General features: G+C 37.7%; 3 protein-coding genes across 3 annotated transcripts; 2 read left to right on the forward strand and 1 right to left on the reverse strand.

Annotated features, from left to right (window-relative positions):
• Nucleotides 1–378: 378 nt before the first annotated feature.
• LOC129412659 (uncharacterized) lies at nucleotides 379–1,347 on the forward strand. The gene has a single exon (XM_055166929.1). The coding sequence runs from the start codon at nucleotides 379–381 to the stop codon at nucleotides 1,345–1,347; it is 969 nt and encodes a 322-aa protein (XP_055022904.1).
• Nucleotides 1,348–27,740: 26,393 nt separating this feature from the next.
• rp1l1a (rp1 like 1a) lies at nucleotides 27,741–43,655 on the forward strand. Its single transcript, XM_055166940.1, has 11 exons — nucleotides 27,741–27,971; nucleotides 29,870–30,265; nucleotides 31,379–31,601; nucleotides 33,200–34,927; nucleotides 36,287–36,573; nucleotides 36,648–36,730; nucleotides 36,772–37,672; nucleotides 38,762–39,107; nucleotides 39,142–39,578; nucleotides 40,282–40,776; nucleotides 43,323–43,655. The coding sequence occupies exons 1-11, from the start codon at nucleotides 27,741–27,743 to the stop codon at nucleotides 43,653–43,655; spliced, it is 5,460 nt and encodes a 1,819-aa protein (XP_055022915.1).
• Nucleotides 43,656–46,309: 2,654 nt separating this feature from the next.
• gckr (glucokinase (hexokinase 4) regulator) lies at nucleotides 46,310–60,677 on the reverse strand. Its single transcript, XM_020917069.2, has 19 exons — nucleotides 60,462–60,677; nucleotides 59,172–59,324; nucleotides 59,033–59,101; nucleotides 58,323–58,391; nucleotides 58,163–58,236; nucleotides 58,011–58,077; nucleotides 57,676–57,729; nucleotides 55,114–55,208; nucleotides 54,070–54,175; nucleotides 53,860–53,978; nucleotides 51,561–51,659; nucleotides 51,069–51,166; nucleotides 50,891–50,967; nucleotides 50,200–50,296; nucleotides 49,785–49,891; nucleotides 49,653–49,697; nucleotides 48,554–48,697; nucleotides 47,953–48,087; nucleotides 46,310–47,885 (listed from the first exon to the last, which is right to left on the reverse strand). The coding sequence occupies exons 1-19, from the start codon at nucleotides 60,501–60,503 to the stop codon at nucleotides 47,742–47,744; spliced, it is 1,794 nt and encodes a 597-aa protein (XP_020772728.2). The 5' UTR covers nucleotides 60,504–60,677; the 3' UTR covers nucleotides 46,310–47,741.
• Between the last annotated feature and the right edge of the window lie 8,439 nt (nucleotides 60,678–69,116).

The following is a 69,116-nucleotide window of genomic DNA, read 5'->3' on the forward strand; positions in this document are numbered from 1 at the left end:
TTTTCTTCACAAACAATAAAATCTCCTGTCTTATTCTGCATAAAAACTGCTGACCTTGTAGTTTAGATCTGTACAAACATGTTCTGAAATGTGATTCGTGTATGAGTTTGTCAGTTCATATTTCAGTCTTTTTGTCAATTCTCCTGGACGAGTTTACAATGTGAACTTTGAACAGAAAACCATTATTTAAACATAAACCGCAAATCTAATCGCAATCACAAAGTTTGTCAGAAAAATCTCAAGTGCACATTTTTTTCTAAATTGTTTAATCCTGTTACATACATTATAAAAACTGTACATAAGTATTGGTAAACATGTTTTCTCTCTCTCTCCTTCAACCTCTCAAACACACACAGACACACACAGGTCCAGAGCCCTATGGGAGAGTCCTGGTGGGAGGTCTTCTCTGCTCCTCACATTCCTCAGACAAGTGTCTCACACCTGTTCTGCCCCTCTACCCCGCTCTCCCCCTCTGTTCTGCCCCAGTCCCTCTCTCTCCTCTGCCCCAGAACTCTGCTCTGGCCTAGACCCCCTCTGTTCTCCCCCAGTCCCTCTCTCTCCTCTGCCCCAGACCTCTGCTCTGGCCTAGACCCCTCTGTTCTGCCCCAGTCCTCCTCTCCCCCTCTCCCCCAGTCCCCCTCTCCCACTTTTACCCTCTTTTCTGCCCTAGTCCCCCTCAGCTCTGCCCCAGACCTCTGCTCTGGCCTAGACTCCCTCTGTTCTGCCCCAGTCCCTCTCAGCTTTACCCCAGACCCCTCTGTTTTGCCCCAGTCCGGCTCAGCTTTACCCCAGACCCCCTCTGTTTTGCCCCAGTCCCTCTCAGCTTTACAAAAGTTCGTCTCCGCTCTGCCCCAGTCCCCGTCTGATTTACCCCAGTCCCCCTTAGCTCTGCCCCTGACCCTGTCAGCTTTACCCCAGTCCCCCTCAGCTTTACCCCAGGCCTCTGCTCTGGCCTACACCCCCTCTGTTCTGCCCCAGCCCCCTCAGCTTCACCTCAGTCCCCCTCTCCTCTGCCCCAGACCTCTGCTCTGCCCCAGACCCCCTCAGGTTTACCCAGTCCCCTCTGTTCTGCCCCAGTCCCCCTCTGTTCTCCCCCAGTCCCCTTGCTCTACCCCAGTCCCCTCTGCTCTACCCAGTCCCCTCTGTTCTCCCCCAGTCTCCTCTGCTCTACCCCAGTCCCCCTCTGCTCTACCCCAGTCCCCTCTGCTCTACCCCAGTCCCCTCTGCTCTACCCCAGTCCCCCTCTGCTCTACCCCAGTCCCCTCTGCTCTACCCCAGTCCCCCTCTCCTCTACCCCAGACCTCAGCTCTGCCCCAGTTCCCCTCCAGACCCTCTGAATCCACTTAGTCCAGTCTGGGAGCTTCTGTGGGAGACTTATGACCAACCGTGAGCTGAAAGATTTCATTTGTATATAAACAAACTCATAATTAGACTGTCACAATGATTACTGTATTGACTCATCATTCAGTACACTTTTGGCTCAAGATTAATTGTACTTCTTTGTAGGAAAGTTTGTCTGTAGTACACTAGTATAGTACTGCGTGAGGTATCAAATTATAGATACCAACATTTAACTTGTACTTCAAATTTCACACGTATGCCACTCTGAATTGAGTTTTATACATTATCAATCTGGAACAGCTCTCACTGAAAACGACATGACGAATATTTTAATCTGATTGGTCAAAGCATCACAACAGCAGAACAAGCAAAAAAAAAGAAAATCTGTTTTGTTACATCCAACTGAAAGAAAAACACAGACATGTTTCCCGTCCACAAACGTGAAGTGAATAAATGCAACATAGTTAAGTTTACTTCCATAATAATATTCCAGTCAAATCATTGGCCGCTCCATGGAGACAAGCAGATGGCAAACCCACCACCCAAAAAGTTACACAGTGCACCTTTAAGTTAAGTGAAAGTAAAAAAAATAATAATAATAACTTCTTCTATATCACCTCCTAAAACGGACTGATAAAGATTTTTCATTTAGATTTGACATTATTAAAAACAGATTAACACTTTTACATTTTACTTATATTTCTTGAACAAAAACAATGCAGACTTTTAATCAGTGTCAGAAAACACACAAGAACAGTCTGAACTCTGCTCCTGACAGGATCGGCTGTGGACGTCCCCTTTTAAAAGACCTAAAATGATCATTGACTATTAGAAATTACAGATTAAAATGTGATTATATAGATTTTGGAAAGGGCTGTGCATTTATATTTTTTTATTTATTATAATTAAAAATAAATAAATAAACACTGTCACCAGCCCGTCACCTTTGTCCCTATTTGTATGTAATCGTCTTGTATCCTATATGTTGTTTGGTTCCTACTTTTGTAATGTATGTAGTTTGCAAATAAAATTATCCCAAATCTATTTAAAATGCAAAATGTATTGAAAAATTTGCGATCACATATTTCCCGATAACTGTCCAACCTGATGACAAACTCTTAAATGGTTGATGTATCATTGAATTACCCAGAGAGGTCGTTATATTAAACTAAACACAAGAGCAGCATCACACACACACCTCTATAGAAACAAAAACATGTCCACTTTGTTAGTTAAAGCTGCACTGTGCAACTTTTCTCCATGGATTTATTATTTCTATGCTTGGAATATCCCACAGCACAGCATTGCCAGACATATCTATCATATCTATCTTACACTGGATTTAATTACAGGTGTCGTGTTGCTAAAAATCCCTTTAAAGCAGGCTCAGCTCTCCACAGATCTGACCTGTAACCTGGCCTGGAAGTTCCACCAGTTTGTCCATATGGTAGGGATGTAACGATAACCGAAATATCGTGGTATTGTATCGTCAGAAGCAGAGGTGGAACCAAGTCATTGTTTTGCAAGTCTCAAGTAAGTCGCAAGTCTTTGGCCAAGTCTGAGTCAAGTCCCAAATCAAATAAAGGCAAGTCCAAGTCGAGTCTCGAGTCAATGGCCCATAAGACCAAGTAAAGTTTCTTTCTTCACAAGTTTCTTTGTTTTTTAGCTGTTGGTGCCCCATAACAATGAATTTAAGCAGACAGAACTACATAGACCATGATCCTTTGCTCTGTTTTTGTCCAATCTACATGATAAAACAACTGTTATTAAGCACTTCCATCCATCCATTTTCTTCCGCTTATCCGGGGCCGGGTCGCGGGGGCAGCAGTCTAACCAGGGACTCCCAAACTTCCTTCAGCCCAGACACGTCCTCCAGCTCCTCCGGGGGAAACCCCAAGGCGTTCCCAGGCCAGGCGAGAGACATAGTCCCTCCAGCGTGTCCTGGGTCTTCCCCGGGGCCTCCTCCCGATGGGACATGCCCGGAACACCTCCCGAGGGAGGCGCCGAGGAGGCATCCGGAACAGATGCCTGAGCCACCTCAGCTGGCTCCTCTCGACGTGGAGGAGCAGCAGCTCTACTCCGAGCTCCTCCCGTGTGACTGAGCTCCTCACCCTATCTCTAAGGGATATTATTATTATTATTATATATTATGTTATTAAGCACTTTTAAATGTTAATTATTTGAACTGTGACAGAAAAGCAGCAGTTTCACAATTTTGTTAACAAAATATCGCAAAAAAATATCATATCGTGAGATGCATATCATGAAAATATCGTATCAAGACTTGGATATCGTTACATCCTGACCATATGGAGATAGATAACTTCAATGCCATCCTGCGGAACATTCCAGGCAAAGCAATAACATCGTCACAAAGCAGACCCGACAACAGAAAATTTACAGAATCCACCTTTAACAGATGTACAATATATAACACTATTTTTCTCCTAAAAGTTGTGCAGAGGTAATATTTTAGAGCAGGTGCCATGACTGAAAAAAGGTTGAAAAACATTGCCACAGTGAGTCTAACCCAGGGCTCTATGCACACACAGTCAGCCATATTGTTTTCTTCAGTGGAGCTGGAAACAGGAGCTGATTTAGAGAGCTGTCTGGCACTGCCGCTCCAGGATGCATGAGTGACTCTGCCTAATGGAGTTTTCAGCTATAGGATTTACACTTCTCTGTACAAAGAAGTGCTATCTACAGCCGGAGTGGGTGCTACGCCAGCTACAGCATCACTACCCGTATGACACACCAAAAGGGCAAAGCAAAGAGTGAGTCAAAAGCCAGCGTTCGATCGAATAAGCACAAATAAAGGAACATAGATACTGTTAAAAGTATATACGGAAAGTAAATATGTTTTGAAAGGTTTTTGTAGCTTGTGATAATAAAGTTCAACAAACAGTTGTTGGTTTTGTAAGAACAAAAGCTTCATCTGTTTTCAAATATAGAAAAAAATGGCTGAATTTCTCACTGTTATAATACTCAAGAAAATGCTATAACATTTAAAAAATATTGTTGATACTAATAATAATAATAATAATACATAACATTTGTATGGCGCTTTTCAAGATACTCAAAGATGCGTTAATGCCCCAGTATGTAACTTTTTACCCAAAAAATAGACTAGAATTAAAGGGCCCATATTATACTATTTTTGGATCTATTTTATAATATTTCCTCATCACAAACAGACCTGTAGTTGTGTTTTGCTTTCATTCACACAAACCCTGCATATTTAGGCTGAGTTCTTCTCACAAACAGAAAACTCTCTGTTCCACCTTGTGATGTCATGTGGTAATACAGGACGTGCTCCACTGTGTTTTAAACTCCATACACCTTCGCTAGAATTTGGATGATTTCGGCCCTGAAACTGCCAATCTCTGCTGAACTAAAGGTAAAACTTAAAGTTTAAATTGAAAACTATCACTAAATGACATCACAAGTTGGAACAGAGCATTTTCAGCTTTGGAGATGTAGACAAACTAAGGTGATGTCCACACTACAACATTTTTGGTCAAAATAGTGTCGTTTTTATTCATTTTGGCCTTTCGTCCACACGGAGCTTCGAGTATGGGTGAAAACTGTGTTTTTTGAAAACAGGACTGGAGAAATCTGAGACACCAGCTTTGCGTTGGCGTGTGGACAAGCAAATAGCAGCTTTTGGAAAACGATGATGTCAAGACTCCTTTATCGTCACGTGACCAGAAGAGAACCCTGCGCAGGAAGGATTTTATGTGCATGAGCTCTTTGTATATTGTGTGCCCAGTGGCTCTGTTGGTATCCTGTTTATAGCACCACATACAGGTGTGGCATATGTATTACATCGTTTTCACTCAGTGCTCTGTTGTCATGTGGAAGTGAATATTTATTGATGATCTGTGTGTGGACAAGAATTTTTTTCAACTCGCAAAAAAAAAAAAACCTCTCTCCCCCTCCCTCTCTCCCGGCCTAATAATAAAGGTTTACTCAGACATGTGTGAATGAACCAAAACACAACCTGAGGGAAGGTTTTTTCAGGAGGTAACAGCAATATAGCATGGTTTAAAGCTCATGCAATATAGAACATTTAAAGTATGATTATGATGAGCAATATATTTATGTCTATATATTAGAGGCAGACAACAAATACAATTCCAACATTGTGGTGATTAACTCTGCCCTTCCTGCTGCTAACAGTGCTGCTAACCCCACACAATGGCATTACCAGGAGCTCTCTCTCTTCACTCTTGTGTGTCGGATTGCTGGACAGGCATCAGGGCAGGGCTGTGTGAGAACGTGCAGCTGCCTCCAAAACACGGATCCAACAAATGATCGGTTTCACAGCTCGCAAAGCTCTGACCTGCCAACTCAGACTCAACAGGACACCCACTCAAAAGCAGTCAGGGTAGGATTGTCTTTATAGAGACTTTTTACATTTTGGGTTTGACTCAATTCATTTGTCACTTAAAGAGTCTCTACTAGTTTTTTTTTAATTATCTCAGCAAATTTGTCTTGTTCCAGTACAGATATAGTTGTTGTATAAGCAGCTGTTCAAGTCAAAATAAGCCTGCTGAGTGCTTTCTGAATCTAATTTTATTGTCTAATCAAGAAGTGCACATTAGCATGCTAGTTGTTGTGAGCTTTACCGTGACAGCAAACAGCTCTGATCTTCGGGAGCTGTGAAAAGTCTTAGATCTTAGAAAATCAAATGTGTGCAAAATTAGGATGCATAAGTTAAGTGAGAAATAATTTGGACCACTAGTTCTGTTTTTCATGTTTGTAAAAATCAGGTATAGTGTCTTTAATCATTGGTCTAAAGCTGGGAGGTACATGAAAAATCAAATTGCGATCTCATCCCTGGGAGGATCTGCTATTTTGGTCGTACGGTGATTCACTATTTCTCTATTTAATGCAGCTGTTGGCTTAAACACAGACACTTTTTCCCATCCACTTTTTCAACTGAGTGAGTGACGGCTGAATCTGACCAATCACAGTTAGTATTACTAGTATGATAATTTCACAAATAAATGCAATAACACTATGTTTTGTGATTTTCTTCTCCTTGAAACCAGTAACTGCACAAAAACTTGAACTACACCCACTTTAACCATCAAAACAAACATCCCAAACTTTATAAAACCATATTTTAAAAGTCACAATCCTTCACGACTCAAGTCAATAGACGTTATTCGTAAATCACAAAATAAAGTTGGATTTGAACGTTATCATTGAACATTAATGAGGATATTTTATTGTTGACTGAGTGATCATGTCTCTGTGAACAATTTTTATTACTCAAGTTTTAAACAATGAAAAACAGTAAATGTACCAGCAACAAAAGGTAAGTAAATAAGTCACCTATTTGAACACTAAATGTAGCAAATTTCTTTTTCTTTTCAACATTCAATTGAATCAGCAATATTGGAACAAAAATATCAATAAAATAATTACAAAAAGATTAGAAATTATACAAAACATGTCAGAACTGTATATTGGAGACCTACGTGCAGATCGTGACAAGACGACCCAAAAAAAAATCTCTAGCGACCCACCTGAGGGTCCCGACCCAGTCTTTGGGAAACACTGCACTACAGAACTTAGCTGGATCCCTGAGGGATGACACAGGTAAGACTACATGGTAATATATTAGAAAGTACTATGTTTTAATGTTCAAAATCACATTATATTGTCTAAATAAAGAGTTTTTTATTGTCATTCTGGTTGGTTTCGGAATCAGTATTGAGTATCGATTCTATTCTTTAGTACTGAAATTGAGTCTGAAATTTTAGTATCATAACAATACATCAATATTTAAATATCTTAACACCTACTACTACTATTAACTAGCTTTTATGCCAAATATCAAATGTATAACTTATATTTATAGATACATGTGAGAATGCACCAAAATTGCAGCCTCTATATAAGATGTAAATGAGATGTTGCCTCTTCTCGCAATATTATGACAGCCAAAGGACTTTAAATTATTTTCTCATTTTACATCTTTTGTCTGGGGATCAGGCAGCCCAAAAGCCATGAGTAAGAAGTCCCCACCGTGGAGGCTTGGGTCCGTCATCGAGCCCTGGCACGGTGGCTAATAACGAATGAATTATCAAAGGGCCACAGCTGATTTGCCTAATCCACTTACATTGCTTTAGATTGTAATGTGTGCGCTGTAAGCCTATTAGGTCATAGGAGTGTGGAGAATCGTGGAGCAAGTGTTGAAAGCAGAGTGGGAGGCAGAGACAACTGTGGCACAACTGGGAGCTATACCGTGACATATACTGTACAGTGCAAATGTTTCAGAGGAGGGGGAAAAGAACACTAAACTATGGCTTTTATATTTGCTATAGGGATATTTTTTTATTTTTTCCCATAGGTTACACAGCTAATATCATGGATTTTGTATTTTCAAATGTTTTGGTGTACTTAAAAGTCTTATATTAGGCAAAATTGAGCTTTTAAGCCATGTTATAATGTTGTTACCTCCTCAAAAACAGACCTTGGAGTTGTGTTTTGTTTCATTCACACATGTTTGAATAACCCTTTCCCATCTACTAACTTTTACAGAGTGTTTTCTGTCTGGAAGAGGAAGCCAAAATATTAGGGATGTAACAATAACCGAAATATCGTCATACTGCATTGCATTGTTTTATAGTAGCAACAGCTTATAAACATGGGAAACTACATATCCCATGATTCATTTCAGTGCAGACAACATGAAGAAATATGTTTTTACTTGAATTCTTGGGATTACAACAGAAATAATTCACACCAAAATGGTATTTCAAAAAGCCAAAAAGTGTCATATCCACAATTACATCAGCCTCTCCAAAATATCACAATAAATATCGTACCGTGAGATGCATATAGTGAAATGGATATCGTTACATTCCTACTAAATATGCAGGGTTTGAGTGTCATATGTATATGGACCAACGATATAAACTAAGAGAAATGTAGTAGTAAATTATACATTCTTTATCGCTGTACCTTTTAAAGCTAAAAGTTGAAGATCTGAAGACAGGTCCAAGGGGGCGCGGTACTGTGGTTGCCCTGGTAACAATGTCGGACGGGTCAAATGCAGAGAAAAAAAAACACCTGCAGACACAAAAATACATATAATATTTACATTTACATTTACAGCTCACCTAACGTTTTTGTAGCTAATTGAAAAACTTACCATTTAACTCGATTATTTTTAATGAACTAACACACTATAATTTTATCACTGCTGGACTAAACCAGGGTCGATGTCCTCCAAGGTAATTATATGAAATATGTGTATTTTGTTGATAAAGTATTTATATAAAGCCCTTGTATTGTACTTGCTCTTTTTAAACAGTACAATTAACAAGGGATGTAACAATAACCGAAATATTGTGATATCGTATCGTCAGAACTCTCACAATAATATCGTAGTCCATCACAATACATCGAATTGCAAGGTTTTTCACTTAAAAGTTTTAAAAAAGAGGGAACTGCATAGGCCATGATGCTTTACTTACTTTACTACATAATAAAATAACTGTTATTAAGCACTTTAAATCTTATTTTGTTGGAATATGTCAGTAACGATTTACACTGAAGACTGTTCAAGGTATTTAAAAAGCAAAAAATATAATATATTTTTTTAATTTAAATTTTGTTAACCCCTCCAAAATATCGCAATAATTATCATACCGTGAGAGGTATATCGTGATAATATCGTACCGTTGGATATCGTTACATCCCTACAATTAACCCATTATAGGAGGATTTCTATTTAACGTTTTTATATGTAAACTATTTGTCAAATTGTGTGTGTATCTATGTGTTTGTGTGTAGTTCTGCTTTGAGATAAGTATTAAACAATTAGAAAAAAAACACTGATTTCTTTATTGCTTAAAGCCGAGCTAGAACTGGTCTTCCACATTTATTATTGAACGGTTTGAGGCTGAAGAAGACAGGATCCGGGCCTGCTCCTATAATTACAAAGATAGCGGGCCTAGTGCTCTTCCCTGAGGTACCTCTCTGTCCCAGCGTATATTGTATAAAGACTGTTCTATCAGCGCAGAAAGAGCTCAGGCTTCTTGTAAATTAATTTGGGGTTTGTGTCAGTCCTGGGCCCTAGTGTTGCCTTATCTACCGGTGTAATATGGAGCGGAGAGGCTGCAGGGAGATAGAGGGAGGGAGAGAGAGAGAGAAAAGAGAGAGAGGTGGAGGAGAAGAGGCCGGAAAGAGCGTTGAAGATACAGCTATACGAAAAGACTGTAAATTGTTCAGGATGTTTTACACTCCAATTGTGAAGTAAGGTGAGTTGAAGATTTGGCTTTGTTTTGTGTTTGCTTTATTTAAAAACAATAGTATATAAAACACCATAATATCAGGTCTAGACTAGGACTAAATCAGGTCTAAACTAGGACTGATAAACTAGAAACCACTGTCCACATAACCCAAGACTAGAACTAAACAAAGACTAAATACTATAAATATTAGCCCACAACAAAACCAGACCTAAATCAGAACTAAACCAGGTCTAAACCAGGACTGTTTTGAAAGAATAGCTTTTTTTTTTCGTCTTGTCCCTTATCTTGTGAAGACTTGAGAGCTCAGAACATAGATATAAGGTCAGTTTAAAACTGAAACTGCTTTGTAAATTTGGTTGGTTTCAGAATAAGAATTAAAACTCCAGTCCCGTCTCTTATTTTTTCACAGGGTTTAAATCAGTTCAGGTCTAAACTCAAGGTAAACCAGATCAAAACATGTGGAAAAATGGGATTTAATCAGGATTTATCAAGGACTACATGAGGACTAACCTACGAAGAAACCAGGTTTAATCCAGGACAATTTTGAAAGGTCCTATCTTGTCTTATCTTATGAAGACTTGAGCAATGCAAAGTTAAGCGCGAAGGTATTTTCACTTACACAAGCTTGTATATTTAAAGATAGTGTAATCTAAAAAAGAAAAACAAGACGAAATTGCAATATAGTCTTATTCCAGGTGTAAAACAGGCAGCAAACACAATCGCTGAGAAGTGATAAGTGAATTCAAGCTCTACTTCCTGGTGCACACACAGGCTATTTATCATCTGGACTGGGCTCTAAGCAAGAACTAAACCAGGTCTGGACTAGGACTAAACCATTATCTCTCAAATACCAACCCAGGTTTAACCCAGAACTGATCTAAGTAACTAAAACCATCTCTAGAGTAAACAAAACCAGGAGGAAAACAGAAAGGTAGATGTACGTAACCCAAGACTAATACTACACAACGCACTAATGTCAAAAGTATCGAAAATCAGGTACTTATCGATACTAAAACTGGCATCGAAACTAGATTTGAGCAGGTATCGATATTAACATTTTCACATTCACAGGACAGAAATGAACCTTTCTTGAACAGCATGGGAATATAAAAGGAAGTATTATGATTTAATTGTCAAAATCCACTTTTATTGTCTAAATAAAGAGTTAAGTTTTATTATTTTTATTATATTCATGGTGTTAGAATCAGTACTGAGCACTGAATCTGAATTTATCTGTCGAAATAGAGTTTGAAATGTTAGTATCAGCAGCACTAACTAGACCACAACCAATAAAAGAACTAAACCAGATCTAAGTCAAAACTAAACCACTTCTAAACCTGGACTATTGTGAAAGGAAAGCTTTTTTGCATCTTTTTTATTTTGTGAAGACTTGCAAAGAGGAAAGAACTTCACTCACACAAGCCTGAATATTTAGAGATAGTGTAATTTAAGAAAAAATAAGACAAAACTGCAATATATTACTGTTTTATTCCACATAATCAAGACTAAACCTGGACTGATCTAGCACTAAACCAGCTCTGAACAAGAACTAAATCTGTATCTCTCAAGTACCAAACCAGAGCTATTTTTGACAATTTTCTAACTAACTATAACCATCTCTAAACCAGATTTAACTAAAACAGACATCATAAAGGTCTATCCGTACTCGACCACAATCAATCAAGTACTAAACCAGCTCTAATTCAGGACTATTGTGAAGGAAAGCTTTTTTTGCATCTTACTCATAACATGGACAAAAGGTGAAGTGTGCAGAGGAATCTCACTGACACGAGCCTATATATATTTAGAGATAGTGTGCGATTTAAGAAAAAATAAGACAAAATTGCAATACAGTCTTATTCCTACTGTAGATACAAGGTAGTAATGGGCAGGAGGCGCAGTAGCAGAGAAGTGATAGGTGAATTCTATTGGTGCGCACACAGCCGATTCATCATCTGGACTGGGATCTACGCGCAGCCTTCACCTTTCAGCACAATTTGTCCCTGTGTCACTGCATGGCGGATAAATCTTCTCCGATGTCCCCCCAGCGTTAAAGTCCGCCCCCCATTACCTCTCATGATCACATGGTCCCGACAGCGCGACCTCTGACCCCTCCGGTGTTTGGTGATTAACCCTTCACCCGCCGCTCACAGACACTATTCCCTAATGGCAGAGAAATAGCTGTTCCTCTCTGCTGCTGCTGCGATGTGCTCTATAGGCCCTGTACTTTTTTTTTTTTATTGTTTACCAGTTTTATCTATAGATTCTAACAATACAAACATCAGCGTAATCAGAACCCAGAGCTTTTTGTTACTTGTTTACAATCGTATTTCATCTTATTGTGAATTAAAGCAGCTATTTTTATATCAAATACTGTGTAGAATTGTCTCTTTATTGGATTAATTTATTTGAAAGGTGACTTTTTATGAATGCTTGATTGTTGTTGTTAAAATTGTAATCTCTATCCAGGAAGTCGAACTGTTAAAACTGTGAAAATGTTATATCAAATTCTCCTTTTTTTTAAATATTAGGCTTCCTGTATATTCACTTTATTTAAAATGTCAAAGTCTGACATTTTGAGATGAATTGTTTTACGTTTTTGTACTGGTCAAGCTTTGTACAGTAAACAGATGAAGCCAAAAAATCTGAGCTAAACCAGGAATAAAGATCTGGTATTCTTCTCGTTTAAAGTTTTATCATTTTTACGATAGGCTTGTCAAAAATCAGATGCTAATAAATATAAAAACTAGAATGGAAACTAGACACTCAATTGAGCAGGTACCAGCACTGAGAAGAATCATGGAACTGGATCAAATGTGGAAAGAGTTTGGTTTCATCTCAAGTTTGATCAGCAGTTGTATAAGACCACATATAAACACTAGTAATTTGTGTTGAAAATTATAATATTGTCTAAAAATGAGCTTTTAAAATTATGATTTGGGTGTCAAAATTGGTATCAAGTCTATTCTTTAGTATCAAAATCAAGTTGGAAATGTTAATATTGTGACAACTCTATTTTATAATGATTATTTATGTTTTTGTTTGTTTGTAGAATTACATTAATGAATATTTCTTGTTCTGTAAAGCTTTGTGAATTACTTTGTGAACGAACTGGACTCTATAAATAAAGTGCCTGGTTACAAACTTGCCATAGATAATAAAGAAATGTCCAAACACCAACTAGAACCAACTTGGATAAGAGTCAAAACATGTAAACAATGCAAATAACACAACAACTGCAAATCAGTTCGCCGACAAAACACATTTAATATTGAAAAACTACTTGTGATCTTGTTCCATTTTTCTCTAATTCATCATTAATAAAGGTTCTCTTATCTTATAAAACATAACATTTTGCGTTTGTTGTTGACCTACTTTCGCCTGCAGTGTGTTTAGAATGAAGCTACTCCACAGACTTTGGTAGTAACACGAACTGCCATGTTAAGTATTGCATTATTTACTAAGTATTTTTCCCCTTCGCCTAATATTTTCCTGCAACCACATCCAAGCCCTCTTCGACTTGTGTAACCCTGTAGTGATGAAAGCCCAAGTCTTAGTTTATGTTGGACGAGAATCATTTGTGGCTCTGCGAACGCTTAGAAGGGAAAATAAAAAGACAGTTTAAATTAATAGAGATGTGTTCCTTTAAACGGTCTTATTTACGGGGTTTTTAGACTGCCAAGGCTTGTTGCTTTTAAATCCAACTCCGCTGGGAATCGCTGCAATATTTTTGGACCCGCTTCGAGTCTTTACACTAATGTTTTTCATAACGGGAACAGCTAAATTAAAAGAGATGAGGCTGTAAAGTCAATGGAAAAAATTGTTGTATTGCTTTCTTGTTGCAAATACAGTTGCAAGGATGACAGTTAAGTATGAAATTGTTAAAATAAACGCACAAATTCATACTCAGAAATGTCTTTGGATGCTTATAATACAATATGGATGTCACTGTTTTAACTAGACTTAACTCAGTAGGGGTCTGGGCTTTCAAAGGCAATAGCAATACGTTAAAAAATATAAATACTACAGGAAATCACAATATTTTAAGCCACAAAATTAAGTTGAGTTAGCATTATTTTCTATTTAGAATTAACTACTGCAGTACACTTCTGATTAAAGTAACAAAATTAACAACAGGAGTCTGTATCTTATCCCATACGTGAAAAATGTGTAGTCAACAAAGCAAAAACAATAGGAAGAACTAGCTTACAGGAGCGTGTTTTGGACATATTTAGATATCTGGCTCTGGTCCAGGTTGGCAAAAACAAGCCAGCCTCTTCCAGCAAATGAACAATAAGACATACATCATCTATTGTGGCCCATCGGAGCTGAACGCATGAAAAATTGGTGCTACTCCTCTGCAACGCGAATACAAAATTAAACCTTTTGTGGTGTATTTCTCACAATGTTGTTTTGTTTAAATTGTAACAGATATGCGTTTCTATTGTTGGTCAGTGTCCTGTTTAACTCACAAATTGGTGGATTTATTTCTTTAATTTATTATTATTATGGAAAGTACAGTAATTTAAACATGACTTTATTTAGACGCTATTGCAAATGAAGATACAAGTTGAACAACAATATTAAATTATGTGTGGTTGCATGTTAAATAAATATATAGCGTACAAACAGAGCATAAAACATAAGACATACCTGTTATTTGCTATTTTTCAGGCCTGCAACATTTCAGCAAAACAGGCCCATTTTGGATATGTCAAATTAGTGAGTGTCTGCTGCCACCTGGTGGACATTTACTCAACTACTATTACTTTACTACATAATTTCAACTACACTAGATTCGATATAGTCCGTATTTGAGACACTGTAATTCAGACTAGTACAGGCTATTAGGGCTGGGTATCATTAAGAAGTTGCCGATACGATACATACCTCGATAAACAGGCCATGATGATGATACATATCTCGTACAGTGAGCTTTCGATTTAATACAGTATATTCCAAATCGATTTGATAAAATAGATTCAATAAAAAAAAAAAATTGGCTATATGACGGCTGTGATACTAAAAGTCTGTTAAACCCACTTCTTGTGCAAAGTTAATATGAAACACGAACCTTTTAATTCTCAAAACTGTGAAAATGTCAAATGTGTTGCATAAATACGAGAAAAAGTTGTTTTTGTTTACATCTGGCTTTTCCGCATGTGTGCAGTGGCTGGTAGGCAAAAAGTCATTGGGGCCGCTCGTTTGTGTTGACAGTTGCATTGCGTGTGTCTATCATGAGATAACTCGACTTAATTTTAAGTAGGTTTTGCATTTAATTGTTTTGACATGACTTCATCATCTTATTTTAAGTCACTGAATTTTGAGGATCAAAAACGTTACTTTGAAAAGCTAAAACTTGCCGATAACTGTTGACGATGTTGATGTTGTACTGTTGTATGACGACTGTTGATATTGTATGCCAATAACTGTTGATGATGTTGATGTTGACTTGTTGATACTTGCTTTTTGCCTACCAAAATGGCTGCCACCCCGGACATGACATCATCATGTTTTCTCACATGAGTTTTGTTTCTCTAAACAAGCAACAAAACTGCAGCACTGTAACAAAATTATTAAGTAAAATATACCTAAAAATACTAATACCGATACAGGAGCCCATGATATCAATACTGCATCATCACATTAATCGATATATAGATATTTCAATATTTTTGCACACCCCTTTAGGCTAATTTCATAATGGGATAAACTATGTGTATTTTATAATGGCTACTACAGTTATTGCATTGGACTTACCTGATTTTTTTTTTGCATTTCTATCTTCTCTTTTAAAACGTGACAGGTCATCTCCAGTTTTTACTAATCCATCTGGGTAAAAAACAAACACAAATTACTATAACTTGGCAAACTAAATAAACTACCATTCACACAAAAGTAATCGATTTACACTTTAGCCCACGTGGCCTCAATTAGCTGAAACAATTATTAGACTGTCAATTTAGGATTTTACCTTTTATTTTTACAACTATACGTGTTGTATAACCAATTTGCGTTTGAAAACATCTCATCAATGTACTTTTTCAAACTTGAAGCGGTAACTTGAGCATATTATTAAAGTTAACGCGAACCTCTTGACCTGAATCTGAATTGACTTTAGAATTAAACTCCTTCCGTCCTCGTGCGCTTGTATCAAATTTGCAAACCAATCAGGCGCGAGATTTCAAAAACACGACCAATCAGAAATACTTTTTAATCAAGAGGCGGGACTTAAGATAAATAAGTCCCGTTAATGTATGTTAATTGTAGACTATGATTTAAATGTACTATTTTGTCCCTTATTATGTCAGTCCCAAATGAGATTGTGTTTAACGGAATTAAACGTACTTAAGATAATTAGACTGTGCGGAAGGTTACTAAATCTTGATTACTACTGTTAAATGGGTCTCATTTACTCAAGTACAACATAAAATCCCGTAATTACACTAATTATTTAAATGTGGTCTTTAAATTAGCCTACATGTAAAAGATGTTGTAATCACTAATCAGTCGCCACTAGAAGAACAACGTTTAGATTTTTTTTTTTTTTTTTTGGATATTTTTTTAAACTTATTATTCCCAGCCATTTGACAAACCATAAAAGCAGATATTTTTGATGTTATAAGAAATACAACCAGCAAGTGGCGCTATTTAGCTACGTATAGAACAAGCGTCGTCTCAGAAGTCAAGTTCGCTGAGTGCACTGAATGTGAATCAATTAGATATTTGAAAAACTTTTGGGGAAAAAACAAACAAACATGCAAACAAACAAAAAAACTTAAATGTAAGCAATAAATATGTTAGTCAAATAATCCATAACCGAAACCTAATAATATGTAACTTTATTACATTTTAAAAGAATATGCAACTAAATTAAAAACATTTATTTTGGTAAAGTGCATGGTTACTCTGACTTTTTATCATCGCCTCGGTTTTACTGTGTTTGGGAATCCTTGGAAAAGTCAAGTGGTCCAGGTTGCATGGTTGCCAATAGCAACCGTCCCCGTCCCCGTCCACTTGACCACGTAAGATGTACGTAATGTCCTGTTGTAGCCACTGACTATAACTGGTTTGTAATAATAAAAACAATAATATTACAGTAGTGTTTTTGTTAATAGCTTAAACGTCTATTTGTAGCCTACTTAAGACTAAATAGGTGTGTATATTACTCCAGAAAATGTTGTTAAAATTAGGCTAACTTTGAACAGTAGCAAAATCCATCTGTACAAATATTCCCACCTTGTAAAACTCAAATTATTCCCTCATTAACAGTCCACAGTCTCATGAGTCTCATACACAAATGTTAATTAAAGAGGCAACTGATCTAGATTTAATAAAGTGTATTGTTTCAGCCAGCAGATGGCCAGCACCTATAATCCTCTTAAACCTGAACGCAACACCGTAACGTGTCTTTTCTACATTATTTCCTGTGCTCCTTCAAAATAAAACAAAGAAATAGAGTTAAATTTTCCAACAGCAGAACGTCGGCTAGAGCAAACACAAAAATACGTTGTTATTATTTATTGTGCATCCATAAAACAAATTATATTTAAGTTTTCATATAAAAACTTAAATTTTATTACGGTGACGAGAGCTTTTTCTTTTTTTTTGATACATGAAACAAAATACCTTTACATAACAAAAGAAAATACAGGTAATTAAATATATAATAATAATAATATAAAATAATAATAATATAAAAACATGTCGCTTACTTCCGGGTGTCAGATCGTGGCCAGCTTTACGCACGGATAGCACGTTCCTCTCTTCGGTGCGCGCATCCTTCTCTCGATCGGATTGTGGTTGACGGAGCTGTCCACACCTTTGCTCACTTCGTCACATGTCTGCACATATTTTAGGAAGTCTAGCGTTGTCTCTGCATCGCCAGCCCTTTCAGCTCTCACGCCTCTGATTCGGTAAGACTGACAGTATTGATTTTTTATGATGCACCTGTGTGTTTTACTTGAGGTGATAAGGTACGTAGTTGTAATTGATTTGCTGCGAACTAGTTTTTCCAGACACAAATATTTGGACAAGTGATTTCCATTGCGATGAAATAAGATCCCAGTTCTATAGGACTACATTTTAATTAGTTACTACAAGAAATATTGTGCAATGGCTATATTTTACAAGTATCTGCAATAGTGTTGTCACCATATTAAAAATTTCAAACTTGATTTCGATACAAGGAACAGACTTGATTCTCAATATTGATTCCATGATGATAAATTAAAAAAACTCTTTCTTTAGACAATAGAATGTGATTTTCAACATTAAATCATAGTACTTTCTTTTATATTCCCATGTGGTTTTATATCTGTGTGGTCCAGGTAGGTGCCTTAGTGGTCCATGGGAGTGTACTAGTCTATGTGCTCTTATACTTGTTCTGATACAGCTCAAGATCATTCTAAATCTATTCGGAAAGGTTCATTTATGTCCTATGAATGTGACTTTTTAATATCAATACCTGCTCAAATAAGTATCTAGTTTCGAAACTGGTTTTAGTGTCAATTAGTATATGATTTTCAATACTTAAGACTCAATGACTGACACGTTATCCCAATGGGATAAGTGTCTTTATAATTACCATAAGGGATTACATCATATTAAGTAGTGTGAGCCCAAACAGTGCTCAGTATCTCGCCACTACAGCACTGTGCAACAAGGCCGACCAGACACTGAAGAGGATACAAGTGTCATTACCATGGGAACCGCTGAGTTGTGAAATTGCTGATTGGACATGAGTATAGCTATTTGGTTCGATGACACTGCTAAAGGACTAATCTGACTTTAAGATTACATGCGTCAAGAAACAGTACTGGATGGACTGGAGATGTTTTTGAATGTACTTGGAATAGGATATATAGGTGAACAAGTGAAGCCTCCAAAAACTGATCAACATACTGTCAAAAAATGTACATTTCACACTTAGGATCCAAAAGGACAAATTCTACAGACAAAATGAGTATGTCAATATAAGATCTGACTTTATACAAGATTTCATGGTAATAATTAATGGGGGAAATGAAATTGCCATAAAAAATTCTCTTACTAGTGAAACTGAGAATGATTTAAAAATAAAAATGTCAAAAAAAAAAACAGAAATAGGTCAGCAACCAAAAAGATAATAAATCGATATAGTCTAAATACTAAGTGTACTATTTCCAATAACTTTAAAAGAGCATTTATGACACACACAGGACACTTTTATGATGTTATTCTGCTAAATTTGAGATTTTATAGTTTGAAAAATAAGTGTTTTGAATAGCCTGAACTAAGAGAAGAAAGATAAACAAAACCCAAGTCCAGGTATGTTCTGGGTGAAGAAACATTATAATTAGGGATGTAACAGTTACCCAAATATTGTGATATCCTATCGTTAAAGTTCTCACAATAATATCTTGAACCATCACAATATATCGAATTATAAGTCTCTTTGCTTAAATTAAGAGTTATGGTGCAGCAATAGCTAAAAAAAAAGACAGAAGGAACTACATAGACCATGCTGCTTTGCTCCATTTCAGTGCAGACTACAAGAAGTAACAGTTTTAAGTCTTAGTTCTTTGGATTAAGTCTTGTCAAGGCATTTTAAGAGGAAAAAGTAGCATATTAACAGTTTTAGTTGTTTAGCCTCCACAAAATATCACAATACATATCATACCGTGAGATGTATATCGTGAAAACCGAGAGATTTGGATATTGTTACATCCCTAATCATGAGCTTTCCCACGATATCACAATAAGTATCGTTCCGTGAGGTTCATACCGCGACGATATCGTATCATGAGACTTGTCGTTACACCCCTAATTATAACGTAGATCAGAAAATAGCATAATATGAGCCCTTTAATATTTGAAATACAAAGTGTGGATGAAGTGTGAACTTGTTGCAAACTGTACACAAACCTGGCCCATTTTAGTCGCTTTTATACCTCATTCTTCTCCAACAATTTTGTCACTGGATAGATTTAAACATCCACATATATCCACATTTCCAATTTCCGACTACCTTTTATCCAAATCGCTGTTATGTTTTTGATCACCTCTCCAGGGACACCTCATGTTCCCAGCTGGCTCCCTTTTGTCAGTCCATTACCTGTTCATGTGTGACTTCCTGTCTACCCACAATTCCCTCTGTTCCATCTGTACGCCCACTCACCGCTGCTCTGTATCTTGTCACTCATTAGACCCGTGAAGCAGATACAAATTGAGTTAAAAGCTGTTACATAAATAGCAATTATGCAACCACCCAATATGTTTTTATCTGATATTTATTCATTTAAATATGGTGTTTGGATGGTGTCAGTTTGTATGTGGGTGAGTCAGTAATATGTATGTAAATAGGGTTTTTTACAGTAATGATCTGGCATTATAGAGGCTTTAAGCTGTTTAGTCGATTAATCGGTTGATGTTGTCTTAGCTGACCAAAATTTGGATTAGTTGATAAATCGTTTTATTCCGATTTTAAGGATTTAAATTGGATGACAGCAGCAACAGCAAGGGAGACTTAGTGAGATGGTTGGACATGTTGAATTAATTCATAAGTTAACAGTTTCAGCACTTTTCTGTACAGATAGTTCTTTATTTCCAATTTAATAGGTTGCGTAATATGTGGTGCTTTATGGTAATTGCAATCAAAACAACTGGCACTTGCAAAATAGTAATTTCTAGCTTGATTTAGACATTCATTTTATAGATCTTTGTCAACAAGTTTGAGCATTTTATTTTGACATATAAATTGATGTAATAAGACTATTTACTAGGGATGTAACGATACCCAAATCTCTCAGTACGATATTATCACGATATGTATCTCATGGTACGATATTTATTGCGATATTTTGAAGAGGCTGATATAATTGTAGATGGGACACGTTTCTGCTTTTAAAATACCTTGACAAGAATTTGGTGTGAATTATTTCCATCATAATCCCAAGAATTCAAGTAAAAAACGGATTTCTTCATGTTGTCTCCACTGAAATGAATCATGGGATATGTAGTTCCCTATGTTTATAAGTTTATAAACTTGTAATTCAGTATATTGTGACATTCCACGATATTATTTTGAGACTTTTGACGATACGATATCACGATATTTCGGTTATTGTTACATCTCTACTATTTACTGGTCATAATTGGATAAGAAAGTCTCATCATGTCTGAATTTGTATATAATACATAGTTGTTCTATAGTCATTTGAGGTATAAATACATTTGGGTCAGTTTTGTCTTGTGCTGTTGTCAGTCTCTTCATGTAACAATAACTGAAATATCATGATACTGTTTCATCAAAAGTCTCACAATAATATCGAGAGCTGTCACAATATATCAAATTACAAGTTCCTTTGGTCAAATGCATTGTTTTATAGCAGGGAGAATTAATAAACATTGGGAACTACATATCCCATGATTCATTTCAGTACAGACAACATGAAGAAATGTTTTTTACTTGAATTCTCGGGATTATGACAGTAATGATTCGCAAGTCTTGTCAATGTATTTTAAATGCAAAAAGTACCCTGTCTACAATTATATTAATCACTCCAAAATATCTCAATAAATATCATCCCATGAGAGTTTGATATTGTTAAAGCCAATAGTATCAAAATCTGAATCAGAACTGATTGAAAAAGCTGGATCAGTGCATCAATGATAATATTAACCCACAGATACAAAATCAGCCAGCATTTTGGTCAGATACAGTTGCCAGTTTTATATAAATAATCCTCCAGTTGTAGCGTGTTTCAGATTGTTAATAATTGGACAAACCACTCACCCAGTCTGAGGGAACGCCAAGGTAAAATCACGGTCATGGACAGATTTTATATTTCATTTTTTATTTTTTCCACTGTCGTCCCTGCAAAACATCTGCCTCAAGTTGATTGCACATGGATTTGGAACAGGTTTTACACGACTTGCTTTTATAGGGACAGTGCCCTTCTCTAATCTGTCTAGTCTCCTTGTGGTTTATTCTCCATATAATTATACAGATTTGACATTTTGAAGCAAGACAATATTAGCCAGGCTGGTGCCACCTAGTGCCTCCGCTCGATTTCATTTCTTTCCAGCAACTAGGTCAGGAATCAGAATATACTATATGGTTTGCAAGAACCCTAGAAGTGTGAGTTTGGGCACCAGTCAGTCAGAGAAGAGCCATATATTCAGCGTTGGCAATGATTCCTGAGATCAAGGATTTAAAGCCGGAACAAAGGCTATGTTCAGACTGCAGGGCTTAATGCTCAATTTGGATTTTTTTGTGAAATCCGATGTTTTTGCGAGGTCGTTCACATTTCCAATTAAATGTGACTTGTATGTGATCTTCAGTGTGAACATTAAATGGCCCAAAATTGTCCCGCACATGTCAAAAGATCAGATATGTATCAGTTTCAGGAGCACATATCCAAGTGTCCTGGATCGCATTTGAAAAAATCGGATCTGTGTCGTTCAGACTGTCATTAAAAGATCAGATACAGGTCACATAGGGGCCAAAAAATCGGATTTGGGTCACGTCAGGCTGCAGTCTGAACGTAGCCAAAGAGAAAGTTTGGCAAATTTTATCAAGGGGGAAGACCTTATTGTCCTTCTTCCTACGAGATTTGGGGAAAGCTCAATATACCAGTTATAGCAGTACATTACATACGTCACAACCAAATAGCAGCGATTGGTTAAATACAAAAAAGTACCCGCCTACCGTGAAGTGAACGAATCCTAACACTGTGAGGTCAAACGGTTTCTACAAAGTGAAACCGTCTCATGAATCAGGCTAAGAAAATATATGCTTGAGTAAAATATGTTAAAATATACTTGAGTAATCTGCTAATACACAACTGCCTTTACTTCTCTAATAAAACTTTCACTTTCAAAACTTTTCACAACTAAATACCTCTTTCTAGTGACAGTTTTAAATAATGTACTTATTATGTAAATACAGATTATGAATTATTGGTTTATTTTTATTATATTTGTTTAATAACTACTATAGACTTCACAATCCACAATCATTTCTATAAAAAGCAGCTCAAATCGCTTTATGTCGTCAAGTGAAACGAAACATCAAAACAGCAATTAGTCTGCGCCATCTTCTCCGGGTCAAGAGCCCTCCTGGCCTTATCCACCATCTTGGATCCTCCTCTCTCCTCCTTCCTCCTCCTCCTCTTCCTCCTGTCTACCCTTAATCAGGCTTTTGGTTCTATCCTTAGACCTCTCCCTCTTCACTGGATGCCATTTTAACAGGATAGTCTTAGCACCAAGGAATCCTACCTGTATACCACTCTACAGTATATAGCGTATTTCTCAACCAATCAACTTGTTTTCTAGAATTTTCAAGCTAAAAAGGCTAAAAAACAGACTAGTATTGTGTTTTTTAATGTCATTTTGGACCATGTTTCGCGAATATGTAAGTAACCTTTATTTCAAGCGTTAATTTCCAGTTTTACTTATGCTTAGATGGACATAATCATGGTTTTGTCCATACTTCGTATTCTGAGTGCTTTTAAATTAACATTTCTGTACAGTGTAACCTTGCACAATATTGGATTAAGTTACTATTTTCGATAACACAAGCCAAAAATGCTTACAACTTCTCTGTAACACATGCGTTTTAATATCCAAGTGAATAAAATAAGCATTGTAAGTTCTAGATCCAGTTGAATTTCTTGCCCTATAGAGTTAAAAGCAGGTGGTATTTTTGCCTTAAGATTCAAGAGCAGACTAAAGGAGGATTAGACGGTGTCACGTTGGTCCCTAAAGTCTTAAGCTTACTCTTTAGCAAATCAGCATTTTAAGGTTGAGTTAATTAACATCTCTAAACCTATATTTTGTTTACTTTATGTGTGTCTCGCTTATAATAAGACTACAAAATGAACCATAAAAGTCCCAAATTAACACGTCGTACTTTAAATATTACACCGCAAGATTCGATATAGGGCAGGTAGTAGTATTAGTAGTAGTCGGGGTTGTTAAAAGTATTGAAAATCAGATATTGACAACTGAGGGATTACACAGATTTAAGACAACACGGGAATATAAAAGAAAGTACTGTGATTTAATGCAGAAAGAAAGGGTGTGTTTAATCAAAACTGAGCTTGAAATTGTAGTATCGTGACAACAGAACTAATAGTAATAGTAGTAGTAGTAGTAATAGTAGTTTTTTGGGTTATTTAAAGTATGGCAAAGATATACACAGCAACCCTAAGTGTGTAATATTGGTTTTATTGACTTGATTCTCAAATTCTTACAATTTTCTAACATAATTTCTATCTCGTACTTGGTAAATCACTTTCCTCTTAGGTGTATGTTTAGTTTTTAATGTCAACTTACTTTTACATTTAAGAGATTCTGTATTTAAGAGACATGTTTACAATACGATAAACAATAATTTTTGCCACTAACACCATAACAATAAAGCAGGATCATCCACGTAAACGATTTTTAAGTATACAGCAGCATTAAAAGACATGAACTGCAACAAATAAATAGTAGAATTAACCAATAATTAGTCATAGATTGTTATTTATTCAACCCTCTACAGCTTAAATCTTACGTTATTACATAAAAATAGCAGGAACTTCTGTATGTACACAAGAAAATGTACACACGCCCCTAAATATACTGAACAACAAATCCATATAGTAATAATCGTGACAGGGTTAGCTGTAGTTTCTGTATTTTCTTAGCCACTGTACAATATATGTGTTTTCCGATTATAGAACAGACTATTTACCCCCCAAGGTTTGAGTCTCGATGTAAATGTATTATGCAAGCAGGACTATTTAGCGCCTAGAAACAGGCCAGAGATCTTTGCGTCTTCTCCAAATAGGATTTCTGTGTGTGTGTGAGGCTCATAACTAAATATAGCAATATGGTACAAGCTCGCATTTAAACGTCTATGAAAATGCACTGACTTGTGTGCGGCCTCTTCTTACCAATCGTGTACACCGTTCATTGCGATAGAAAATAGAGACTAATACATAATTTTGTCGATGTTGCAAGGATTTAAGGTTAAAGAGGGGGTGTTATGTTAAGTTATATCCACTTTTTGGAGCTGCCATGTTCTAATGTTGTTCTCTCATCAAAAACATGCCTGAAGAGGTTTTATACGTTATCCGTACATGTTTGAATCATTTAGCGATCTCTCCCAGGCCCTACTCAAACCCTCTTTACGGTTAGCTGTAAGATTCTGCAAAAACATGACACAAACTTCACAAACCTGATACGATGTGCTGCAGTTTCATTCGCAGGAACGCTCGCTGATGGTGTTGTCGTAGCGCTCTGAAGGGGGAGTGAGTTAGTGCAAAGAGCAAAGGGAGGGGAGAATCGGAGCGTCAAAAGTGAAAGTGAAATACAAAATGTGTTAATTTAGCATTTTCAAAACAAGCATGGAGATCTAAATACTGTAAATACTAAGTAAAAATAAGTAAAATACCCCTCTTGAATTTTATAAAAGCAGTGCTATATCACCGAACTGAAGTGTGATGTAACTTGCCTTGAAACGTGTTTTGCAATTAATCCCTTTTGTTCGGCTCTATAAAGTACTTTGAAGGTTGAAGAATCATTGGTAGTTCTAATTGCCTCACCTCCAGCTATAACTGTCCAAGGATTTTGTTATAAAAGCCACGGTGATTTTGTAAAGCGAAGAAATTTCAAACTCTTAGAAATAGAAGCATTGCATAACGTTAAAAAAAAAAGCATACAAACTGGATTATTCGGAAAAGGGTACTTTGAAAATGTACTGTGTGTTAATTATTTTCATACTGTTTCTTGATTTGAAGTTAAAAATATTACTACTACTACTACCACTACTGCCACTGCTACTGCTTCAACTACTGCTACTACTACTACTGCTACTACTACTGCTTCTACTGCTTCTGTTACTACTACTGCTACCACAGCTACTACAGCTACCACTACTACTACTACTACTACTACTACTATTACTACTACTACTACTACTACTACTGCTACTGCTACTACAGCTACTACTGTTACTGTTACTACTACTACTACTACTACTACTACTGTTATTGCTTCTACTACAGCTACTACTTTTGCTTCTACTACTATTACTACTGCTACTGCTTCTACTGCTGCTACTATTACTACTACTTCTTCTATTTCTACTACCACTACTTCTACTAGTACTACTACTACTACTACTGCTTCTGCTCCTGCTACTCCTACTACAGCTACTACTACTACCACTACTTCTACTAGTACTGCTACTACTGCTTCTGCTTCTACTACACTTACTACAGCTACTACTATTACTACTGCTACTACTACTACTACTACGGCCTCTGCTTCTACTACTGCTACTACTACAACCATTACTACTACTACACAACAGCCCAATTAAAAAATAAATAAAAATCTGTTTCTACTACTCCATTCCTACTTCAGGCATCAATATGACTCTGCGGGTCCAACTATTAGTACTACCACCAGTACTACTATTTCTATGGCCCAATTTAAGTATTTTTAAGTCCAACTAAACACTTTTTTGATACCAGTGTGTACTAGTATATGGTGTTATAACTGCCCCTCCTCCCCCTCACTCTTTTCTTTAGTCCTCCAGGTGCTGCCCAGGTTAGAGCTCTATTGAAAATGTGCTTGTGCAGAGAAGGAGATAATACCAACTATTTTCTATCATCTAGTCTTAGGCTGTAGGGAGTATTATAACCTCTCATGAGACAGATCATAGAGCTGGCTATAAAGAAATATCAACAAGAACCAATCTGGACATGTCCTTGGTGTGGTATTACAATGGAAAATCTCTCAAAATATCCTTTTTATTAGGGCTCCAAGATGAATCAAATCAAAATCATAATTTGAATGAACGTAATTAGCAAATCAGAAAGGCTGCAATTTTTTGAAGTACCACAAATTTTCTCCACAAAACAACAAAATATCTGGGCTTATTTTGCATAAAACCTGCTAACCCTGTAGTTTAGATTTGTGCAAACATGCTGTGAAAGGTGAATCATGTATTAGATTGTCAGTTCATATTTCAGTCTTTTTGTCAATCTTTCTGGAAACTTTTAAAATCTGAACTTTGAACAGAATCCTATTATTAAAACATAAATCACAAATTCAATTGCACTACCATATTTTTCGAACTGTAAGTCACTCCAGAGTATAAGTCACACTTTTGAGAGAAATTTATTTTATAAAATCAGAGACCAGGAACATATGAACAGTTCTTCAGATAAACTATAACATAAACAACAGAACAAGTTTACCAAACTCTCCATCTCACTCCAAATCACTAAATCCACTGAATTCTTCATCCTCGGTGTCACTTCTGAGCAACTCTGCCACTTCCTCTTCTGTGTAGCTGTCGTCAGACTCAGCATCAGTTCCAGTTAGAATTATTCCGGCCTTTCTGAATCCCGACAGGATGGTTTCGGTGTCACTGAAGTCTGGGCTTTGTCAATCCATCCAGTGACTTCCAGGAAAGTTTCATGGTGCATCCTCCCGGTTACTGTGAAGCTGTGTTCTCCATCCCCGCTTTACCCCAGTATCTCACAAGTTTCTCGCTCACTCCAAACTTTCTTTCTGCTGCTCGATTACCATTTTCGGCTGAATATTTCATTACTTGCAGCAGGACAGAGGCTCTTTCTGCAGGAGACATGCGCAGAAAACTGAAACACAAGCCTAGAGCCTCTCTTGGCTGTCAATCTGAAAATTTTAATATATAATACACACCGGAGTATAAGTCGCAGGACCACCCAAACGATGAAAAAAAGTGTAACTTATAATCTATAAAAATATGATACTTGTCATAAAAAATGCATTTACCCTTTATTGATTAAAGGTTAAAACTACAGCTTCATGAGATCACAAGGTGGAACAGAGCATTTTGAGCTTTGTAGATGTAGACAGACTAATAATAAAGCGTTACTCAAACAAGTGTGAATGAAACTAACACAACTCCAGGTCTGTTTTTGATGAGGTAACACTATTCTACCATCGCTTAAAGCTCATAAGTGTCATTTCATCAATCACACGTTCCAATGTATTTTATTTTTTATATAGAATTAATCGTAATAGCTGTAAAAATCGCTCCTACTCACATAAAAATTACAGTTTATGTTTCTTCTGTTTTCCAGGACTACATGACAACGCACTATAATGCAGTCTGCCCAGGCACGGAAATGGGACCCCCGATCTAAACAGCAGAATGCCTTCCCACCTCCCCAGCCCCAGCCGCCCCAGACGCGCCCGCCCCACGTGAGCGCCCCCCAGGCCAAGCGCATCACCTTCTACAAGAGCGGAGACAGCCAGTTCGGAGGAGTCAAGATGGCCGTGCACAAACGCAGCTTCAAATGCTTCGATGCCCTGCTGGACGATCTCTCCCAAAAGGTCAGAGCCACGGGACGCAGGAAAGCCCTTTGAAGCTCAGACAGTGAAGGGGTATTATGTGAAGTGAAAGTGGATTTGAGGTTCTCACTGCGCTGCCAGGTGTTCACAAAGGCTTGGCGCTTTGGTAACAACTTTAGAAAGAATATAAAAAAGAATCTTAACAAAATATTTTCAAAACTGAAATGGGTTTAAGCTGCACTGTGCAACTTATGACATTAAACAGCTCGACCTTACTTACTTTTTTATTCAATTACAGGTGGTTTTATTGTTCAAAAATACTCACGAAAACATGCATTCTGACGGGACTGCCTCTCCACAGATCTGACCTGTAACTTGGCCTGGTCTGGTAAGATCGAAAGCTTTAATGCCACAGTGTGAAATATTCCAGACAAAGCAATAACATCTCCATGAAGAAAATCATTTGACAGACCTTCCACCAGAAAAGTGTATTAAACAGGGATGTAACGATATCCAAATCTCTCTGTACGATATTATCACGATATGCATCTCATGGTACGATATTTATTGCGATATTTTGGAGAGGCTGATATAATTGTAGATAGGACACATTTCTGCTTTTAAAATACCTTGACAAGATTTTGGTGTGAATTATTACTGTCATAATCCCAAGAATTCAAGTAAAAAACATATTTCTTCATGTTGTCTGCACCGAAATGAATCATGGGATTTGTAGTTCCTGATGTTTATAAGTTGTTGTTACTGTAATACAAGGCATTTAAGCCAAGGAACTTGTAATATGATATATTGTGACAGTCCACGATATTATTGTGAGACTTTTGACGATACGATATCATGATATTTCGGTTATTGTTACATTCGTAGTATTAAAGGATCATTTTTATGTTGTATTAGTTCTAGTTTCTATTTGGTTGTCATTTTACTGTTTTTACCTGACTTAAATAGAACAATTGTAACTTCCATTGGCAGAACAAAGACTTTTGTACTTTTAAGACACTGAGAAAAAATTCATTCAGTTTTACTTTTCTGAATCTATTCTAGGGTTTTATCTTCTCGTTTTATGATGCCATTGCGAGCTGACAAAGATATCATATTTTGTTTTTGAATGGGTAATTGTTATTGTAACAGCCCATTCTCATCTCATTCAAAAGTTTGGTTTTTTTTACACTAGCTGTTAGTAGATAATAACAGTGAATTCTACCTGTAAGGATTTTTTTTTTTCTGGCCTAATTGATCAGCCGGTTTCACTTCATGGAAACCGTCTGACCTCGCAGCATTAGAATTTGTTCGCTCAACAGTAGGCGGGTACTTTTTTTATTTAACCCATCCTTGCTATTTGGTTGTGACGTATGTAATGTGCCGCAAACGGGACTAACTGGTATATTAAGCTTTTCCCAAATCCTGTTGGAAGAAGGGCAATTACGTCTTTCCCCTTGATAAAATTCAACAAACAATCTCTTTGTTCCGGCTTTAAATCCTCGATCTCGGGAATCGTTGCCAACACAGAATGTATGGCTCTACGCTGATTGGCTTGCACTTCCGGGGTTCTTGCAAACGCTCTAGTGTATTCTGATTCCTGACCTAGTCGCTGGAGAAACACGAAACTGAGTGAAGGCATTAAGTGGCGCCAGCCTGGGTAGTTTTTTTTCTAGTGTAAGCGTCAAAGAGGACCATAAATCTGAAATGTAATAGGCAGAAAGTGGCAAAAAAGCCCTCCAGAAAGGATCGTCGGAGAGCGCTGAGATGTGTGTGTTTACAGTTTTTATAGTGTTTATCAGTGCGTGTGTCCCATCCTTGACTCTGAGCAACAGTTTATTGTATGTACATTTTACGGCTATTCACCGGGAGTAACTTCGACATGCTGATTATAAAATGCTTGACTGTAAATTGTAATTCTATAATATTTTATCCAAACTCAGGTTCCGTTGCCCTTTGGAGTCCGCACAGTGACCACCCCTCGAGGGACCCACACCATCCGTCACTTAGAGCAGCTCCAGGACGGCGGCTGTTACCTCTGCTCCGACCGCCGCCAAGCCAAACCCATCAACATGGACATCGCCACCAAACGCTCCGGGGTCTGGTCCCACCACGGCCGAAGACCCCACAGGCCCGAGTCCGCCTCCGCCACGCCCCCTCCCGGACACGTGCCGTACAGACAGCGGCGCCTCCTGCTGGTGAAAAACTCAGAGCCCGCCGTGAAGAGGAGCGTGGTTCTGAGCCGGAGAGTGACCCGGAGTCTGAGAGCGTTTTTAGAGGAAGCGTCGGATGTGATGCAGTTCCACGTGCGCAAGTTGTACACAGTGGAAGGACGAAAGGTAAGAAAATATATACTTAAATGGCCCTGATCTGTTATAAAGTTGTTTCCTTATCACAAACATACTTGGAGTTATGTTTTGTTTAACGTTTCACACACAAATCCTGCATATTTAAGCTGAGTTCTTCTCTCAAACAGAAAACACTCTGTTCTACTCACATATACACTTTCACTAGAATCATTTGGATAATTTCAGCCCTGGATTTGCGCATCAATCGCTACCACTATCATAAAAATTTAATCACAATCACACCTACACCAGCGGGTTTATTAAGTTTATTGCAACTCAAAGTGGGGAGCTCATTCTGCTTTCTGATTAGATAATAAACTAGAAAACTGCGGGCTGCAAGGTAATTGTCATAAAATGTCATTAAATTGTCATATACTAAAATAACATAATGGGTGCCTGACTAATACGCAGCTAAAACACGAGACACTATGCTTTCAGATCTAGGAGATAATAGCTGTAACATAAAAACGGAAAAACCAAACACATCTATACTTGCAGTTAAATAGTGAAGGTACATCATATCAGAGCAAAGCTGATTTTAGTAACAAGATCTGGCAACCCAATGTGAGGATCTCATTCTGCTTTCTAACACAAACATTGGCTCAAATTGGCAAATCTACATTGCAGTTTTTAAAAATAATAAATACGATAAAAGATGTAACTGCTGAATTGAACAGCTTTGGTTAATTTCTGAAATATCTTGCGTTGAAATTTTGTAATTAGTCAAGAATTTATTCAACTAACCTGTATAACTTTTTGATTGTGGGTCCATCACCTGTTTGTTTTCTGCCTGGAATGTTCCACAGTATGACATTAAACAGCTCTACTTTACACTTATTCAATTACAGGCTCAAAAATACGCAGAAAATACCTACAAATACTTAGAAAAATAGGAATTCTGACTGATGGGGTCGCCTCTCCACAGATCTGACCTGTAACTTGGTTTGGTTTGTTCTCCATGAAGATAGAAAAGTTTAACACTAATACTAATAAACCTTACAGACAAAGAAATAACATCTTCATGGAGAAAATTCATATATTCAATCATAATTTCATACCTGATATGTAAACAAAACTAAACTACTTCTTCCCTTTTGTCTCCAGATTGACAACGTTCAAAGCCTGATGACTTGCCCCAACGTGCTGGTGTGCGTGGGACGAGAGGCCTTCAGTCCGCTCTCGGTGAACTACATCAGGAAAAGTTCAGATGAGAAGCTTCCCGGTTTGGGATCTAGGACGCCGGGAAATGGGGCCCGGTCTCCCCCTCAGGGAACTCAGTCCAGGTCGAGTGAACACAGCGAGGGGCAGGACAGCAAGAAGAATATGGGTAAGAATGGGTTTGATAAATCACATTGAAATCATGAATCAAATAATTATACATCAACTTCATTAGACTTTTGCAATACAATATAGGGTCAAAGTGCTTAGACTGGAGCAGTACTGGTTTATAATAACAATGGAGATGTTATTAGTTAGAAATGTTCCATGGTACATTTCCATCTAGTATTTATTCATTACGGGTGTTTCTGTTGCTCAAAAGTGAATAGGAGTGACTCACCACATATCTGAACTGTAATGTCTTGTCTCCCTCATTATAGACAGGTTTAATCTATACTGTGGAACATTCTAGACAAAGCAATCAAGCAGCTGGCGGACCCTCCACGAGAAATATTACGCATAAACATAATGATTCAGTCCAGGCTTTGTAACTACTTAATTAATAGGCTAGGGTTTAGGGTATTAATTAAGAGGTTACTAAGCCTGAATCATTCTTTTTTTTTTTTTTTTCAAATTACGCAAAGGAAAACAAAAAAAACTAAACAAAAACTAAACAAAAACCCTCCCACACTTCATTGCACAAGACCACTCAAAAAACAGTGGTTACATAAACTTCAAATGAACCTGAATCACTCCTAATGCACTATTTGTTCAATATGAATTACATCCTGCTTTATAAAACTAATTAAAAAGTGGTACTGTTGGGGCAAATTAACTTAAATATATCAGTTTATTTTTTCAAATATATTTGCATGTATTTGAAAGGTTGTCGGTTCAACTCCAAGCTGAGGTTTGATAAGCTTTTTTCGTGGATGCTGCACTTACTCTCACTGTTATTTACTGTTTGTGTTTTTGGTGAATTTGGTGCTGTATTTTTTCCTATCGAATCAATTTGAGAGAGAAGGTTATCAGTCAATGCTTGATTCAAAACAATTTGGCTTGTTCACATTGGACCACTTCAGGCTCAGCTCTGTTGAAGGACACTTACAACGCAAATGAAGTGCTAATCAGTTTGGTTAAAAGTGCCGGTGCGCTGGGGATAGGCCTCCATTTGAAATTAATTCTAAGTTAATAACATTCACGGCAAGAGTGGTTCAAGCAGTATGGTCATTCTAAAAAAAGAAGCTTAACTAAACTATATGCCAGATGTGGACACAGTAACCTTTAATTTACACAACTATTAGCATTTCACTTTCTACCATCCTACCATCAAATCTTATTTATATTTTGAAATAGTTTTATGTTACATTTTTCTAATAAGAGATTTAATCCAGCAGTTATCAAGGCAAGTTCTTTAGTGTTCTTGCCTCTATCCATCTAGTTATCGTATCTAATCTAAATTTCTTTTGTCTGACACAGTATTTATATGAACTACTCAGATGTTCCGTTTAATTTTATATTTTAACTTGCATCTTGCCTAAAAAACATATTTAATTTAGTGTTATGTAATTGGGATTCAATAATGTTTGATGATTTTATGTTTTTAAACTTCATTTAAATAATATTTAGCCTGTTTATTTAAGATTTTTTTCTTGTAATGTCACAATGCATACCTCTGAGCAACTCAAATTTCCCTCTAAACACCTTTGTATCTTGGTAAGTGGTATTACCAGGTTTTTTATTTGGCTTTTGTGTGTGCTCTTTCAGTGAACTTTGGCCTTGAAACGAAGAAGAGCATCATCCACCCTCGCTCCGACTCTTCAAACCGCTCGGCGCGCTTCTCCGTGTCCTCGGAGAAATCCTACGGCCTCAGCACCGTGTCCCAGGGCCGCGCCGCCATCCTGAACGACGACATCGAGAAGCGCGTGGTCGTCAACAAAGACGGCAGCCTGTCCGTCGAGATGAAGGTTCGATTCCGTCTCCACAGCGACGAAACTTTACAGTGGTCGACCCAGATCAAAAAATCACCTTCACTGACCAACGACTGCTGCTCTTTAAGTCAAGGGCAAGCGCATTATCTTCAGCATGAAAGTTGCTCAGATCCAGATTGCATTTCGTACGAACCGGAGACTGGGGACTACTCTTCGCATTGCGCAATAGACGCTAATACATGTCCGTGTTGTTATCGGCAAGATCAGGAGTACGACCTGTGGAAAAATCCAACACGTAGCCACAAACAGCCAATTCCTCCTTCTCATTCGACTACTGAAAGCCATACTATTTTAAGACATACTCATTCTTCTAGCTCAACCTCTTCTTGCAATTCAACCAGAGTGGTGAGATGCCGCGCTAGACTTACCAACTGCGAAGACGGATCCGAACATAGCCAACTCGTCCAAGAGGAAATGTGCGTCACGGAGCAGCATGTAGTCGAACAGGAAGTCAGCACGGTGAGCCGAAGCTGTAGCCGGAGTGAGGTTGCTGTAAACGGTGACGAACTTCGACCTCAGAGTTCCAAATTAGGCGAGGAGGAAGCCGAACGCCCCACGTCCGCAATTAGCGCTTCGTCGCGCGTTTTGCAAGAGCTCAAAGAGGATGACGATGAGTTACCACCGAGTGCGTCGAGGTGTGGCGACGCAGTTTCAGAAACGTCTGAAGTACAAAATGATGAGGTACCAGCTGGCGATACTTCAGCTAAACAAAATGGCGGGTGTGAGGAGGAAGAAGGATCAAGTTGCCGGTGTCCTTCAACATCTGAAGTTGAGGTGAATGGACGTACATCTATAGCAAAGTCCAAAGCTAGTTCATGCAAATCTACCAAAGAAACCGCAAATGACGAGGTTGAAGACGTTAAAACAGTTGTCAGTGGATTGTCTGCAGGGTCGAGGCAATCGGGAACATCTTTATGCTCCGACTGTGGAGGTTGGAAGCTCAAAGTTGCTTCCGGTTGCAATAGCAGGGCTTCAAACAGGTCGAATCACAAATCGCCAAAACCAGCAACTCCAAATTCGGTTAAAGACGACGACGACGATAGTTCAGATGTGTCAACGCTTTCGAACACGAGCAATCTGACCTATCACAGGGAGGTTTCGATGATTTCCAATGGCGATGGTGGAGAGGAAAGCGCAGTATCCAAAACTGAAGAGGAGGAAGAAGTTGAGGAGGCAAGAGCTACTAGTGTCTTGTCTAGTAAGTCAAGAAAATCTGAATGCAAAAATGATGAAATTGTTGAAATTAGAAGCCCAAGCGTCACATCGAGAAAGTCAGAAAATTCGACTTGCGATGCAGTTCCCGATCCAACCCCTACGGAAGACACAGAGGCACTAAATACCTCAGAAAGAGTACCTAGCGCCATGTCGGTGAAGTCCACAGCTTCGGCTAAAACTAACTGTTCTCAGAAATCAAGTATAAAAGTAACGGCTCCTACAACAGAGGAAGAAGAAACAAGATCTGCAAGTGTGCAATCTGGAAAGTCCCATGTATCTGGAAGGCAAAGTAGGCCTTCTAGCTCTAAGTCAACAAAACCAGAAGAGGAGACAAGAGCGGCGAGCATCCTGTCAGTAAAATCGAATGAATCCAGACCAGCTAGTGCGAAATCACACGTGTCTGAAAAATCTCAAAATGCTCAAGAGGAAACCAGAGTAGCAAGTGTCTTATCTGTTAAATCTGATAAAAGTAGATCGGCAAGTCCAATGTCGGTTAAATCGGGCAAGTCCAAAGTTTCTGAAAAGTCTCCTGAAAATGAAATGCAAAATTTGGAAGTAAAATCTAATGGAAATAAAAGTAGACCTTCTAGTGTCTTGTCTGTAAAATCGGATGTGTCTAAAAAATCTGAAAACGTGAAAGAAGAAACAAGAGCTGCAAGTGTGATTTCAGTCAAATCAAATGCAACAGCTAAGTCAGCAAAGTCTAATGTTTCGGTAAAGTCAGCTCGAAATGAAGCACAAAACGTGGAAGAAAATAATGAAAATGTTGAGGTAACTTCAAGTACAACTGCAGAAGAAAGTAGACCTGCAAGTGCAATATCAGTCAAATCAGCCAAGTCGGAAAGGTCGACCAAAACTGAAGTTCAAAACGCGGACGAAGACGCAAGATCAGTAGTCTCTGTAAAATCTAAATCCGCAAAGGAAAGCAGACCTACTAGTGTACTATCTGTCAAATCTACCAAGTCACACGTTTCTGAAAAATCTAAAACTGAAAATGCTGAAGAAACAAGACCAGCTAGTGCAGTCTCGTCTAAGTCAAGTGCGACCAACAAAACCGAACAACAATCTGTGTCTCCAAGGTCAAACGCTGACAAAGATGGAGAGGAGAGAGTAGAAAGCGCACTGTCAAATAAGTCAAAAAAATCCAATAAGTGTACCGAAACTGACAAAAATGGGGATGAAAAACAAGAGGAAAGAGCTGCTAGTGCTATATCAAGTAAATCTGTACTATCTGTCAAGTCTAGCAAAACAAATAAAAGTTCAAGATTGGCTTCTCCAGCTAAAGAACAAGAAGGGGAGAGACCTTTGAGTGCAACGTCTGGTAAAACCCACATTTCAACAGCTTCCGTCAGGTCCAGAAAGTCAAATCAAACTGTAATTTCTACCAACGCCAAAGAGGAAAATGACAATGCAAGCGAAAGGGTGACTAGTCCTGTTTCTGTCAAGTCTAACAGGTCTTCAAGATTTCATGTAGTCACAATAAAGACACCGGAAGTGTTTAGCAATGACAGACCGGCGAGTTCTGCATCAAACAAAACAGAGAAATCTAATGTTTCAACCAAAATGGAGGCTGCTGAAAATGATAATGCAAATGAAAAAATATTGGAAGACCAAGTTACGAAAAGCAGTAATTCGAACTGTGCTCAAGAGCTGATGCCAGAAAGTGGAGAACCAAGAGGAACTAGCTCCTTATCTGTGCATTCTGGTAAATCTGGGAAGTCAAAATGTTCTTGTGGAAAAACAAAAAAAGACATAGATGATATGAAAGAGGACACAGAAGTGGTTGCGAGCGTCGCTTCCCAAAAAAGAGAAGATTTAGATTATGAAGACTCATTTGCATCAGTCTCTCTCGTTTTGCCAGAAGATCAAGAATCAGAAAGTGGTGAATCCAATGTTTCATCTCAGCGAAATAAAACCAAAACTTCTACTCCTGAAGTTCGCTGAAAATGCAGAAGAAGTAGGTTCAACCGCTCCCAACGCTGTCAACATCCCAACTATTGAAACACCAGGACAAGCAAACAAGAATGATCAAGATGCGAGCGACGAGAAAAGCAGAGCGGCTAGTTCGTGTTCGACCAAAAGCACTCGCTCAGTCAGAAGCACAAAATCTAAAAAGTCTTGTACCAATTGTAGTAAACTAACAACTCAAGGAAATGCAAATGGTACAGCAAGCCCAGTTGGAAGCATTAAATCAGTTGCAACGACAAGAACTGGCCAGTTAACAGCTCCAGATAATAGGACAACATCGGCAATGTCAAATGCAAGTGCTAAAAGCCAAAGAAAATCATCTAAACATGAAGATGATGATAATGCAAGTGAGGAAAGTGCTGAACAATCTAGTGAGACTAAAGTGGAAGATGAGACACAAGCAAGAGCTAATTCAAAAAGTCCAAGTAGACTGCGACCGAAATCTGGTGGTTCAAATCGGTCTAGTTCAAGTAAGGGCAAAAGTTCACAAAATAAAGAAGTAAATACTAAATCACTAAGCCCTCAAAATGTCTCCATACCAGCCAGCAAGGCAGATACATGCAGCGAAAGCATCCTGTCGCACTCCCTTTCTGCTGCGGACTTAGCCAAGGAAGTCAGAGCTGAAAGCCCGAGGTCCAAGGTCAGCAGATCCAGCAACAAGAGTGCAAAGAGTCAAAGAAGCAAGAAGGAGGCGGTGCAAGAGCTGACGCCATCCTGTCTACCAAATGCGTCTCCTAATGAGGTCGTGAGCGACTGGCTCAACCGCATTCCCGCCAACATGCTGGCGCTGGGAGACGACGACGAAGACAAGTGTGCTGAAGATACTGAAAGAGAGGCCGGCATCAGTGACGAGGCAAAGGTCAAAGGTGAAGACGAGGAGGTGAAGACAGAAGTGAGCGAGGGAGAGAAGAAGGGAGCAAAGGAGGAAGGAGGAGCTGAGACGTTTGAGATTCGGCAGGTTGGCATGGTAACCGAGACCTCGCTGCCTAAAAGCTGGCACTCGTCCGCCGCTGTGATGAAGGTGCTGCTCAGTTCGTCTCTGGGGAGGTGTCGGAGTATGCCTGAGGTAAGATATCAGAATTTGAACCATAACCCTATGTATTTGGAGATTCTGGTATAACTTGAGAACATATGGCCATTTTAAAGGTCCTATGTTACACAAAATGTACTCTTGTAAACTTTTAGCCATGTTATAATGCTGTTACCTCATCAAAAACAGACCTGGAGTTATGTTTTTTTTCATTCACACATGTTTGCGTAACCTTTTATTAATGGTCTGTCTACACCTCCAAAGCTCAAAATGCTCTGTTCCACCTTGTGATGTCATGAAGCGGTAGTTTTTAAGTTAGCAGCCACCTTTTACCTTTTGCACCACAGAAATAGGCAATTCCAGATCTGAAATTATCCAAATTATTTTAGTGAAGGTGCAGAGAGTTTAAAAACTGGTGGAGAAAATGGTGGAGGACTAAATATGCAGGGTTTGTGTAATAATCATGTGAATGAAACAAAACACAACTCCAGGTCTGTTTCTGATTAGGTAACAGCATTATAACATGGCTAAAAGCTTGCAAGAGTACTAAATTTTGCATAATATAGGACCTAAATAGCCATATATGCTCAAATTACACCAGAATCAGAAACAAAAGTTTGTGATGAGGAAACAACATTATAACATAGATTTAAAAAAAATACTAATAAATTTAATTCATTTCAATAAGGCATAGACACTTCTCTGACCTTGTTCGGAATAATATTTTTTCTTCTGAGATGTACACGATTTAAAAATTTAGATAGAATAGGACATGATAAATGCCACAATACTGTCAATTCAATACAATACAACACAATCACACACTGTGGAAAAATCAATCTATGCAAACATGGGTTTCAGAATGATGAAAAATTAGGACCGTTGTTGTAGCGATCAACAATTTACAACAAAATATTACACAATTTGAATGATGAAAAAAGTCTTGCATATACTAGGGAGCTGAAATCCATAAACAGGCCTAATGAATGAATAGAAGCAGTAATGCAGCGTCTTTTCTATCCTTCCTGATCCTTGTTTAGTTCAACTATAGAAGACATTTTTCAATTATTTTTCCCAGAGTTCCATAACAAGAAGGGTAATTGTGTTCATTTTCTTGTTTTATAGGTGTCTCCAGTGTACGGCCGTAGACTTAGCGCTTCAGCCAAAGAGCTACTGGACTGCCTGACCCAGCTCCAGCTCATAGAACCAACTGGAAACCAAGGTTACTCCGTACAGAAGGACCAACACCCACAGTTTGATGACATAATTTCTATTCTTCAGTCCCTCTGGTTAGCTGAACCAAGGGACGTAGCTGACTCCAAAGACCCCAACGGTAATGATCAAATCTCCCCTCCGAGGTCTTCGTCCGGGGTGGACATGAGCAGTGGGTCTGGAGGGTCTGGGAAGGACAATGTCAACCAGGAAGATGAACCAAAACAAGACGAAGAGGGGGAAAATAAAACCGAAGGAGGTCTCGGAAAGTCCTGATGATGCAAAAATTACAGAGGGTCCGTCGTCTTTGGATAAAAATTCCAAAACTCCAACTGATAATGAATTAGAAACACCGGAGGATACACAAGAATGCTCCAGCTCGGAAAGTCCACCCACAGTTTTGCGAGCTCCCCTTACCAAGCGCCCATCCCAGGATCCTGATCCAGTCTGGGTCCTCCATCTTCTCAAAAAGCTAGAAAAACAATTCATAAACCACTATGTTACTGCGATGGCGGATTTCAAAGTTAAATGGGACCTAGAGGATAGTTTGATATTGGACAGGATGATCGTGGAGCTGAGGGATGAGGTGAGCAAGAGGATAGAGAAAAGCGTGGAGAAAGAGATGAAGAAGATACAAAGCAGAGCGGGGAAAAAAGTACCCCACCCACCACTAGGGGGCAACCAGTCCACTGACTCTGTCATGACAGAGAAACGAAGACGCCTACTCAAGGTAAATAAAGTGAATGCTATTTTGGTTTTAACTAACTACACTTTATGCTGGTGGAGTTTTCTTGTTGCTTCTATTATTACGTAATTTGCTTGTCTGTTACTGACATCACAGTTGGATTTTCTAAGTTTCTGTTGGTTAAATCAGCAATCTTGTGAAGCCCTGAGTGAATGCTGTTGTGATTTGGGGGTTTACTAAATTTAATTGAATGTTCAAATTTATTTAGCAAATTGAGTAAACAGGAATCGAAGGTCAAAATTCTACAATAAAAAAGTCGGTAATTTTTAAAAAATACCATTTTATTATGAGGATACTAATTCTAGATAATAAAAAAAAAGACTGCACAGTTGAATACATTTTAGTATTTGTTTAGTGAATTATCCTTCAATGTAAAATATTATAACTGCATATTAAGTACTAGTAATGGAGGATAATAGTGACAGTGGGTCAGGTAGGGCATCTGATGTAAAACTTATGCCCAGTTCAAGTACTAATAGATAATTAGGCTGAGCAAATTATGTATTGTTGTTCACAATATTGTTGAAGATGTGTATGTAAAAATTGAATTCTGTGTTGTCTTGTTTTGTAGAATTTCCTTTTGCTTATTTTGTTCAACTTTTCACCCAGGTTTTTATTATTTAGACTGTAATCAGTAATATTTTGGTTAATGTATTAAACAAATCACAACTGCTATTTCCTTTTCTAGGTCATGAAAAACCGCTATGTGAAAACAGGTGATTCTTCGAGTGAAGGAGAGTTAACCGGCGAAAACAGTGACCAGCGCAGCGATGACGAATACTGCCCGTGTGAGGCGTGCATCGCAAAGAAAATGGCCGCCCGTCCTCCGCCCAAAACCAACCCCAACGCCATCCAGGCCCCCTTACATAAAGACTTTGACCTTCTCAAAATTTTGCTCTTCAAAACGGCTCCAGTAACACCAGTGAAAACTGAAGTCAAGCAAGAAGAGGATAAGAAAGCAGTGGAGGATGGGAGGAATCTGGAAGTGGTAGAGGAAGAGGAGGAAGAGACTAGTGAGGTTTTGGGTGCAAAGGAAGAGGGTGCAGAGGAGGAGGGTGTGGAGAAAGAGGAAGGTGCAAAGGAAGAGGGTGCAGAGGAGGAGGACGCAGAGGAAGGCAAGTGCCAATGTCAGTGCAGTAAAGACCAGGATGAAGAAGAGACTGAAGACAGCGATCAAGAGACAGTAAAGGAGAAAAGTTCAGCCAAAGAAGAGACGATGGAGGAGGGAGGAGAGGAGACAAGGAATGAGGAGACAGGAGCTGAGGAAGAGGAGGGTGGAGAGGAGACAAGGAATGAGGAGACAGGAGCTGAGGAAGAGGAGGGTGGAGAGGAGACAAGGAATGAGGAGACAGGAGCTGAGGAAGAGGAGGGTGGAGAGGAGACAAGGAATGAGGAGACAGGAGCTGAGGAAAAGGAGGGAGGAGAGGAGGAGACGAACGAGGGAGGAGAGAGTGACGAGGCATCCACGGAGGAGAGAACATCAGAAAAGGTAACATTTAACTGAGTATGCACCTGTATAGTTAATGGAAGTTAAAGATAAGTGAAATTATACAAGTATTTAACAGTGGTATTTTGAATATCTCTTTGTTGCTGTGATTACAAATACATTACAGTTCATTCAAACAAAAGGCCTACATTTCAAAATTAGAATAATAATCTCAAGTTAAGGAAGAATTATGTATCTATTTATAATTATCTACATGAAATAACCAACCATAATGACCACAATGAAATAAATGTATGCTTTTTTATTGTAAACTATATTTCATGTGAATTTTATTATTTTATTTTATTTTTTCAATTTACATTTTACAAGAAAGCTACTAAAATAATTCATTTCAGTGTCTTAGACTGACATGCTTGGTTACAAATGAACAAACAATTTAAGTGCCACTTTTCAAATCAGCTTGCTAATCATTTATTTTTGGCTCCTCTACTATTTAATCACATTTAATTGTGACTCATAATCAACTCTTAAAAATTATTTTGTGAAACTAAACCAGTAGCACACATAAAAGGTCCTATATTACGCAAAATTGACCCTTGTGAGCTTTAAGTCATGTCAGAATGTTGTTAAATCATCAAAAACAAACCTAGTAACCCCTTATTATTCATCTGTTTACATCTCCAAAGCTCAAAATGCTCTGTTCCACCTTGTGATGTCATGTAGTTCAGTAGAGATTGTCACTTCCAGCACTGAAATTATCCAAATGATTCTAGTGAAGGTGTATGAAGTTTAAAAACCAAGATAGAGCACTTCAACAAAACACAACTGCAGGTATGTTTTTGTTGAGGAAACATTAAAACATAAACAAAACAGTGCAGTATGGGCCCTTTAACGACTGTTCTTCTTTCTTGCTAATCTTGGAAACATTGATATAACAGCAGATGATGTAAATCCCAGTGGGAACCTGAACCATGAGGTTAAAGGGGACTGTCCCTGTGTAGCCTAACCCTTAAATCTGAGCTGCACACAAACTAATCTCATCCAATTAGACCCACTGAAATCTGCGAGCTGACGGCCACTGTAAAGCTCCACTCTTCACACAATAACACACCAACAACCGACGTTTACCTCACACTTGGAACTTTTCTGGTAGAGGGTCTGTCACCTGCTTGTTTCTATGGATATGTCATTGCTCTGCCTGGAATGTTCCGCAGTATGACATTAAGCTCTACAATTAGAGGTGGCTCAAAAATACCTAGAAAAACAGGAATTCTGACTGTGAGCAGGGTCGCCTCTCCTTGGTCTGGTTTGGTCTCCATGAAGATTGAAAGGTTTAATACTATACTGTGAAACACTGTAGACAAAGCAATAACGTCTCCATGGAGAAAAGTGTAACAGAAAAGTTACACAATGCACCTTTAAACCGGAACTATGGAATTTTTTTGGTAGACGGTCTGTCACTTGCTTGTCTCCAGCTCCCGGTCACAGTTAGAATGTATCTTTATGAATATTTCGTGTGTTTTCATTTTTCAATTTTAGTTTTTTTGCATTAAAATACCTGTAAATGAATGAAAACTTTGAATCAATTCCATGAAACAATCTAGGCCAGGGGTGTCAAACTCAAACTCACTGAGGGACAAAATTAAAAACTGGGACTAAGTTGTGGGTGAAACTAAATATTTATTGGAAAATTTCAATATCTGCATGTTTTCTCTTCTTTCTTCTTATTAAAATAAATGTTTAATCATAGTTTTGCTTAAATATTGAATCCAGAACAAGCATAATATAAAATAATAACAAAATTTTAAATAAATAATGTCTCTATAGTCTATCTGTAGCCGGCGGGCAGCTCTAATACATATTTGATATGATCTCGAGGGCCAAATATAATTATATCACGGGCCAAATTTGGACCCTGGGCCTGAGTTTGACATGTCTGATCTAGGCAAATCAATAATATCTCAAAATCGACAAGAAAAGTTATAAAAGTTACATACTAGTGCACCTTTAAATTCATTCAGTCATTTTATATTTGTGGAAAACAGTTCACCCAATAGCATGTATGAATATTTGTCTGGGTAGGTGACTGGTGATGATCAGAAGGGCCCCAAAATGGCTGCTGTGTCCCTGTTAATATACCCCAAGACAGCTGCGAATTTTAGAAGCGTCTTATCACCATAATTGTACACATTTAAATTGTTATTTGGTGCTGTCAGGTATCTAAATAAAATATATTAATTAAACTGGTGTATTTAATAATTTTTCTGTTTTTTTATTGTTAGGAGACCCCAACTGTTGGCGCAACTGAAGGAGAAGAAGCCGACGTTGAAGATTCGGAAACAGAGGAAAAATCGGAACACGAAACAGAAACCAAAACTGAAAACACTGAACCTAAACTTGAGAAAAAGACAGACTGTTCCCTCCTCCACCAGTTCACCAGGACGTCTGTGGAGTCCCAGTCTGGATCTCTGGACGACACAGGCCCCACTACGACAAACATGGAAGTACCAAAATTAGCGTCTCCAGGCGGGACCAGCCCGAAGAGGAGCCGATCACCAGCCCGAGTCAAACGTCGTAAAGCTAAAAACAGTGACAGCGACTTGGACTATGTTTAAAGGTGCACTGTGTAACTTTTCTGGTTGGGAGGAGTCCGTCACCTGCTTTTTTCTATGGATATGTCGTTACTCTGCCTGGAATGTTCCACAGTATGACATTAAACAGCTCTACTTTACATTTATTCAGTTACAGATGGTTTTATTGCTCAGAAATACCTAGAAACAGACATTCTGATTGTGACCGGAGTCGCCTCTCCACAGATCTGACCTGTAACTTGGTCTGGTGTGGTCTCCATGAAGATAGAAAGGTTTAATGCCGTACTGTGAAACATTCCAGAAAAAGCAATAACATCTCCATGGAGAAAAACATTTGACGGACTCTCCACCAGAAAAGTTACACGATAAACATTTAAGTCCAAAATCTCAGGCAAAACTGATCATTATACAAAAACTAAATTCTAGATGAGTTAAAATTTCTTTAATTAAAAATATGTTATCTTAATTTGAGGAGAGTTGACTTGACAAGCGAAATTATCTACTAATGGAACAGCTTTTTTTTTGTTTTGTTATGTCGCGATATTAAAATTTCAAACACGATATTGATAATAAGAAATAGACTTGACACTCAATACCGTTTCCGATACCACAATGATGATTAAAAACAATGAACATGATTTTCAACATTAAATTGTAGTATTTTCTTTTCTATTCCCGTATACTAATCTATGTGCTCTTAGACTTGTTCTGAAACAGCTCAAGCTCATTCAAAATCTATTCAGGAAAGCTTCATTTTTGTCCTGTGATTGTGACTTTTTAGTATCGATACCTGCTCAATCAAGTATCTAGTTTTGATACTAGTTTTAGCATCTGATTTTCGATACTTTTGACAACCTTGGATTTAAGTACAAAAGCTCTTACTCCATTGGTAGATAACTTGCCAAGTCAAATCTTCTCAAATCAAAAATAATACAGTATTTATTCAAGTCATTTTAACTCACTTAGAAATTACTTTTTGCAGTGACTTTTATTCTAGAAAAATAACAAAAAATGACACTTGAAGCACTTTAACCACTACAGAAGGAAGACTATTTTGAATTTTGAATCGCTGAACTGCAACGGGGCATTTTAACGTGAAGATTTCCCATTATAACTCAACGGGAATGGACACTGTATTTTTGCAAGCTTTTGTTTTGCTTATAGAGCCATTGATCCGTATGTTACGTACTGAGTTGTGTAACAGTTCAACAGTCTCAGGGTTTCAAAACAGAGTCAAAAATGTTACTTAACTTGCTATAGCGTAACTTTATTGTCACGTTAATTAATTGATTTTGGAATTTATGTCATAGTTGATTAATCTGTAAAAATTTTGGATATTTTGCATAGAAAGTTTATGAAAGAGTACAATGTTATTCGCTACAATACAGTGCAAAAGTCAAAGAAATTGGATCCATTAACCGTTATTATTTTGTCCAGCCAATACTTTCATACTTTCACATATAAAAGGTGCGGTTCGATTCCAGTTCTGATCAATACATCCTGTTGTTGTTGTGTCAATGGGCAAGACACTTCCCCCAGATTGCGTATGAGAAGTGACTGAATAATGCACAAATTTGTAAAAGCAATAGTCTAGGAAAATTAAATATTATTGCTATTATTAAGGATTTATTTTGACACTTTGCGGCCGATGTAATCAAAATTCACTGGGGGTGTGATGCTAACTGTGTGCACTGCTCTGTCTGAAGCTCTGTTAGTCAATTTAGGCTTTAATTTTAACACAATCTGACCAGAAAGAGTTGATTTAGCTGGAATTACACTGGAATGTGAGCTGATTTGTGCTGTAAAAACAAGTCTTTCACGCATTAAATTACAGTTTTTCAGTCACTCTCACCTTTTGCTCTTGAAAATGTGTTGTTTAAATCCATTTAGTATTTTTTCTTGAGATTTCAAACTGTTTTTGAAGACCATAATATATCAATAATACAGTAATTTCTCCATTTCAACTCTATAAATGAGCCTTTTACACTGTATTGCTGGTGCATTGTGACCTTCCGTTATATTTGTCTTTAGTTGTGTTGTATACTGTAGGTGGCGATGTTGAGAAACAGCATGAAGTGGTTTTACGATGCCTTACTGTCTCCACGGCGATGCGGACAACTATGGTAACAATATACTGTATGTATACGGTGGAATTTCTCTCCGAACAATAACGAGGATTGGTTATTGTGTAAAGGAGGTGGTTTGGCTGGAGCCTGAGGTGTGCCTATGTGAGGTCTATGACTATCTGAATGTAACTGAATATATTTAAATAAAGACACGGAGATGTAATGTTTTGGGGCGTTATTGTTTATCATTTGGAAGCTTAAAGGTGCATTGTGTAACATTTCTAGCGGAGGATTCGGCACCCAGTTTTCTTCATGGAGGTGTTATTGTTTGTGTTTTCCTGTATTAAACTTGACTTCACTAACCCAACGATTTCAACTTAACTACACTTTTACCGTTGTTACTCTAAATCAGACACGTCAAACTCAGGCACGGGGACCAAATTTGGCCCACGATATAATTATATTTGGCCCGAGAGATCATATCAAACATGTATTAGAGCTGGCCCACCGGCTACTGATAGACTATAGAGACATTATTTATTTAAAATTTTGTAATTATTTTATATTATGCTTGTTCTGGATTCAGTGTTTAAGCAAAACTATTATTAAACATTTATTTTAATTATTTATTTATTTAATTTAATTAATTTTAGGTTTAACATTACATATCTCTAAAGAAGAGAAAACATGCAGACGTTGTTGAAATTTTTCAATAAATATTTAGTTTCGCCCACGACTTGAGTTTGACACCGCTGCTCTAAATATTGCTTTACTACTACTACTACAACTACTACTACTGCTACTACTAATCTTTCAAATAATACTTTTCTATTACTACCGGTATACCATGCTTCTACTATTTTCAAATTGAAAAACGACTGCTAATTAAAGTATTTTGCCTACCATAATAATACAGAAAAAGTATTACCCATAATTTGACTCCAGAATGACCCCTTTAATGTGAAAAGTGAAAAACTTAAATTATATTAAAGGTGCATTGTGTAACTTTTCTGTTGGGAGGGTCCGTCAAATGCTTTTTTTTTTTCCATGGAAATGTTATTGCTTTGCCTGGAATGATTCACAGAATGGTATTAAACCTTTCTATCTCCATGGAGCCCAAACCAGACCAAGTTACAGGTCAGATCTGTGGAGAGGCGACCCCGCTCACAGTCAGAATGCATGTTTTTCTAGGTCTTTTTGAGCTGTAAAACCTCTTATAACTCAATAAATGTGAGGTAGATCTGTTTAATGCCATACTGTGGAACATTCTGGGCAGAGCAATGGACCAACAACCAAAAAGTTACATAGTTCAGCTTTAAAATTTAGGCTGGCATATATTTAAAATGCATGTACTTTATGTCTGTGCTGTTGAATCTCTATTAGCTGTGCTTTGAAGGTCCCTGATCTGGTCTAGAGACACTGCTGCACACGTCACTAATCTGTGAGAGGGATTGAGGCTGGTTTACATCACGCACGACCTCTTCCACCAAATCACACCGCAACAGTTTCATTTAAAGGTCAATTTATTTAAAGATTCACTATGTAACCATTGTTTTCTGCTGGAGGATCTGCTACCTGCCTGTATCAAGAGAGATATTATTGTTTATAATCTAAAATTCTAAATATTGGTATAAATCCACCTGTAGAGACAAATTATTATTGATTAGGCTATAGATACCTTGATATTGACATAATAGGTTTCAGCTTCTTGTTTAAAGGTGCCATTTTGAGGACTTTGCCATTCAGATAGAAGAACTTTTTTGATCAATCTGAAATCCATTGATATCTTTGAACACACTGCTACTACTATTATACTGCGCTTTTTTCTAATCTGTTATAACTGTTATAATCACGTTTTTCTCATTCACCACCCTGTGATGTCACGTGGTAATTCAGGAAGTGCTCCACTGTGTTTTAAAGCTACTACTACTCCAAAAACTACTGATTATGTATTTGTAATTACTACCTACAATGCAAGACTGTGCTTATAGGCTGTTTTCACTCCCCATTTGGTCACAGATAGCAAAAAATATAAAAAATATACTCAATTATTTTTTATATTCTGATGTTTGTTCTGTGTTAGACATGCTGTTACTGCATCTCTTATGATTGGCTGATTCTCCAGACTCGATCCCGCCTCCACCAATGAGCAGCCAGTGAGCAGACACACCAGTGCCAGAGGAACAATCTATGTACAGTACAAATTATAATACATCTTTCCCCGCATTTTATACATTTCCTGTTATTTCAATTACCTTGGATCTTTTTGAAGCGATTTTTGTATGGGCAAAGATATTCTTCAGTTTGATGCTGTCATTCAATTCTTCCACTTCATAAATAGCTTTCAGTAAGGCTTCGTGACACTGAATCTCAGTTTGACCAGAGAATTTCTAAAATAAAAACAAAAACTATTCAATTAAGTCATGTTATAATGTTTGTTACCTTGTCAAAAACAGACCTGGAGTTGTGTTTTGTTTCATTCACACATGTTTGAGTAATCCTTTATTATTAGTCTCTCTATCTCCAAAGCTCAAAACACTCTGTTCCACATGTCATGAAGTGGAAGTTTAAGTTAACAGCAGCATTTTGTTTGGTAGAGATTGGCAATTCCAGCGCTGAAATCATCCAAATAATTCCAGTGAACGTGTATGGAGTTTAAAAATACAGTGCGGCACTTCCTGTATTACCACATGACATCATAAGGTGGAACAGAGTGTTTTCTGTTTGAGAGATGAACTCAGCCTTAACATGCATTCTTTGTGTGTTATAAAATGAAACCCAACTCCAGGTTTGTTTGTGATGAGGAAACAACATTATGACATAGATCAGAAAATAGCGTAATATTTATTTTAGTACCTGTAGTAGTCGCGCGGCCCGTCGGTACAGTTTGCTGTTGGTGACTTGCAGATCAATCATGTAGTTTTGGTAAATTTTTCCCTTCAGAACATGTGCACCAGTGCTAATTGCGTTTAATGTTAGTTTAGTAGTTAGCTCCCATTGCTAATGAACACAAAAATACAGTAAATCTCTGAAAAAATACACACGATAGTTGATATCTGCATATAAACAACATGCCAACTACTACTATTAATACTACTACTACTACTAAAACCTCAAATACTAAATGAACAAACAGCCTAATACCATAAACAGTCAGGCTGGGTATCATTAAGAACTTGCCGATATGATACATATTTTGATACAGTGCAGTATCAGTTTGATACGATATAATCGATTCAGTACGGTTCAATAAAACATAAAAGCTAAATCATGGCTGTGATACTAAAAGTCTTTGTTAAACCACTTCTTGTGCGAAGTTCATTTGAAACTCCCATTTTAATCATCAGAAAAGTGAAAATGTCAATTGTGTTGCAAACAAAACCGTAGCTCTGTAACTAAATAATTCAGTAAAATATACCAACAAATACTCTTGGCGATATATCGATACAACAGCCCACGATATTGATACTGTTTCATCACATTAAACAATACGATATATTGATATTTCACTATTTTTGCACACCCCTTATGAACAGTACTGCTATAAATACTACAACTACTACTACCACAACTACTTCACAGATATCCATATGTTTACTCATATAATGCTATTTCAATCGCTCCTATGACTACTACCACAATTACTACAACCAGGATAATTATATTATTTACTTAAGCAATACTGAATAGCATGTACCACTACTACTACCACAACAGCTCCTACTACTCCTACTACTACTACTACTACTAAAAATTCTACTACTGTTACTGAAACCACTACTTCTTTTGCTAAGGTATCCACTATACTGAGTACTAATCTAATCTAAATTTCTACTTTAAATACTGCCATAACTCCAAATAAAATAACTGCTTTACTACTATTTCTACCATTGCTAGTATGCGTAATACTGCTACTACTACTACTTAAGGTAGAAGCTGACCATTAAATACATACCATTCTCTGTAAACTGTCTGAACCAGTTAAACTATTGATCTCGACCTGCAAAAATCAATATTCTCTCTCAGTGAAGTTAATTATAATTAGGTGTTAAAACAGAATAATTGATTGATGGATTGATTAACCTACTTTTTTTTCAACAGCAGAACCATTTTCGGAGCAATGAACAATACTGTGGAGCTTGCAGTTCTTTTCTCTCACTCTGGCTGATATTTCAGAGACTTCACTTTGGTCATCTGGTAAAAAGACACAGACAAGTAATTAAAGATACAGTATGTGACTTTAATGGGGCTTGTCTCCATGCAGATGTTATTATTGTTTGCTTAGAATGTTCCTCATTATGGCATTAAATCTCTGTATCGTGTATTTAATCAATTATAGGTGTTAATATTGTACAGTACCTTGAAAATATATGGTACTTTCTTACTGTGTGGTATCCTATCCACAGATCTGATCATCACCAGCTTGTCTCCATGGAAATAAGTAAGTTTAATGGCATACTTTGGAACATTCTCATTCATTTTTCACAGAATTTTTGCCTTACCAAACTCGGTGTAGAGTAAAATGACAGTATCTTTGTCATTCAGTGAAGGCAGGACGTTGTTCAAGAAGTCTTCATGAGAAATGCGATAGTTTGAGACCTGCAGAAGTAAAAAAAAAACAAAAAAAAACACATGAAACAAGGAAATTAAGTACATTTTAATTCAATTTTAAGGGTGTTTTATGTAAATTTTCTGGTGGAGGGTGCATCACCAATTCGTATCCATGGAGATCTTATTGTTTTGCCTGGAATATTCCACAGTGTGATAATATCCAATACAGTATATCTTCCATTTATTCAATACAGGTATTTGTATTGATCAAAAATACCTTGAAAAACATGCATTCTTACTGTGGCAGTGTTTCCATGGAAATACATTTAATGCCATATTATGATTAATTCTAGGCAAAGAAATAACTAAAATGGAGACAGCCTGACGACAGACCCGCCACAAGAAAGGTTACATCTGTGTATCTTTAAGGAAAGGTAATAAATGTGATAAATACAGTAAATATTAATATATTTATGTACTATCTTGCAAGTGTGCAACAAAATATACAATTAAGCTACTTCTGATTACTAATGCAAGTACTATAGAACTTATAATTTATGTATTAACTATGCATAATTCAATACAACAATTTAATGTTTTGGGGGTTTTTTTACGTTAGAATTTCAAAGCAAATCCAGTCACCAGAGAAGTGAGTGGTCCTTCATTATTGTCCAACGCGCTGAACCCTCCACTGACAAAACCTCGAATATCATGATAGTCTGAAAGAGTAACACAGGTTTCCATGGAGACCACTATTATAAACAATGGAAGAATCAAAACAGTTAAGCAAACACTAATGGTTTATCTACGTTTTCGATACCTGCTCCAAATGTAGAGATGCACTCACTGGCGTCAATCAAGCCAAGTATACCCAGACTGTCCCATCCGAGATAGCACACATGTCTACCGCTTTGTAAACTAAAATATTCATAACAAAATAGGGAAAGATTTGCTTTAAAGGCGCATTGTGTAACTTGGAGGGTCCATCAAATGCTTTTTTTTTCCATGGAGATGTTATTGCTTTGTCTGTAATGTTCCTAAGTATGACATTAAACAGCTCTAACTTGCATTTATTCAATTAAATGTGGTTTTATAGCTAAAAAATTCCTAGAAAAACAGGGATTCTCATTGTGAGCGGGGTCGCCTCTCCACAGATCTTGGTCTCGTTTAATCTCAATGGAAAGGTTTAATACCATACCGTGAAACATTTCAAAGGAATAACATCTTCATGGAGAAAAGAATTTGACAGACCCTCCTCCAGAAAAGCAAAAAATAAGACAAATAATGACTAATATAAGCATGTTTTAGTTACCTTTCTCCTGCGGATTTTATCATCGTAGCCATGTATTCAGGTTGTGCATAAGTTAGATCCAAACATTTAACGTAGACGTCCATGTGATCGTGTATAGACCTGAACAAATATGGTACAATTTTCAGCTAAAATTGAAACTGTATGAAAAGCATTGGATTCTGCCTGCAATATTGTAGTGCCCTCTAGGGGTCAGCAAAGCACAACTGTTCAGAGAGGAGGGTCATGGTATTCAAAAATCATTAATTCAAATAGTAGTAGTAGTAGTAGTAGTAGTAGTAGTAGTAGTACCAATAGTAGTGTCCACATGTTCATATGATATTCAGTAATGTTTAAGTAAATTATATAATTAATCTTGTAATGGTAGATGTTTTAGCAGCAATTAAATAGAATTATATGGCAAAGTTTGTGTAGTAGTAGTGGTTTGTAGCAGTTAGTGTAGCTGTAGTATTTATAGTAGTACTGTTTATGCTACTACTAGGCTGTTTGTTTATTTATTTATTATTTGAGATTTTAGTATCAAAGAGTATAATAATGTCAGTCACAATGAGCTGCACTTGCGCAAAACTTAAGCTACTTAGTCAAATCCTTATTGATTCTCGAGACTGTATAGAAAATCATACGTATGTCCTTTAATATTGATTCCCGGGTCTTTATAGAAGGAGCACAATTGTAGAGTCTAATGTAAGTTTCATGTTGGCAGGTCCAGTGGAGGTTACAGACACACAGAAGCACTTAGAGGTGACATGTTAAAATCTCTGAGGGAATATTAGCCTTAAGGACACAACAAGACCAGTGCATCTACACCAGGACTGGATAAACCAAAAAAAAAAAAAATGCCTCGACAAGAACTAAGCATTTAAATCCTTAACTTTACTATTACTTAATAAATCCAAATCATACTTTATGTTGTTTCAGAAACTAATCCGTCCTTTATCTGTTAATGACATAAATCTGACATTTACTGATTCATCACCAATTATACCTGTTGAAAAATTTTTATATTTTGGTTTATGGCTTGACCCGTCACTCTCATTCAGCGCCCACATGCAAACTATTACAAACAAAATTTCATACTGCTTGAAATTACTTTATCTCTCCATCAGTCGTTTTAGTTTTTCTGTCAGGAAAAAGATGATCTTACAATTAGTTCTTCCCATTTTAGATTATTGTGATTTAATTTGTCAAAATACTGCAACTTCTTCTATCCTCCAACCACTTAATGTTTTCTGTGAAGATTCATTCACTGCTGTCCCTTCAGAACTCACCACTGTGTGATGTTCCACAAACTGTCCTGCTCACTTTGTCCTCCCGACGCTAACTTCACTGCTTATTATTTATCTTTAAATGCATTAATCTCAGTTTTCCTGAATATCTCAAACTATTTAATTCCATTCAGATCCTCTTACAGTTTACGTCACGCAGATGTTTTGTTGTAACATGAGTCAAAAAACAAATAGGTCACGCAGATCAGATATTTTTTGTTTTCCAATGAGTCAAAAAACAAACAGGAAAACACTCATTTAAATATAAAGCTCCCTCTCATTTGAACAATCTTCCCTCATCGATTTACGCACGATTAGCTTCTGTCCCTTTCTTTAAAAATGCTCTGATTCAATATTTACATATCCCGTGTAAATTTTTTTGATCATTTTGTTAAATGTTGTTGTTTATCTTGTTATATTTGGTGACTATATTTGAACTCTGTCTTATTTTTGGTCAAATTTGATTCATTAAGTGTCTAACAGACAAGTGTGAGTGAGTGAGTGTGTGTGTACAGTAGTGTTGATTTTGTTGTTTTGATGTTTATTTGAATTTATGAATCCTACTGTCTGCCCTACTTTTGTTGTAACTATGAGGACCGCCTTTCCATAGGTTACAATACACACTGTAATAGAAACAGAAACTTGAACATATGAACTTGTCAATACACTATAATTTAGTCTTTATGTAAAATTCTTGCTAAATCTTGGGCATTTTCAAACTTATCATACTTACTTACTACCTTATTACCTTACTTACTCCATATAATCAAATTCCTACAGCATTTACACACATGAACAGAACTGTGCACAACTAAATAATCAAAGGTAAACTAAACAAGACCCAAACAAATTTTACAGCGACTAAACTAGAACTAAAATTCGTATGTTAGTGTAATGTTTTTTATTCAGCTTCTATATTAGGCGTTGCTATGTGATACGCACAGTAATTTGACAGATTTTAAAGCCAGATGCCCCGCCATAATGGGACTTAATCCATTCTCAAATTTCACGTTATTGAATTTGATACTTGCACTTACTGTGGAGTGATGGGGCGGTGTGCAAAGGCAGCACCGTGAGCCGCCTGCAGGATCACCTCGAGAAGGATCTTAGTGGCACTGCCCCCTTTCATCCTGGAGGAGCCACTGAGGGCTTCAGGCTGCAAAGGATCATGGAAGAGTGAATACACATGGAATAATGTGCACAGAGCTCCACAGACGCACAAGTATAAGTATAAGTATGTGTCTGACCCCCACTGCAGGGTTAATGATGAAAGCCTTCTGGTGTGTCGCTGCCTCCTGCATCCTCTGCACTACGTCATAGAAAGTGAATGTGCAGCCTTGCATTGGGTCAGATCTAAAAAAAAAGAGATCTGGGTTTATCAATCAGTCAATCGAACTTTATTTATAGAGCACTTTCCATTCAAAAAACTGCAACACAAAGCATTTTACAGTGATTAAAAACAATCCCACATTTCTTTCCATCTCCCCCCCACAAAGCTAAGATAAACAGGTGGGTCATGAGGTTACTATCTGTAACATGACATAATCTTTTTTACTACTACCTATCTGGAATCTGGGACACTTAACTATCTGGAACCAGTACACATAGGAAAAAATAAACCCCACCGCAACATCAGCACTTACAACAAAAACACTACAGAATCAATCAATTTTACTATAATTTTATAATAAATTGTTGTAATATTATAATAAATTGTAATTCCTATAATTCTTCCTGTTGTAATGAACTCCAGTGGGGTGTCAGTATGTGTGTCAATATGTGTTGAAAACAGGGATGAAAACAGATGGGTCAAATGCAGACAAATAAGACAATAAGACAAATTTCGTTACAGGGATAATAAAGTTTATCTTACCAAAAAGATGACCAGATTGAAAGTGAACTGAAATTTGTATAATTGTTCTAATCTTATATCTTTAATCAGGCATTGTACAGCTCCGAGGCCACACACGGCCCTTTGGTTGACTCTGACAGCCCGTTTAAGATCATTTGGAATTAGAAAATAAACATATTTTATCAATTTAGCTCATGCATCGACTAAAGCTGCATTGCTTTTATTTTAGAGGTGAGATTATGTTAAGCATTTTGGCCCTCCACAATATTTTCTTTTTCTCATGTGGCCCCATGGAAAAAGAAATTTCCCAACCCCTGCCTTCAATCATATTTCACCAAAATTAGACACTAAAACTAAAACTAAACTCATTATCCTGCCAGTCAAGTTATTATTTAATGACCCAATACTGTATGCACTTTGTAATGATATTTGTTCTCACCTAGTCTGATTTGCAGGGTTAAAGCCGATCAGAACTGGCGTGTAAATGTTGAGATGCTGAAGGCAAAAGTCAAGCTGACCGGCCACAAATGGAGCCTGTAATAAAAAGTGGATTATTCATAATTTTACTTTTTCGTTTCATTTGATTTCATTTGATTTCATTTTATTGATGTGATCAACATTCCCTGAGGATGTGATGGTGACTGAAGACACTGCTCTCATGGTTCCCCTGATTTTAAAATGAAAAGTTTGCTTCTTTTACATTTTTATTATTTTACTTATTTATATGCTTTTCAGTATTGGGACTTGTTCAAATCAGTATCTAGTTTTGCTAATAGTTTAATATTGATACTATCAGGTATTGATACCTTTTATAACCATCCCAATCAGGAGGATTTAATTAGAGAAATAATTATAGTACAGTATAATAATGTATGTTAAATAATATTTCCATCATTAAAATGTGAATACAATACAAATAATACAATAATACTTTTGTTTTTTTATGCTTTATTGTTTATGTGCACAACAGTGAGGGGGGCTGACAGAGGGTCTAGACACAGAACAGCCTCCTGTACCACCTCCTCTTCTTCTTCTGCAGCTCCTGCTCCAGTGCTGTGTTCATGTCCTCCAGCAGGGAGCACTGTTCTTCTGTCCTCCTCAGATGCTGCTCTAGGGCGCTGCATCTGTCGACCTGCAGGGAGCGCTCTGTCTTTAGCTCCTCACAGGTCTTTAAGAGATCTGTTTTCTCCTCTTCTAGTGCAGCTTTGGTTTGTGTCAGCTGCTCCACTTCCTGCTGTAGTCCACTGTTCTTTGTAACCAACACAGAGCGCTCTACCTCTGAGGTCCTCAGGAGGTCTTCTAGACTACTGCATTCTTCCTCCAGCAGGGAGAACTCATTCAGCACATCAGCCCTGTCCTCTTTTTCCTGCTCCACCTCCTTTTCAAGTGTGCTGTTCTTAGTGAGCAGCAGGGAGCACTCTTCCTCTGAGGTCGTCAGTAGGTCCTCTAGAGTACTGCATACCTCTTCTAGCACAGAGCACTCCTTCAGCACATCAGCTCTGTCCTGTTTTTCCTGCTCCACCTCCTTTTCAAGTGTGCTGTTCTTGGTGAGCAGCAGGGAGCACTCTTCCTCTGAAGTACCCAGTAGCTTCTCTAAAGTACTGCATATCTCCTCCTGCAGTGAGCACTCTGTCAGTACATCAGCTCTGTCCTGCTTTTCCTGCTCCACCTCCTTTTGTAGTTTTCTTTTCTGGGTGAGCAGCAGGGAGCACTCTTCTTCTGAGGTCCCCAGTAGGTCCTCTAGCGTAGAGCATCTCTCCTCCAGCAGGGAGCACTCAACATTCAAAGCCTGACAGGACTTCAAAATGGTGATGTTGTCTTTCTGAGATTTCCTCAGAGTGTCCTGCAGCTCCTCACAGGTCCTCAAAATGTTCTCCTTCTCCTCCTCCATCTTTTGGACCTGTGTCTGCATCTGTCTAAGTTTCTGGAGCATCTGGACATTTTGCTCAGCCTCCTCCTTCAGAGCTGTATTCTCTGAACATTTTTCCTGCAGCCTGGATCTCAGATCAGCAGAGTCCTTCTGGAGTCTCTGCTTTTCCATCTCCCAGTCTTTGGATTTTCTGCAGGAATCTTCTTGCATTTGCTCCAACGTCTGTGTCAATTCTGTGACCTGAGACTTGAGGCCGTGCATTTTTCTCTCATTACCTACAATAATGAGCTTCATCTTCCTCAATAACTGCACCTTTTCCTCCTCATGCTGGTCACGATCTCTCTCACGTCTTCTTGAGCTCCTCCAGCTCTTTGAGCAGCTGCTCCTCTCTGGTTCTAACCTGAGCAGCTTTAAAGGAAGTTTGGAGTCGAGACATGACTAAGGCCATGCCCCTCTCCTCTTCCTCCTTAGACCTCTGTTGTTGTCGAGGTCCAAGCTGCTCTCTTTCTAACTCCTCCAGAGTTAGAAAGGAGCGGATCACCTGGTCCAGGGGCCTGATGTTGGTTGGTGGGTGTTTCCTCCAACTCCTCCATCAAGTTGAACTCCTGGCTGTAAAGGAGTTTGTCGTCTTCACTCGTGTAATCACACCAATCTTTGCACATGTTTGTCTGAAGTGGGTCTCTGCGTTTCGTTCGAAGGCTGAGCTCAATTGACTTTATACAGACTTGTGCTACCCTTACACACGCTTCCGTAGAACCTTGATGATGTCATAAAGTAATAGAATGTGGATGGAACATGTTGCCAGGTGTTGTCAGGTGAAGTCACATGTCATTATTCCATATGTGGGTTGCTATAGTTACATATCAATTCAAATATAACTGATGGATTTATATTGTTTATTAATGTAATTCAGAGTCAATTAACTATACTATTATTTTTAAACAAAGTCATAATTTGAACATATTTCAGCAGTGCAACACCAAATCAACAACAATTTGAACTTCAACAACTAGAGATATACAATTCTTTATGCAAGATTTCCTATCAAACTTTTCATAAGTACCACCTTGTTAAATATGTGGCCTCCTAAGTAACACCAGCGCTCGATTCACAATTTTTCCCACTACTTACTGATAATCCACAAGAAATTCCAATATACAAGACATGCTTCTTTCCTTCACAGACCTATAAGAAAAAACATAATTACTACTACTACTACTACTACTACTACTACTACTACTAAATGAAAGGACAAACTAAATAGTCATATACACAGTGATTTGAAAGATTTTAAAGCCAGATTCTGTGCCATAGTGGAACTTAATTCATTCTCAAATTTCACATAATTTAATTTGTTACTGTTCTTGCATTTACTACTACAATTCACATTAAATTCTTCCTAGACTTGGTTTAATAAGGGCAAAAACTACTATTACTGCTAAAACTTCTACTACTATTATTTTTACCTCCTTTAGATGAAGCATGCCCATTTTAGGGTCATCTTCATGTGATTCTTTTGAGGTGAAAAGAGCCCTAGAAAAACACATTACTCATTAATGCAAACTACATTTGTTTAAAGTTATTAATTGTTTACATTTAATTGGTAATGTTAACTTACCTGTCTCCTCCTGCAATAATGTAGGTATATACTGACTGCTTGCTCAATTGCTTCAGTGCTTTGTTAAAACATCTCTATGAAATGAGAAAAAAAATTAACTAAATTGCTGAATAAACAAAATGAATCATTGTTTAGTTTTTGTTTTGTTTTGTTTTTTTACCGTAATGAGAAAAGCCAGTCGACCAGAAGTTCCACATCCACTGAGCACTATGAGACTGTTTTCTGGATTCTAAATATGTACAAATAAATAAAGCACAAGTAAATGAAACATTATCTACTCATCATGGTCTGTGGGTGGAATATTTTAGACATTTTTGGCTTAAATTGGGAACAAATTTGAGAGAGTTTACGCAATACCATCTGGAAAACACAGCTTTCTGAATATCGTACTACCTTAAAAAAAGACTTAACTGGGTCTAAATCATGTTTTAAAACTAAACCAGGACTGAAATAACACTACATAATATTTAAACTTGGACTCTACTAGGTCTAGACTATTCATAATTTGTAGTGACGTCACGCTGGGGGGTTCAACATGCATGTCTATATAGTGGGATGCTCATCGGTTACCATGGTGACTGTAATTTTATGTGTAAGAGCTTTGTTTAAGACATAACATAAACCAGCTCTCCTCTTGTAGTTCCAGATAGATTCTCTGGACAGATTGTGTTAAAACAAAGATCAGATTAAAGTCTAACTTGAGTAACAGAGCTTGAGACAGAGCAGAGCCTACAGTTAGCGTCACATCCCGAGGGAATGTTGACAATATCAGCTGCAGTATCAGTTGGGCTATTCCAGACTAAACCAGGTCTAAACTAAGTCTGAGTACCATAAAATAATTTTTAAAATCATTTATATACGAGATCTTACCTTGAGAATTTCTTCCACTCTTAGGGCAACTTCCATCACACTTTTCAACACACTGTCACTCAAAATCCTCTGAAAGATTTACAATTAATATACAAATAATTCTGTATTTTTATGTATTAAATTAATCTCCAACTCGTACCTGGTATTGGCCATTGGAGTCTTCTTTTTCAAACATTTGCATATCACAGGCCTGGAGGATTCTCACGATCTGATTGGCCGAAGCTCTGTCTAAGTCCCGGCTCAGCGGGTTGGACTTCTCTGAAACAGGAAGTGAGGGCTCGTAGTCTATGGACTGTAAACAAAACAATATAGTGAGATAAAATTCTTGATGTAGATTGAAAGTTTATATAGTTAATGGTTTAGATTGAGGTCCAGGAAGTGAACCCCAGACCTTTGGACCAACCATATCACAAATTATCATAGGGTTGCTTAATATATTATGGTTATATCACTTGTTCACTGTGTAACATTTCTAGTGGAGGGTCTGCTTTCTGCTTGTCTCAATGGAGAAGTTTTGCGTTTGCCAGGAATAATCCACAGTATGGCATTAAACTTACAATTTATTTAGCTTTTATTTAATTACAAGTGTAAAAATAGCCTTCAAAACCTGCATTCTTACACAGGGTGGGGTCTCTCTCCACAGATCTGGCCTGTAACTTCAACTGGTGACACCATCTGCTCGCTGTCATGGAGCGAGGACATTTCATACTTTGGAACATTCCAGGCAAAGCAATAACATCTTTTTGGAGACAAGCAGATAGCAGGACAGTCAAACAGAAATGTGACACAGTTAAGACCAGATGTCCCTATTTACCCAGGACAGTTTTGAAACCTGTGTCCCCTGTCCCAGTGGATTTATCCAAAACCAGTGATTTGTCCCAGTTTTACAACAAGAAATGTCCCAGGTGTCCCTATTTTTGACCAATTTGATAACTGCCAACAGTAAACAGACTTAGACAAACTTTATTGATCCACAAGGGAAATTATTTGGACACAGTAGCTCACACATCCCAATATAATATAATAGCAAAGAGCAAAAATATAAATGGCAAAATAAATCCTAAATAAGTAGCACAAAAAGATAGCAAGAGACAGGTGTCAAACAGAGAGGCATAAATTGTCATTTATTTAGGTAAAATACAGGAAACCTGCTTAAAAATGACCAAAACACAAAGAAAACGTAACTATATTTTATTTTTTGTTATTTTAATAGATCCATGGACTATACTGTCTCAGACGTTTATCGTGAATAAGTCATGAATGAGCCTTAATTACGCTCCCGTTTCACAATTTTATTATTACCAGAAACCTCAAACCGAAATGAAATGTTGTTATTGCAGTTTTTTTCTCTTAGCAAGCCGCTCTTTAGCATAATGAAAATAAATGTCTACAATATTGAGACACACGGACAGTTATCTAGTGTTCTTACCTCCCATGTTTCTGTTATGTTATTCCTCTCAGCTACAGACATGTCGCACAATACGCTATAGATTTAAAAGTTTTGTCATAAACGTCTGCGAGATTATCTTAAACGAACGAATTCCCATTACAGTACCAGACTACGTACTACGAGAGAGACATAATTCATGCAAGATATCTAAAGTTCAAAGTTTAAAGCGTGTTTTCGCGGATTTTGCCGGAACTCAGTTTGTGAAGTGCGCATGCGTGAAACCCACCCAGCATCACGCGCCCGAGTAGCGTGGGTTCTGTTTACTTTCGTTTGTTTTTTTTAAATTAATTAATTTATTATTTTTATTTACTTATTCATTTATTAACATACAAACAATTATAGACCGTATATGAAAACAATATATACAATATAAAAAAATATTAAAATTGATTTATATTGGTTATTAACACACGGCCCTTTGTTTGACTCTGACCGGCCCCTTTAAGATAATTTGGAATTACAAAATAAACATATTTTATCATTTTAGCACATGCACGGACTAAAGCTGCATTGCTTTTATTTTAGAGGTGTTTTTATTTATTTTTTAATGACATTTTTGTGAGGCAGCCTCACTTTTTCATTGATTAGTCATAACAGTCATAACTTACCAGCTTGTCAAAACAATCATATTAACTGCGTTTTAGAAAGAAATACGATTAATATTATGCAGAATTGTGTTAAGCATTTTGGCCCTCTACAATATTTTCTGTTTCTCATGTGGCCCAACCCCTGTCTTCAATCATATTTCACCAAAATAATTAGATACATACAATTTAGCTAAAACTAAACTAATTTTCCTGCCAATCAAGTTATTATTTAATGACCCAATACTGTATGCACTTTGTAATGATATTTGTTCTCACCTAGTCTGATTTGCAGGGTTAAAGCCGATCAGAACTGGTGTGTAAATGTTGAGATGCTGAAGGCAAAAGTCAAGCTGACCGGCCACAAATGGAGCCTGTAATAAAAAGTGGATTATTCATAATTTTACTTTTTCATTTCATTCTATTTCATTTTATTGATGTGATCAACATTCCCTGAGGATGTGATGGTGACTGAAGACACTGCTCTCATGGTTCCCCTGATTTTAAAATGGAAAGTTTGCTTCTTTTACATTTTTATGACTTATTTTATTTATTTATATGCTTTTCAGTATTGGGACTTGTTCAAATCAGTATCTAGTTTTGCTAATAGTTTAATATTGATACTATCAGGTATTGATACCTTTTATAACCATCCCAATCAGGAGGATTTAATTAGAGAAATAATTATAGTACAGTATAATAATGTATGTTAAATAATATTTCCATCATTAAAATGTGAATACAATACAAATAATACAATAATACTTTTGTTTTGTTTTTTTATGCTTTATTGTTTATGTGCACAACAGTGAGGGGGGCTGACAGAGGGTCTAGACACAGAACAGCCTCCTGTACCACCTCCTCTTCTTCTTCTGCAGCTCCTGCTCCAGTGCTGTGTTCATGTCCTCCAGCAGGGAGCACTGATCTTCTGTCCTCCTCAGATGCTGCTCTAGGGCGCTGCATCTGTCGACCTGCAGGGAGCGCTCTGTCTTTAGCTCCTCACAGGTCTTTAAGAGATCTGTTTTCTCCTCTTCCAGTGCAGCTTTGGTTTGTGTCAGCTGCTCCACTTCCTGCTGTAGTCCACTGTTCTTTGTAACCAACACAGAGCGCTCTACCTCTGAGGTCCTCAGGAGGTCTTCTAGACTACTGCATTCTTCCTCCAGCAGGGAGAACTCATTCAGCACATCAGCCCTGTCCTCTTTTTCCTGCTCCACTTCCTTTTCAAGTGTGCTGTTCTTAGTGAGCAGCAGGGAGCACTCTTCCTCTGAGGTCGTCAGTAGGTCCTCTAGAGTACTGCATACCTCTTCCAGCACAGAGCACTCCTTCAGCACATCAGCTCTGTCCTGTTTTTCCTGCTCCACCTCCTTTTCAAGTGTGCTGTTCTTGGTGAGCAGCAGGGAGCACTCTTCCTCTGAGGTACCCAGTAGCTTCTCTAAAGTACTGCATATCTCTTCCTGCAGTGAGCACTCTGTCAGTACATCAGCTCTGTCCTGCTTTTCCTGCTCCACCTCCTTTTGTAGTTTTCTTTTCTGGGTGAGCAGCAGGGAGCACTCTTCTTCTGAGGTCCCCAGTAGGTCCTCTAGCGTAGAGCATCTCTCCTCCAGCAGGGAGCACTCAACATTCAATGCCTGACAGGACTTCAAAATGGTGACATTGTCTTTCTGAGATTTCCTCAGAGTGTCCTGCAGCTCCCCACAGGTCCTCAAAATGTTCTCCTTCTCCTCCTCCATCTTTTGGACCTGTGTCTGCGTGTGTCTGAGTTTCTGGAGCATCTGGACATTTTGCTCAGCCTCCACCTTCAGAGCTGTATTCTCTGAACATTTTTCCTGCAGCCTGGATCTCAGATCAGCAGAGTCCTTCTGGAGTCTCTGCTTTTCCATCTCCCAGTCTTTGGATTTTCTGCAGGAATCTTCTTGCATTTGCTCCAACGTCTGTGTCAATTCTGTGACCTGAGACTTGAGGCCGTGCATTTGTCTCTCATTACCTACAATAATGAGCTTCATCTTCCTCAATAACTGTATCTTTTCCTCCTCATGCTGGTCACGATCTCTCTCACGAAGCTTCTTGAGCTCCTCCAACTCTTTGAGCAGCTGCTCCTCTCTGGTTCTAACCTGAGCAGCTTTAAAGGAAGTTTGGAGTCGAGACATGACTAAGGCCATGCCCCTCTCCTCTTCCTCCTTAGACCTCTGTTGTTGTCGAGGTCCAAGCTGCTCTCTTTCTAACTCCTCCAGAGTTAGAAAGGAGCGGATCACCTGGTCCGATGGTCCAGGGGCCTGATGTGGGTTGGTGGGTGTTTCCTCCAACTCCTCCATCAAGTTGAACTCCTGGCTGTAAAGGAGTTCGTCGTCTTCACTCGTGTAATCACACCAATCTTTGCACATGTTTGTCTGAAGTGGATCTCTGCGTTTCGTTCGAAGGCTGAGTTCAATTGACTTTATACAGATTTGTGCTACCCTTACACACGCTTCCGTAGAACCTTGATGATGTCATAAAGTAATAGAATGTGGATGGAACATGTTGCCAGGTGTTGTCAGGTGAAGTCACATGTCATTATTCCATATGTGGGTTGCTATAGTTACATATCAATTCAAATATAACACTGATGGATTTATATTGGTTATTAAAGTAATTCAGCGTCAATTAACTATACTATTATTTTTATTTTAATATATTTCAGTAGTGCAACACCAAATTAATCCCAGTCTAATCAACAACATTATATTTACTTTAGCAACATTTCAAAGTCATCACCTCCATGTTGTAATATTAAAACTGGTTTCATTAATATTAATCTTTTAGACTCTTCCCTTTTAGCAGATACAAACACAAGTGCCACTCAGCTAGTTAAAAATACAGTGGGCAGAAAGCACAATAAGTTTGTCTTCACTTTTTAAAATGACGTGGAATAGCTAGAGTTATTTTTATACAACTAACTTTGTGTCGTGTGGGAGGAGATGATGTCAAGAGCATCTGAGTGAATAACATGTATTCAGTGACCTGACGTGGTTCAAACATTAATTTTAAGTTTTAATTGCTGTAGCACCAGTTCTAATATTTCATTCAGATTTTTTAATTGACTAATTTACTAATTTACTTTACAAATAAAGCATGAAATGTAATGCTTTTGATAAAGAATTTTGCTGTTTTTAACTGATTCAATTAATTTCTTAATTTCTGTTGCTCTGTAGTTCTGTTTTTTTTTTATATGATTTGCTCAAACTTGAGACGTTAACTCAAATTAAATGCACTGAAAATAAGTTCTAGACATTTCAACAGGTATCAAACCATAAAGAAAAGTACTTTTACTTTTCAGTCCAGATCAAAAATGAATTGGAATAGAAAGTACAAATACCTGTCTTCAAATGTAGTGAAGTAAAAGTAAAAAATACCCACAATAAGTATAGATAAACATTTTACGTAAAGGTGCATTGTGTAACTTTTCTGGTGGAAGGTAGCCAGGCTTCTCTCCAGCGACTAGGTCAGGAATCAGAATACACTAAACAGTTTTCAAGAACCCCAGAAGTGCAAGTTCGGGCACCAGCCAATCAGCGAAGAGCCATACATTCTGTGTTGGCAACAATTCCCGAGATCGAGGATTTAAAGTCGGAACAAAGAGATTTTTTGTTGAATTTTATCAAGGGGAAAGACTAGGGATGTAGCAATAATCGAAATATCGTGATATCGTATTGTCAAAGTTCTCACAATAATATCATGGACCCTCACAATATATCAAATGACAAGTCTCTTTGTTTAAAGAGTTAAGAGTTATGGTGCAGCAATAAAAGACAAAGGGAACTACATAGACCATGATCCTTTGCTCCATTTCAGTGCAGACTACAAGAAGAAATAACAGTTCTAAACACTTTTAAGTCTTAGTTCTTTGGATTAAGACTTGCCAAGGCAACAGTTTTAGCTGTTTAGCCTCCACAGAATATCGCAATAAATATTGTACCGTGAGATTTGGATATTGTTATATTGTTATATCCCGAATGGTCAGCCTCCGCACCATATCATGAGCTTTCCCACGATATCATACCGTGAGGTTCATACCGTGACAATATCGTATCATAAGACTTGGATATTGTTACACTCCTAGGAAAGACGTTATTGTCCTTCTTCCTACGGTATTTGGGAAAAGCTTAATATACTAGTTCGGCCCCGTTGGCGACGCATTGCATATGTCATGACCAAATAGCAGCGAATGGTAAAATTAAAAAATGTACTCGCTTATCGTCGAGTGAGCGAATCCTAATGCTAAATAAATAAATAAATACTGTAACTTGGTCTGATTTGGCCTTCATGAAAATATCATACTGTCAAACACTAGAAAAGTTACACAATGCACCTTTCACCACTGACTATAACTACCAATAATTGAATTTTTTTGTACTTGTCTAACCCCACATTAATTAAAACTGTGATCTAATCTATAAAGTAATATACACAAGTTAATATCTATCAGCCTACAATACCAGCTCATCTCCAGTGGCTCTCCTGTAGTGCTCGTTGGCAGTTGGAGCTGGGTGTTGAGTGTAAGTGCTAAAATGACTAAGTGCAGCTTCAGATGTCCCTGGTCATTCTTATTCACTGTGAGACATTTGTGAGTCAAGCTGTTTTGTAATACTCAAAGTGGACAGACAGTGCAAGAACCCTGCTCGCAATCTGCTCCACTTATTCTAATATGCCAGATGTACCGCCAGATTTAGACTGTTAAAATAAAACAAGTGCCAGTGTTATGAATCAGGGAGCATTTGTTAGTTGTGTGTGGGTATTTTAGTCATAGGAGTGATTTTTGATGGATTGGGCATCTTAACTCAGGTGCCCTTTCTAGTTTAGGGCTTTAAAATTATCACATTTACAGCTATTATTTATATTTCATTGCATGTCTAGGTTTAAAATTAACCTACAGCAGTGTCCAAAGGGTAAAGGTGCACCCTGTAACGTATAGTGGAGAGTCTTCTACTTGCTTGTCTCCATGGAAATGTTATTGCTTTGTCTAGAATGTTCCACAGTGTAGATCAGGGGTCTCGAACGCCTGGGTTGTGGAGCGGTACCGGACCGCGAAGGCCAAAAGTGAAACCCTCTCATACACCGCCACCGTGCCTCTAAACCAGAATTAAAACCAGAACTAAAACCAAGGCTAAACCAGGACTAAACCAGAACTAAAACCAAAACTAAAACTAAAACCAGGACTAAACCAGGTCTAAACCAGGACTAAACCAGAACTAAACCAGGAGTAAACCAGAACTAAAATCAGGACTAAACCAGGGCTAAACCAAGACTAAACCAGATCTAAATCAGGACTAAACCAAGTCTAAACCAGGACTAAACCAGGTCTAAACCAGGACTAAAATAGTCTTTAACGAGGACTAAACCATCCCGGACCTCTTCCCAGAATTAAAACCAGGACTAAGCCAGGTCTAAACCAGATCTAAATCAGGACTAAACCAGGTCTAAACCAGGACTAAACCAGCTCTAAACCAGCTCTAAACCAGGACTGATACAGGCTTTAACCAGGACTAAACCATCCTGGACCTCTTCCCAGAATTAAAACCAGGACTAAACCAGGACTAAACCAGGACTAAACCAGAACTAAACCATCCTGGACCTCTTCCCAGAATTAAAACCAGGATTAAACCAGGACTAAGCCAGGTCTAAACCAGATGAAAATCAAAACTAAACCAGAAATAAATCAGAACTTAAACCAGGACTAAACTAGGTCTAAACCAGGTCTAAACCAGGACTAAACCAGGTCTAAACCATCCCGGAACTCTTCCCAGAACTAAAACCAGGACTAAAACAGGACTAAGTCAGTTCTAAACCAGGTCAAAACCAGAAGTAGACCAGAACTAAAACCAGACTTTAATCAGGATTAAACCATGTCGGACCTCTTCCTGTGCACTTCATATTCTCTTGTGTCTCTAAGAGCACCGCCGCATTGTTCTAATATAAATCTACAAGTAAATTAACAAAGATACTCACATTATAATAGTTCTGTGAAAGCATAAACCATAAATAAGTGTCACCCCAAGGCATCGTTTTGGCCCCACTCTTGTTCTTAGTGAAGACTGTATATTACGACTATGAGATATAAACGTTTTAAAAGTTCACTATTTTCAAACTGTAAAAGGAGGAAGACATGTTTTTAAATATATCTAACAGAACTATCTTTTCCTAGCGCTCTCAAACCCTGTTATTATTCACATTCTAGCACTGCTCATGGCTATAAATAAACATCTTTATAATAAGATGCAGACAGCGAGCAGCAGCAGTCGGATTTCGTGAAAAAGTGCTGCTTTTTTATAGTTTTTAGTATACTCTGAGAAAAAAGGAAAACACTACATGTACTAATTTGCAAGAATAAAGTTGGGTACCTCAGCTTTAAAGACACTGTGCTTGATTTTTACTGTTTAAATGCAGGACAATACAAAGTGGTCCAAAGTTATTCCTCATTTATTTTATATATTCAAAGCATCCTAGTTATTCACTGATTGTGTTTTTAAACTTCAAACATTATAACATAACTTAAAGCTCACAAGAGTCCATTCTGTGTAACATTGGACCTTTAAAATAGAAATAAATAAATAAAGTAATAAAAAAGTAAAACGGACCGGTACCAGGCCGTGGGTTGTATTGGACCATGTCTTCTCACGTACGCTGTGTGGGCCGTGCCTCTAAACCAGAACTAAAACCAAGACTAAACCAGGACTAAACCAGAACTAAACCAGAACTAAATCAGGACTAAACCAGGACTAAACCAGAACGAAACCAGGTCTAAAACAGGCTTTAACCAGGACTAAGCCTTCCCAGACCTCTTCCCAGAACTAAAGCCAGGACTACACCAGGACTAAATCAGGTCTAAACAAGGACTAAACCAGGACTAAACTAGGACTAAACCAGATCTAAATCAGGACTAAACCAAGTCTAAACCAGGACTAAGCCAGATCTAAATCAGGACTAAACCAGGTCTAAACCAGGACTAAACCAGATCTAAATCATGACTAAACCAGGTCTAAATCAGGACTAAACCAGGACTAAACCAGATCTAAATCAGGACTAAAGCAGGTCTAAACCAGGACTAAATCAGGTCTAAACCAGGACTAAACTAGATCTAAATAAGTACTAAACCAGGTCTAAACCAGGACTAAACCAGATCTAAATCAGGACTAAACCAGGTCTAAACCAGGACTAAATCAGGTCTAAACCAGGAGTAAATCAGGTCTAAACCAGAACTAAACCAGGACTCAACCAGATCTAAATCAGGACACTGTACTTGATTTTTACAGTTTTAAATGCACGAAAAACAGAGTGGTCCAAAGTTATTCCTCGCTTAGCATCCTAATTATTCACTGACTGTGTTTTTAAACTACTTACACCTTCACTAGAAACATCTGAATAATTTCAGCTCTGGAATTGCCAATCACTACTGAACTAAAGGTAAAAAAAAAATATGTGTGAATGCAACAAAACACACGTTGGGTTTTGTTTTTGAGGAGGTAAGAACATTATAACGTTGATAAAGGTAAGATATAGTTTAGGCAGTGTTTGGAGATCCATTTCCAGACCTTGAGCTTTAGATTTGGTCTGGAAAACCAAGCTGGAGGACTACACATGCTTTTGTTTAGGTTCTAAATTTAAAGGCGTGTTTTTGTCCTTCCAGAGTCGCTGTCTCCACTGAACATCTTCATCAATAATACATCCGTGACCCCGTGACCCCCTGTCGTCACAACAGTCCGCTCACGCCAAGCTACACTGCACAATGACCTTGACGACAAACCCCAAAAGGTCTCTCCAGTGTGAACAAGCTCCTATACGGCAAAAAATAACACAAAAGAAATAATAATAAGTATAGAAATAATAAATAATAAAAAATAAAAAGCATTGCCTGGGGCTGCATTTATATGATAACGGTCTGAACAGAAGACAGAAAAGTGGCGTTGTGTCTTCGCTTTTTATTTCACATTTAGATGAGCGTTTTCGGGAGGAAATCTGCGTGCATATGGTGACGCAAAATTGTGAGGAATTCGATTGGGTATGCATGCCAAGGTTT

The sequence above is a fragment of the Boleophthalmus pectinirostris genome, unplaced genomic scaffold (genome assembly GCF_026225935.1).
Source record: "Boleophthalmus pectinirostris isolate CB_2022bp ecotype Guang Dong unplaced genomic scaffold, ASM2622593v1 HiC_scaffold_11, whole genome shotgun sequence".
NCBI lineage: Eukaryota > Metazoa > Chordata > Actinopteri > Gobiiformes > Gobiidae > Boleophthalmus > Boleophthalmus pectinirostris.

Bases quoted from the DNA above. Each gene is read 5' to 3' on its own strand.
- gckr (XM_020917069.2), bottom strand. From the start codon at position 60,503: ATGTCTGTAGCTGAGAGGAATAACATAACAGAAACATGGGAG. The intron at 54,176-55,113 runs GTGAGAACAAAT...CTTTTTTTTTAG, and splicing joins AACCCTGCAAATCAGACTAG to ATCTGACCCAATGCAAGGCT. The intron at 50,968-51,068 runs GTATCGAAAACG...TTACTCTTTCAG, and splicing joins CATCTCTACATTTGGAGCAG to ACTATCATGATATTCGAGGT.
- LOC129412659 (XM_055166929.1), top strand. From the start codon at position 379: ATGGGAGAGTCCTGGTGGGAGGTCTTCTCTGCTCCTCACATTCCTCAG.
- rp1l1a (XM_055166940.1), top strand. From the start codon at position 27,741: ATGCAGTCTGCCCAGGCACGGAAATGGGACCCCCGATCTAAACAGCAG. The intron at 30,266-31,378 runs GTAAGAAAATAT...TTTTGTCTCCAG, and splicing joins ACACAGTGGAAGGACGAAAG to ATTGACAACGTTCAAAGCCT. The intron at 34,928-36,286 runs GTAGGCCTTCTA...ACTGTGCTCAAG, and splicing joins CCATGTATCTGGAAGGCAAA to AGCTGATGCCAGAAAGTGGA.